We start from the raw sequence: 72,089 nt of genomic DNA on the forward strand, positions 1-72,089 counted from the left end.
CCCTTGAGCTCCATGGAAAGAAGGAAAGGTGAAAAAAAGGTTGAGGGACTGCTGGAAAGTGTCCTCTACAATCTCCTCATTAGCCAGGCTCCCTGAGGAGACAATGCAAAGGGTGTAATTACTAATAGTATCAACAATACGGCTTCCAAAACCCAAAGATGACTGCAATGCCAAATGCACACAAAACATTAGTTTCTCAGCTGTCAATTTTATCATAATATAGGCCAGTGCCACACAGCATACCAAAATAAAAACCTTAATCCAACCCCCAGAATTGACAGACAAACAGCAAGGTAGGTGCTACAAAGTATAGTTAAGACTCTCAAAGAGCTGCATAAATATGGAAAAAATCAACCTCAACATCGTGACCAGCAATTATTGAACTACCACAACACTCTGTGTTAACACATTCTGCTCAGGTCTGCTGTTAATCTCTATCCTCTGAGCTCCACTTTGGGCACCAAATTGACTGTTGTGGCTTAACCTGGCAGGTGGCTCAGCACCACACAGTTGTTTGCTCACTCCTCTCACGCAGACTTTGTGGTGCTGAGCCACCTGCTAGGTTATACCACAAAATTGACTTTATTCATCCTCTTGGCCATACATAGTCATAACAATACAGAATTGGTCAAATAAGACTGCAGAGGAGTTATAAATTCACTGGACTGACTTATCCCTAAAATGAATAAATATTTAAATCTGAGTAATCATATGGCAACCACACACATTAGATGATATTGCCCAGTACTGGCCTTGTAGTCACATCATTTTTCTTCTTCTATTTTCCTGTGTAGATTATTTGATGATGTTATTTTCAGTCCACTTCATATGGCTCTTTTTTTACTCCTCACAAATTTCTGGAGACTAATGGGACAATTCTTCAGCAATTACAGTGAAATGATCACAAAAATGCCATGGTTCTATTTCACGTTTCAATACATGGGAGTACTGATGCCATATTATCCCTTGAATTTCCTGTATATTAAACCTTAAGAGAGATAATAGTCAGCACCGAGTAAGACTACTGACACTGATGAATTCCTTTTTAATTTTTCAGTGTATGGTTCAGATAGGGCATCAGTGTATCAACCAGGCAAGCCAGATAAGATCTAAATCACAGAGGGTCTAGGATGCTGGCATCTTAGTGTCTACTTACACTGTTCCTACTGTTTCCTAACTCCTCAGCTTGTGTGAGAAGCAGAGAAGCAGAACTCAGTATTTGCACTCCTCACTGGGTACTCCAAATGCAGGTCCCACAGGGGTCTTTGTGCAGCTATGGTTTACAGAAACATGAGCACAGTGCACAGAACCCATCACTGTTTGTCAGAGGTGACAAGAGCAATTTTTGCAGTTATACTCCATTTAGAGCCCTGCTATATATATACATTAAATTCTTGTATGTGGAGAACAAAGCCTTCTAGGCTTAAATATTTTGGTACTTGTAAGACCCTAGGCAAATAGTCTGGTGGTAACAGACAAGTACAAGAAAATATTTCTTATAGGTATCTAAGAGAACTCCAGTTCTCCATTGCTTTAGATATCCAACTTTCCTTTATAGTTCTGTAATCTTCTGCAAAACATTCTTTTTTTCTGTACAGAAAAGCTGTTTTATCACGGTATGTCTTATGGAAACAACTACCTAAATAAATCAGTATCTTTTATTAAGAAACAAACTCTTGAAACTGTTTGTAATGGAGCGATTCAGATTGCTTTTTCTTAATGTATTTGGTTCCATTCCTTGCCTTCAGCAATTGCCTATCACAAAACTCAATGTGGAGATAGAAATCAAACCAGCAGAGGAAATAACTGAATAAAAATGAAGTTGTTTGTGGATATCCTTTCATACTGTGTGAAATTCATTTATGTATATTTTTTGAGATGAGAATAGTGTCTCCCCTTCTGCAATCTTTCTTGTAAATTGTTGAGTGAACTGGAGGCACCAATAAATAAATGGTGCAATTACCTAATGCAACCACACTGACATGAGTATTCCTGCTGTGGACAGTTATTTACATTGGCATTTCCAGGTAATTTACAGGGAATTCTGGACTAAGGAATTATCTGCTCACAGAGATAGTGTGGGTCACCAAGCCAGTGTTTACTCTCATCTCTTGGTTCCACTGTTCTTGCAATTGGATGTGTTGGGAAGTTATAACTTACATGAGTATGTGTAGATGTTATTACTAGATAGGTAATGTCACAATTAGAGAGAGACCTACTGGTTCATCTGCTGGGTAGGGCAATAAAGCTGGGCCATGAAAACTGTTCTGTAGGTTTCATAGTGTCTCAGTCTTCCTGTTTTTAGGGATACTGATATGTGGTAAATTCATGCATTTCTTTTAAGCTGAATGAGTCTTCCAGATTGCAAATTCCAAGCAAGGTGGTTTCAAGTTTATCACATGAGGTAGTAGAAAAAAAAATGAGGCTCTCAACTCAGAAGAGCTATTTAGATCCAGTACAGAAATACAACACCAAAATGCTTCTATAAAATGTGTGTTACTGTTGTAAATATGTGTCAGTCCTTAATCTTTTCTTCCTTTTTGCACTAGCTCATTTTTCCAGTAATTTAGTCTTGCTAGAAAAAAAAAACAGGTTTAAATTTTTAAAATAATCATTTTTGCCAGTGAGTTGCACATGCTTCTTCCTGTCATTGGTCACAGCTGCTCTCCTGCAGCCAAATCTTCAGTGTTCTGCCACTGACTCATAATAACTTCAGATGTGTAATATCGGAATATGTAATATGTAATAATAAGGCCTTCAATGTAGAAGAATGCTTGTGCTAAATTACTGTTCTATATGCTATTGGATTTTTTTTTCTTTTTAAGGGAACAATCTAAGTCATGTTTTGGATTTACTTTGCAGGGCAAACTTTTAATCATCCTAAGTATGTTCTAACTTCCTGAAAGAGAAAACATCTCTTCATCTGAGACAGATTTGCAATAATTAGGTTTGCCATGTTATTTTCAGTTTGAGTTTGACTGGGTAGGAGTTGCACTAAATATAGGGAAAAAGCTTAGATGTGAATTCATACACTGTTCCCTTGACTGCAGCTGTTAAACAATCCCCATGGATATGGTAAGCCTTGCTTCCAGCAAAGTAGTTGCATTGCCATTCTCTCTGTGCTTAGTGAGAGTAAGTCAATCCATACAATATCTATAAGGCTGCCTGAAATTTAAAAAGGTCCCTAGGTTATTTCATGCTATGAAGTATTCATTTTCTGAATCAGATTTGTCAGTACCAGGGGCACAGATGAACAATATATGCATCAGCATCACTGTAGAGCCATATTTCCTTTAGACAACATTACTTTTTGAATAGGTCCCTCCTGACACTTCTCAGGGTGGAAGCATTCTCCCTCTGTTGGTGGAAACAGCGGGGAACATAAGGTAACAAGCTGATGCTGAATGCTCTCAAAAAGAGCTCTATCATGAATTTCATCTTAGCAAGTCAGTGTCCGTGGAGACCCAGGATAGAACAACAATAGATGGACACTGAAGTCATCAGCATTTCTGCAGCTATTGACAATTCCAGCAGGAATTTGAGGTACATTTGGTATTTGCTTCCAGAAAGACTGGGATGTGGACAATTAGATCTTCACCAAGCACCACAGAATTAAGAAAAATGGTATAAGTTGCAGGCAACAAAAGTGTCTGTATGTTTCAGGCTATGACAAATTCAAAGCTCAGTCAGTGTGCCGCCTGATTACAGTACATAAACATTATATGAGGCACTAAATTGAGACACTATGAAGGTGAGCTGATTCAGAAGCAAGCCAGGTGTCTCCAAACATAAAATTTGAAGGCTCAGCTTCTTACCTCTCCTCTTCCTCCAAAAAGTGCTAGCTCTCATAAAGTAGAAATTATGGATGGTATAATTCAATGAATGCCCTAGCAGTTCATCTGGGACATCTGGACATTAATGTAATAGTGATTAAACTAAGAATAATTTCTTCCTTTTCCCTCTCCTGCATTTCCACCATATATTTCACCTGTCAGCATTTTTCTTTAGTCTCAGGCCTGCATCTTTTGTCAGTATGAAGGGTGCTGAGTCCAAGATTAGTAACTTTTTCTGTGATGAGCCCCAATTTCAGGTTAATTCAGCTTCCATTTACTGTACCATAAATCAGGAATAAATCAATGCAAGACAGCAGGCCCAATCACACTGGATTCAAGCTGGTGGAGCATGAAGAGTCAAGCTCTGTATGTCCCAATTTGGCTGTGCACTCACCTTCTCATTTCTAGACCCTTAATTATTCAGGTTTGACAATATCTTTGACTTACGAATGTGATGTTCCATATTTACTAGCATTTAGAATTGTCTCTACTAGATTAGAAAAGGAAAAGTGCACCTTTGTTTCTGGACTATCTTTTTCTCTTTATTTCTGTTACTGTTATTGAGTAGCTTTCACAAATTGAGCTCTGTTGAAAATAAAGGTATTGGACTGTCAGCTAGTCTTTGCTTCAATGGCTCGAGTTTGTTTCTTGTATATGTAGCTTTCTCTTTATGAAATCATCTTTCTGAAGTGTTCTATGATTTTTATGGAAGCAGTTTGCAGCAAAGACATCTGGACATAAAGAACTTTTTCACATAGTAGCTTGCTTGCATAAAAGGGAAAAGAAAAGGGAAAAGGGAAAAAGAAGAAGAAAATGAAAAAGAAGAAGAAAAAGAAAAGAAAAAAGAGAAGGGAAAAGGAAAAGAAAGAAATGATACACTACCTGGATAAAGAAGATGTAGTAACTGTGAAATACATGCTACCGAATGAATGACGTAATGTTCTCTTCTAGGAGCTTCAGCTAAGACCTGAAGCAATGATCTTGACAGAAGGCACTTGTATACGTGTAGTTTTGTAAACATGATAATCCTCACCAGGATATTTAGGAGTCTCTCACATTATCTTTATTACATGCAGTAAGGTCTGCAAAGGACTAGCAACCAAATACATGTAAAACAGCTTCATGTTCCTATTATACTGACAGAAACGAGGAGAAGCTGAAGCATTTGAAGCTGCTAACTTCCTGTAACTTGAAACTTTAGCTTAATTTCTAAACTGTGACCTAACATAAGCTTACACAACAATGTAACAAATAACAATGTTTTCGTGATTTTAATGGCCACTTTTTTTGAGCTCTTTTTTGAGCTGTATGGTACCACGATGAGAAACTGCAAGAATTGCTTCTATATGTTGTTCTAATAGATGTCTTTTGTTGACAATAATCATAACACTCAGACAAGACACATATACAAATTTTGATACTTTGTGATAGTCTTGCCATCATAAAAATGAGGGACATCCAACTTTCTTGACACCAGTGACCAATGGTGGAAAAATAGATGCTTCAATGGCATTTCATGCTAAGCCTGTCCATGAAAACTTTCCAAGATTTGTGTAGAGAGACACTGTTGAATGCTATGTTGCTATGAACTATCAACTGAACTGTCAGTATATGACTGTGAAATGTGTTTGGTGTTACATTTCATCCATGAAGGCAGGGAGCAGTGACCAGATTTACAAATCTCACCCACTAAATTAAGGTGAAACGACACTCAAGTCCATATACAAGAGGAAAAAACATTGACTTTAATAGATTTCTGTAAAAGAGTCATCCTGCATGCTTTGCCCTCCCACAAGTATATCTACCAGTATATCAGCCAGTTCTCAACCCACCTCACTGTCCACTCATCTATCCCACACTTCCTCAGCTTTGTTATAAGGATGTCGTAGGGGACAGTATCAAAAGCCTTGTGAAATCAAGATAGACTACATCCACTGCTCTCCCCCGATCCACCCAGCCAGAGACAACATCATAGAAGGCTACCAGGTTGGTCAAGCATGACCTCCCCCTGGTGAACCCATGCTGACTACTCCTGATAACCTCCTCTTCTTCCAGTTGTCTGGAGATGACATCCAGCACAAGCTGTTCCATCACCTTTCCAGGGACAGAGGTGAGGCTGACTGGCCTATAATTGTCTGGATCTTCCTTCTTGCCCTTTTTGAAGACCGGAGTGACATTGGCTATCTTCCAGTCTTCAGGCACCTCCCCCGTCCTCCAAGACCTCTCAAAGATGACAGAAAGCAGTTCAGAAATCACCTCTGCCAGCTCCCTCAGCTCCCGTGGATGCTTCCCATGGGGTCCCATGGATTTGTGAACATTGGTGTTGCCTTGGTGCTCTCGGACCACCTCTTCCCTGACAGAAGGGAGGTCTTCCATTCCCCAGACCCTCTCACTAACCTCCAGGGTCTCGGATTCCCGAGGGGGAGCTTCTTCACTGAAGACAGAAGCAAAGAAGGCATTCAGTATCTCCGCCTTCTCAGCATCCCCTGTTACCAGAACACTCCCGTCACTTAGCAGGGGAGCCACATTCTCCCTAGTCTTCCTTTCACTGTTAACATACTTTAAAAAGCCTTTTTTATTATCCTTTATCCCCTTTGCCAGATTTAATTCCAGGCGGGCTTTAGCCTTCCTCGTCGCATCCCTGCAGGCCCTGACAACATTCCTGTATTCCTCCCAAGTGGTCAGACCCTTTTTCCATTTCATGGGCCTTCTTCTTTCCTTTGAGTTTGCACACGAGCTCCTTGCTCATCCACACAGGTCTCCTGCCACCCTTTCCCGATTTCTTCCTCACAGGGACGCACTGATCCTGAGCTTGGAAGAAGAGCTGCTTAAATGCCAACCAGCTCTCACAGGCCCCCATACCTTCTAACACCCTAGCCCACGGGATCGCTCCAAGTAGGTCAACAATAAAAGTTCAACAATAAATGTTTGCTATTTGTCCTTCCAATAAAATGGTGGGAGAAAAGATAATTTTCCATTTCAATAGGGAAAATACTTTGCATCTTTTAAGAGAGCAGTGAATCAGAACTTCTTGACCTTTAGTAATGCCACCTTTTATTTAATTGAATCCCCCAGCTTACCTCATGCTCACTCTGGTGATAGTGCACTGTGTAATATTAAATGAGTGTGGTGAACTCTCCTTTAAGCAGAGCTATTGTAGATGATGAAAATGATGAATATATATGATGAAGGACCGTTGGCTATGGAAAAGTTTTTACGATAAGCACTCTGCAGCAACTTAGCTTATTTTCTCCTTCATCTTTCCCTGCTTTCATTTTAATTACTTCAAATGATCTCTCAAACTGAAGCTGGAACACTTCTGCAGCGTAAATAATCTCACTTAAGTCATGCCTTGCAAGCAGTCCATATCAAATCTCCACTGAAATGGCTCCCAAGAGTTTTGAAAGTTATTAATATCAAGTGAATATTTCTGCATCTGTGTTGCATTTTAAGGGACAGAGTGTAAAGAGATACTATTTTCCATACATCCTCCAATACTGAAATCTGTAAAATCGTCTTTATTGAAAAACCGAAATCATTTGAGAATTAAATTATAGTTTCTTTACTTAAGCTTCTTACCTTGCTTGTCTGTACTCTTATCTTTGTTCTGAGTTACATCAGAATTTGTTTGATAATAAAATTATTGCATGAATTGTGGTATTTCCTTGAATTTGGACATAAGTTAGCATTAAGTTTGTTTTTTCAGCTTAGAAGGCACAGAAGATAGTAAAAATGACCTTTAATTTACAGTTAATTTACAAACCTAGTGTTGATATTTACTCAAATTTCTTATCAATTTCAGCTTTTAAAAATACCAATCTCAACAACAACATAATATTAATGATCGTACATATCCCCATGAAAACATAGAATTTAGTTACTATATTCCTGCACAGCAGACCTAATGTCTTGACTAGAGCCATAGTGGATGGCCAAATCTGATGTGTTGATATACTGTAAGCATCGATCCAATTCATGTGAATAGTGTTAGCTTCACTACTGTTGTCCTAAATGGAAAGGGAATTTCGTAGCTGCTGCAGTTTATTGGCAACAGAAAAACGAAGAGATAGAATTACAGTTAACATTTTGACCAATAAAGGCCAAAAACCCATATTCCTATGAGGTCTTCAGAATCCTGAATTGGAAATGATCTTTGTCTTCTGGAAATGGAACAGTAAAGCTGAACTGCAGAAGAGGGAATGTGTATAACAACTATAGGCTCTGAAACTGATAGATGCTAAGATTGAGGTTTCTGCTCCTGTAATAAGTCAACTATAGGACTACAACCTGAGGGTAAAGGAGGAGTATCAAACACAAACCTGAACAAGAGACCTGATTTCACAAATGCAGTCACTGACAGTAGTAGCAGTTCCTGAGACATAAAAAGCTTTTCTGAAAAATAAATTTTCTAATTTAGGAAAATAAATATGCTTTTAGGAGCTTAAACTTAGACACCTGCTTCTGAAAAATGTGTCCCATGGTTCATGCAGCACAACTATCTGTATAACTATGGCCTTCAACATGTACTTAAGGAGAGTGTTGTTCTCTGGTACAGACAGTTCAGTTGCGGTAATGCTCAACCCTCTGTGATGTTTCCTTAAGCAATTCATAATTCACAAGCACTTGAGTCTGAACAGCACGAGTTGGACATATATCCTTGTGGATAATGCTAATTCATGTATTCTCAGAGCTGAGAGGAAAAAAGTGGACAGATGATTCAGAGTTAAAAGGCCTGGAGAATTCTTCTCACTGCTGCTCAGAGGTACAATGCATTTTTTGAAAGAAAGTAGAGCCTGACTTGGGCTGAACACCGAGCTTTGATATAAAACAGAACTGCAGCATCAAATACCTGCAGAGATTAAAAAGTGTTGGTATGTTATATGCCTCCTACTGTTTCGTGTTCTGTGTATTTCTCAAGCTGACAAAGAGGAGAAACAGTATTTTCTGGAGGATCATACTTCTTACTGCATTGCTTCTTTGGATTCTTCTCCCATTGCTTGCAAAAGCTAAGAGCTTTGATTCCTGACTGAATCTAAATATCTTACAATACTGTTTTGATATCTACTGCAAAGGTAATGTCAATACCTTCACTTTTCAAATACACAAAGAATGGATCATAAAATCTGATGTATTCAACAAACTAATGTAGGAAAAGCTCCATGTAAGTATGAAAATACAATAAATACAATAGATTGGAGTACTGTAGGCATGTTGGAAATAATTCATAAAAACTTTCATGGTGCCTTTGGAACCACTCGGAGGTATTCCGTCGCAGTGCAGACGAGCTTAAAGAACCTGGGGATCACTGACACATCTGTGTTAGGTATCAACATGCTCCAGCTGGGAGAACTGATAACGAAAAGACTAATAGCTCTGCTGAAATCAGAGGATTTTGTTCCGACAATCATTCTAATGTGATCTGGAAGAGGGAAGTCAGCCTTTAAAAAAAGAGTTAAAAGAAGAACATAAAGTTTTCAACAGTTTATGCGAATTAATGTAATGTTGAGTGTGACCCTTAACTTTTGCTTAGTATTAAAACAGCAACACAGTGGGGAACGGGGATAGTCTATATATTTTCCTAGCGATAATCATTTCATTTTTGTAAGGATACCCATAGCAATTAGTCCACATACAAATTACAGACTAGTAAAAAATAAAAAAATCACCTCTATGTCCTTTCAAAGCAAGTCTGTTTATCTGTGGTTCCTTTCCTCAGAAAACATAGATTGAGTTTCCTCTATGATAAAACTCAGACGTTGTGTAAGTGCATTGATCTGCCTAGGGAATTTGTTAATAAGAACTAAATCCTGTGTTACTGCAGAAAGGAGACCTATCCCATACCAAAGAGGCCCCACAAATTTGGGTGAAGCCTCTGTGCTCGGAGCAGGACAGACCATTAGCAGCCTTTTCCCCAGTGATTGAAAAGAAGCATAGGAAAGTTGCAACCAAATGTTTTCCTCATTTTTTCAGTCATCATTCTTCATAACCCCACATTTTACAATTTCAAAGATCTCACATGAATGAGGATAGGCTTTTCATTTCCCTGGAAAGGAATGAAAAATCTCTGGAGAGAGTTTTTGACTATAATGTGAAGTACAGGCTGCATCAGCCTGTGAATTAAGATAAATTAAAAGCTTCAAAGTTACCAAGCCATGGTGAATGATGTTATCTTTCAGTTTTGTAGGAGTGGTTTTCTTAAATTAACAGCCTTGATAAACACTCCAAATCACAACCTTGACACTTCCTTCATGAACCTTCTAGGCAGGCTGCCTTTCCCTGCAGAACATATGCTGAGATCAGGCATAGCCAAACACAGCTCTGCAGAGGAAAATTAGCCCAAATGAGCTTATAGGATGTTGATCTATTTCCTGTGTCTTCTTTGAGCTATTGGGGAAACAACAATTCTCCACACTACCAGGTCTGTTTATCAGTTTAAATCAGTGCCAACATTTTGTGTCTGGAAGAAGAGGAAAGGCCTTAGGTCTAATCCCTCCCTTCCTATCTGTAACAGGACTCTTACTAATAACTAATAAACTCAGGAACTGCCCAGCAGTTTTTGATCCAGGAAGCAGTCTGGAAAATGCTTGGGGGTCCTTTTGGAGGAAGGGGGTCCTTGGTAGAAAGAAAAGAATGGAGCATTTGCCTTGTGGTAAAACAGTTTGGAAAGGTCATATAAAAACTACACTCTCACCCATACACTCTCACATATTTAAACCTGCTGTGCACAAGCCCTCAAATCCATAAGCAAGAATGCTCTTAGACTGTACTTTTACTTTTCCTGACAGTAAGCTTTGGGACTTAGGTGTGTTGAACTGAGAGAGAGATTTATTCAGAATAGCTCAGCGTGAGCTTCAGTTCTCAAAATAATGATTTGATTTCACCAAGAGGCATGGAAGATCTTTTTAAATGTGTGCCCAGACCCACAGGTAGCAATAGGCCAAGGTACACTCAAGGCAGTTTCTGAACAACACCCCCATGCTCTAAATGAAGCCATTATATTGCGAATTGCAGGCACTATTGTGATTCCTTGTCTTACGGTAAGGAGCCTTCACACCTGCTCCCCAGTGACAAATTTAGCTTCAGAAAAACCTGAGAATGCTGGAGGGACATCAGAGCAGGAGCACTGGGTAGAGGTAGTGTCAAGGAGAAAGAAAAGTAAGAGTGAGCAATGTACTTTGATTAAACTTTTCTTCCCCTGCAGCATGGAGGGCATCTTGTAAAAGAACGGCTCTGCAGGTGGGACTTTTTGTCCCCTGAGTCTCACAGTCTGTGTTTAAAAATATCATCTTTCACTTTAGGCAAAAAGTAGAAACATTTCTCTTATTAAAAAAAAGGAGTAGTAATTGTTGGTAGCAGAACAGATTTGAACTGCATCACAGCAATGCAGCATCTGGTTAAGTATAATAGTCGATCTGTTGGCTGTGTCAGTGGAGCTGCTTTCTGTAGAGGAATGCTTGAGCACTTGCTTTAAGTCTCAAATACCAGGGTGCTTTGAGCAGCAGCATCTTCTATAATTACTTGCATGTGTAATGTAGTCCGTTTGGGAGGTCTGTGATTGCTTGCCTGTATGTTACCCAAAGACATTACAATATCAGTAGCACTACTAATTTTAATTAAAACTTTGAAATGTCTGCCTGTTGAAATATTCATTATTATCACTTGATTATGTTGTTTTGTAATCTGCACTCTCTCTTCATTACTGATTATCAAGTCCATGCAAAAGTGAGACACTTCAAAGCACCACTCTTCAGAGATGTTTTAATTTTGTTTTTGTTAAGAGACAAAATAATCTCCCCCTTCCCAAAGTACTAAGAGCCTCTGTAACAGACAGAACAAACTTATCACCAGTCACATCCCCAGTCCTGAACAGTGCAGCTGAACTCCAAAATGCTGCCTGGAATAGAATGCTCATGCAGTGGTTTGTTTTTATCTCTAGATATTTTCATGCAGATTCACCTAATGGAAGTAAGATTGAAATGTTACTCATATCACAAGTGAAGTCAGCACTCATCACAAAACTTCATTTCACTTTGCAGTGTGAGTCCAAGAAAGGATAAGAGTGTGAGAACAAAGGAATTACAGATAAGGAAACACTGTGCATGTGGGCTTCATTACGCATTGCATCCCAGAAGCACATCATAAGGTAAAATAGCCAACTATCTATGTCATGAATGTTGGTGATCAAACGTAAAACAACAGGAAATGACTTAATAAAGGAATCCTGATTTCATAACGTACCTTTGCAGGAATATAAAGAAGGAATATACTCAGAATGTACCATGCACATGTGGGAATCAGACACTCTATCCTGTTTCTGTTAGTAAATGATAAAAAAGTTTCCAACTTTGTCTGTAAAAGGGTTAAAAATCTCTTCTGTGGACTATTCAGTGCTCCACCTGTTAAATGATTGCAACTGCCTTGGCTTTTCAAGAACCAGAATGATTCACTTAGGCTGCAGTGACAGAATAAGAGATATTTCAGTGTCATATAGTTTTCATTTTAAAATGCTCTAATCTAGCATGGCCTGTAAGAAGCAAACTGCCAGGTTGTCACTGTCTATAAAAAAGGATTTTTTTAATCCAAAATTCCACTTTCTGCATCTCAAACAATCTAGGTTTGACTTCAACTTGTTACTTGTGTATTATTATTACTTTTTCTATCAGTGGCCCAGAGTCTCATTTTCAAAAACTTTCCAACTCTCCACTCGTATTTCTTTTTTGCCTCAAGATATTCTTCTCTCAGGCTGCATCTACTGGAATGCATGGAGGAGTTTCATTGAGTTCAGCCTGATCATCATAAACTATTTTCACCATGCATTGAACGAGAATCTTGAAAAATTTTCAAAGAGGCTTGTAGCCTGAGACTAGATGGAATATAGTGCTGCATGGGCATTGTGTAATAAGGACCTGTTGATCCCAGGCATCTAGAAAGATACATGAAAATAAAGCTTCAACATTAAAGGAATGAGAAAAACACTGTGAGTAACTGCTGCCAGTAAACAGTAACTTCTTTGGAAGGAAAGATGACCTCAGGAATAGAAATAAAATGTGCTGATGCTCATAGACAACAGAAGGTAAGAATCAGCTTGCCAGCACTGCAGAAAATTTCGTAGCAGCTGATATTTTTATATATGGTATAAAAATAAGCACCATCATTTCTTGTCCCATCAGTAATTTTATTGCGTTAATTGTAATCAGCTTGATAGCAGGTATCTCCTTAGTGACCTATGCAACAAAATATTAGGAAAGCTGTTCTGTAGACTATTAAAGAGTGAATATAAAAATGATTCTGCTCTGCAATAGCTATGATATATAATGTCCACAGGCACTGAGCCTGTAAGTCCTGAAGAGATCATCTGGGATTACCTGCCTTGTCCTTGCATGTGGCCCTGGGCAGACTTTGTGGGTGGAGGTTCCTCCTTCATACCTTGGGCAGATGTGCTCAGCCTGGAGACATCCTCTGCTTGTGACCCCCATTTTTGGGCAGGTAAGGGTGGGCCATAAGCTGCAAGGAAGCAAGTTATCCAGGAAGCCAGCAACTTTCCTGACTTGCCCCAATGGTTGGGTAGAGGCTTTGTGATATATGTAGCAACTATCCGGAAGTCCGGAGCAGTTGAAGCAGCGCTGCCACAGAGCACACCCTCATTCTGGCATGCACATGTTCGTGTTAGGGCCATCTTTAGGAAGGGGACAAAAGTGGGACTACACTCCTGAAGGCAGTACAATGCATGAATGCATCCCACCCAGATTTAAAATTGTATATTGTCAACATGTTTGCTGCAGCAACAGCAAGCTGAAAACTGGTTACTTACATATTTCTGAGTGCATCTCAGAAACTCTGCCATACCATATTCATAGCCTAAATTTCAGCTCTTGCATCTTGTTTTATCACTGCCAGCTAGAAAGAAGAACCAGCTATTGTCAATTTTTTCTGAAGCACTTGTATCTTTCAAATTACCATGTCATTTGCTGTATGTTAAACTCAAGAGATGAGTTCCAGGATGAGTGATTTAGGTTCTTAAACAGAGGTGCCATTTTAGATACTCTAATATATCTTGCCTGGCCTTCAGCTTCTTGTTTAGAAAGCCACAGGTCACTTGCAATAATTTCTCAGTTTTGAACGCTAGCAGAGAACTGAAGAGGAATTACAGTTTACGTAATGATGGTTACAGAAAATGGAAAAAGCCTGCTAAAGGAGGTTAAAACTTACAGGTAAAAGGATGAAATACTTGAAGTTGGTATTGTGACTGCAAAAAGACAGTGTCTGAGATGCCAGCTATAATCTATCAAAAAATGCTTTGAAAAGGCCAAACAAAAGAAAACAATGTTAAAAAGCAGAATAGTGGTTGTGAGAGAGCAGGAATTAGGCCATATTAAAAGTGAAACTGGAATAAGAAAGAAGATTTTGAATAAGATGCTAAGAGTAAAAAATATTTATTTTTTATCAGAATGAAGAAACTCATCAGAGAGTTTGTAGAGCAGAGACTTTTACGGTGTAAGGGGAATTCTCAGAGGCAGTCAGTCTACAGCAGAAAAGTCAGATGAACTATTTGCCCTAGCATTTGCTTGAAGGAGACTTGGAAAGTCTTTACAAAAAAAAAAAAAAAAAAAAAAAAAAAAGGACTGGAGGAACCATCTCAAGCTGAAGCATCAAGTTATATTTCTCCAACTGAATAAATTTTAGATGGTAATAAATTAAAAAAAATAAAAAAATTCAAGCATTTTAACATAGCCTAAAAATGAAGCTGTGAATCAGTCACAATGGCAGCCATCAATAGTGTAGATACCTAAATTGTTCCCAGTGTAAAGGAACTGTAAACTACCAGATGAGTACATACTACTGACTTTGATTCTTTTGACTAGGAATGTAAACATATAATAAGCAACAGACTTAAGGTAAAAAGACTTGAGGTAAATAGAAGTCAAGAATATAGCCTCTTAGTGTATATACAAGAATCTGACACATGGCTAAGAATTAGCAGGGCTTTCATGTTGGGAAGTCATGCATCACAAATAACCTAGAGTTCTTTGAGGGAGTCAGGGACATATGATCATAATTACCAAGTTGATCTACTTGGATTTCCAAACAGCTTTTGACATGAACCCTTATCAAAAAGATTTTAGAAACTAAGCTGTCTTAAGATAAAGGATAAATTCCTCTTATGGCTTAGCAAAAGCAAATGAGATAGGAAATGCAAAGATGGTAAAATATGATTATATGATTACATGACAAGAAATAAAAGGAACAGATAAGGAAAGACATCACAATGGATGCTGCTGTTCAAGAAGCCTAGCTATTCAATGTATTCATAAATGACCTAGAAAAGATAACAGGGTGACAAATTTGCTGAGATATTATTCAAGGTATTCAACTATTGGATTGATTGCAAAGAGTTACAGGAAGATCTTGTGATGCTGAATAACTGGACATTAAAATGGCAGACAAAATTCAAGGTCAATATATGCAAAGAGGTGCACATGGAGAAACATGATTTTAATTGTATATATGGAATGATGACTTCTAAATTAGCTATTGCCTCTCAGGAGAGAGATCTTGAATTTATTTTAGCTGGTGCTATTAAAACAGCAGTTGTTCAACAATGGTCAGAGGAGAAAAATATGATGAGTGGTTAAAAAAAAAAGAATTAGAATGGCTTCTTTCCAGGAAAAACTTAAACAGGTTGGAAAAGAGATAACTCAGGATGATATGATATAAAAAAAAAATATATATATAGAAATAAATATAAGTATGATATATGTAATATAAATATAGAAATAAACACTACATATATATATATATATATATATATATATATATATAGTATATTACATAAGGAGCAAGAAGTAAAAATAGTAGCTAAAAACAGAAAATGACCAAGAGGAAGTACATTTTTACCTCGCTGAACTGTAGCACTCCTTACAGGAGCATGATGTGATCAGATGTGGAACTGTGCTCAAAAACTGCTGAGAGGTCTGGTGTGAGCTATTAAACACCGTGAAGCATCTCGTGAACTTCATCAGCTCCACACTGCTATAGTGAGACAAATGTTGAGATACAGTACTTTCCTGGCCTTTAAACCTTTCCTTAACCACCTGCCAGTGGAAAGTGTCCTTGAGGGGATATCAAGCAAGTTGGACCTTTCTTCTCATTTGCTACAGCTAGGTTTTGTTCCCTAGCTCTTGTTATTTATCTTGTGATAGTACCAACAGAATCCCTTCTCAGTAAGCACTCTGCATGCACAGGGTGTCTCTGCTTGCCATGAAATGCTTACTTCATGATCTTGTTAAGACAAAGGTTTGCTGTGTTACAGATAAGGGAGTTTGCCTCAGCAAATTGTATACCTTGTCCAAGGTCACACAGAGAATGTGTTGCTCTGTGCTGATCGTAAGATCACCCTTAAGCTCTAAATGTGGTTGGGAAATATGTCACAAATTTTAGTTATGAGATTTTTTAATTATCTGGGCCTCACTTCTGTTCATTATTCTGAGTCATTTAGGACTATGGTCTTGTTAATTATACAGCAACTTTCTGTATCCAGTGATTTAATTATAGAATATTACTTCATTGAAGGCAACAAAACTGATCAAAATAAAGGATTATTTAATACACTTAATTGAATCTTCAGCTTTTAATCAAATTAAGCATTGATTATAAATTAATTGAAATGGAAAGTGCTGTCACCTTAAGAGTGGAAAAAACAGGGAGGAATGAATAAGGCTTTTCATAGATTGTCATAGAAGAATGGGAAATTGGAAAGCTCACAGGTGTCCATCAATAGGAACGGAGTCCTGATGCTGCTGGGACAGGATCATTCAAGTGCCCAAAATAGACATGGCAGGCATGGCATTTCTTCCCAGATTCTGCTCTGCACAATCTAGTTCCAGACAGAAAAGTATGATTAGTTTCTTTCCAGGAATTTCATCTGTATAATGCATTTGATGATACTTCAACTATTGGAGAAAGTAATTTGTTAATGTTTTAGATCATTCAGTAGATAAGAAGTGCTGTTAAAATGTATTTTCAGTTCTCCTTATAGTCTTGATTATGATCCTATATTTTTCTGTTCAAGTTAGCACAAGCCTTTGTAGTTCTATAGTATCCCACAGTTTCCCTAACAAATGAATGTTCACCTCTTCTGTTTTTTTCTTCCTGTTCCTATTATTTTTTCTGGAATGTTATATTCTTGCAACTTCCTGAAGATACTTAATTTAATAGCAGTAACACCAATCTTTTTACCTTCGTTTTTGTCCTTTCTAGACTGTTTCCTGGAATATGCCACTGTCACAACCAGTCCAACTTGTATTTTTTTTCATTCCCTTACTGCCGTTTTCTGTGGTTCACCAACTGAGAGGTTCTTTCTCATCCCAGCTGTCTCTTATCAATTTTGCCTTTGTCCTGGTGCTATGGGAGCAGAATGTCCATATGCTCTATGCTGCTGGAATCTTTTAATCTTTTCTCACATCTTTATATCCTTTGAGCATGCAGGAACAGCTAAACTGTACCTTTATGAACCTTAGAGACCCAAACAGGTCAGGAGGAGAGATCAATGTATACTACTTTGTGAAACAATCAGTGTCTAAGATATGACCATATCAACAGTTTCAGTGCAAATAATGCAGATCAATGGCGCATTGAAAAACTCCCCAGACAAGTACTGAAGTTAGGTAGTTCCTTACTGAAAAAATTATAAGGGAAGAGCTACCCAATAAATGCAATTATAGTCATTCTAATCCCAAATCATATTTTTCTTCCTTTGGTTACTGAAAAACTCTCTTCAAATCTAAAGCAATGTCAGCAGCAAAAATAAAAGATGTATATTATGAAAATACATACATCTTAAAAATGTAAGGTGTGAGTTGTTATTTTGAGTGGAGTGCATGATGTTACATGTAAGATACAGTAAATTAAACAGATCATTGAAGGCCTACACAGACTTTAAATAAAGTGAAAGAATATTTTGTACTAAAGCATGCTAACCTCCACAACGTTTTTGAGATTTAGGAAATTTCAATTCGAATTGCTCTTCAAAATGAGACATTCAGTCATTGAGCAACTGGAAGGTGTCCCTACCAATGGCTTGGAAATGACTGATCTTTAAGGACCCTTCCAACCCAAACCATTCTATGATTTTTTAATTCTGTAAAGCACTTTTACTGAAAGAAGATTGATACCTATAACTTAAAAATACTTCTCTTAATATAAATCTAATCAAATCTGGCAACAAGACTGCCAGAGCTCAAGAAGAATTTGGACAATGCTCTAAGAAATATGGTTTGATTTTTAGGTTGATAGTTTGATTTTTAGGATGCTGTGTGGGGCCAGGAGCTGGACTCTATCCTTGTGGGTGCCTTCTAGCTCAGGAGATTCTATGATTCTATGATTCTATGAAATGCATGATTCTATGAGTCCATGAAATTCTATTACACAGATTAAACCTCATAAAGAATGGACTTAAGCCTTGGTTCTGATTCAAGATTTAACAGAAAGTCCAAATTATTCTATTCTTATGTTCAGAAAAAATGCTAACACGTATTTATTTAATCAGCTATAAACTATTGTCAGATTTCTGATTTGTAACTATACTGTGATACAGAATCAAGCTGAAAAGGCAGCAGCCCACTACTAATAGGATATTTCAGGTGTAAAATATCCTGATCTGCTATATTTATTGGAGGATGGCATTTCACCCACACAGGACTGGTTATGGAAAGCTGATCGAAATGCTTTCAGCTAAGAAATGTAGGAGAGCAGCCAAACAATGAATCAAAAGTCAGAAAGTTTTGCTGAGCTCCAAAGAAATCCTCTTTGCTGGGTCTTGGTTGATGAGGTGGCAGGTTTGAGGGACAAAAGGCAAAGAAAGTTTTGGGAACTGTATTGTAATTAATCTCATCTGCTATTCTGAGACTGATGCCTGCAAGCTACCCAACAGCTTTATGCATGTCTGTTGAAGTTTTATGTGGTCACACTTTTGTCTTAATAAAATGGGATTGCAGAAAGGAGATAGAGATTTTTTCCACTGCAAGATAATAAAAGTGCAAAAAGAGATACTCTGCTTTCACCAATATCAATTCAGCAAAACAGCTTATTTAAGAACGTGCTGAATAGCTCATCTGTAAAGGAAAGGGGTGTATTCCCACCGGTGCCTTGTGCAGCTGAATAGAGGTTTGGGCTTCTGAAACTGAACAGATATGATGGCTGAAAGGCTGATACACTTCTAGGTAATGACAGGTTTTACATTGCCTCCAGTTCAGATTTATTTTAAGCACTAAACTTAAAGCATTAAACTTTAAACACATAAAACTCTTTTCTCTTGGAACCATTGTTGTTAATAATTAAAACAACGTCAAATCAACATTTGATACGGGAGTTCTGAATTGTATAAATATGAAATATGCATTTAATTGAAATATTTAACATTGCCTTGATTGCTTTAATATAATGTTACATTACTAATTATATTACTAAACTAAGGTTTGATTTTAATATTTATTTTTAATATACATAAATGCATATATATATAAACATGATGTCATTTTAATGGCATATTGCATTCAGTTTGCTCCATTCTTTTCTCTATTTTTATGGTTTCTTAAAATATCATGTTATCATCTGTCTAAAAAGTCCAAATTATAAACAAATTAAACCCTCCTTTTCTTGTCCTTCTCAACATTTCCTGCTATATTTTATTTATCACTCAAGAAAATCTAAGCAATTATATGGAAAAAGGAGACACTCTCCTTATCTTTGAGCAACTTCGTGCAAATGTAATGGATGCACAGCACAGAAGTGAGCTTTCTCCTCTGTGGAGAGGTGAGTGAAATGATAAACCTTAGAAGCCCCTGCAGAAGACACAATTAGGGGATGAAGAACATGCACATAGTTTCCTCAGTTAATTTTAAACATGTTGTGGTAAATTACTTTCTCGTTATAAGTACTGGATGTGTCATAGTGATAGCACTGCTGGAGCTGCATTTGACTAAAAGCATCTAGGTGTAGTTCTTCATCATTTAGTCAGAGGACAAATGAAAGGGCACCAGAGAATTTTCCAGAGTAATACAATTACATCCCAAGATATTAAAAAAAAAGACTGTGAAAGGATGAAGTGTTAACCTCTTCTGATACTCTTCTGTTGTGTCTTATTCAGTAAAGCAATGACTTGATTTTAGTGGTTGGTGATAATGGAGGGAAGGTACGCATGCCATCGTTGAAGGTAGCTCCTGTGAGTGAGATCTAGATTCAGAATGTTAGTGTCTGTTTTGTAAAAGTGTCTCTTCTAGCTTCAAAAGCCTAAATAATTAAGTATTTCTGAAAATCATGTTCACCATTCCTTAATGGTGAGTTACACCAATATTAATTACACCAGATAAATGATTACATTATTTATTTTGAATGAATCACAGAATCATAGAGGTTGGAATAGACCAGGGAGTCCATCCCCCTGCTAAAAGCAGGTTTCCTACACTAGGTTAAGCAGGAAAATGTCTTGCTGGGTCTTGAATCTCTTCAGTTACGGAGACTCCACAGCCTCTGGGCAGCCTGTTCCAGTGCTCTGTCACTCTTGCAGTGAAGTTCTTTCATATGCTTGTGTAGAAATTCCTATTTCGAGTTTTTGCCCATGCCTCCTTGTCCACTTGCTGCACACCACCAAAATTAATGTCTAAGTTGAAACTGTTAGTGAATTGATCTTCATTTATGTGAATGCAAGTTATACATTTAATAGAATTCAAAAAATAACTTTAAGGCTATGGGTTAGTTCCAGGCAGTTTCCTCTGTATTCTGAATATGATGGTGATGTTTTACTTCTTGGTGTATGAAAAACAAATAGGTGATGACACAACTCCCTTATCCCCACAGCACACACAAATCTATTATGTTTGTATGCATGTCAGTGTGAGTTTTTGTATACTTTGAGTCCACTATACAAATCAGATCAGAAAAAATAGGGAATGAATAATGGTTATGCAAGGGTGAACAAAGTATTTAATGTGAAAAAAATTAGTTAAAAACAATGCGATGATACTCCACCAGTTGTAACACCGGAATGCAAATGGAGTTGTATTTTCTTTTACTGCATTTTAGACTCTTGTGGAATTTTTGCAATGTTACTGAAGTGGCTATTTGGAAAATTACATCTAGGCTACCTATACTAAATATGAAACAAGACAGTCCCAACCTACTACATTTTATAAACTGAAATACAGAACAGCAGTCCTGAGAATTATATGAGACAGATATTATGTTTTATTCAAAGCCAGATGCAAAAAATTGCAAAGGAAATAATGAATCAAAAATCAGAATTCTCAAAATTCAGCGTTTTCTCCCCTGCAGTTCCCAGGCTGTGCAAAATTATTTTAGACATATGCTCATACAGCTGAGTGAAAAGCTGAGAATTTGACCAAATGACCATTGGAGCTTAATTCCTGAACCTAGTCACCTGAAAGAAGAGATACTTAGAACTCTGGATGCTGGAAAGCACAATCAACAATTATACTCTGACACCAGGATCCATTTTGAGGCATACATGGCAGTTCAGACAGGGTAATTAGCCTGAAGTATCTTGTAGGAAATGCTAAAGTACGCTTTTTATTTGGTGGTTCAGTGCTTGCTGGAAAGCTGCCTTAACTCAAAAAGTAGCTCTGTACTGGGGAAATGATTATTTCTGGCTGGAAATGGGCAGAAACTTTTAGACAAAGATATGATTGTCAGAAATTGTCAGCCAGAGTTGATGTGGAAACTTCTCTCTACCAAATGGGCTCTGACATGGCTTTTGCGTGTTAGTGGTTTAGATATTTCCAATGCTTTTTAAAATTTATTATTATTATTATTTTAATTTTAATTTTAATTTTTTTTATTTTTTGCATTTGCCAAAATAAAAATTCTGCGGCTCTGGCTTTAAAGAACACAAAGAACAATAAACTAATTTTAAGAAAAGCGTAAAAGCTAAAAAAAAATAAAATAATAATTGAGCTGGGCTATTTTCAATTCCAGATTTTTTTGCTTTTTCTATTAATAGTTTGACATTTTGAAATCAGAGCAACACCCATTTTTTAAAGCTGAACAACTTTGATAGCTCAGCATTTTTGAGTGAAAGAGAAATTCCTGGAAAGTGTTGCGGATAGGATTTCATCTGCTGCTTTAAGCAGTACATAGGTTTGTCCACTGGAGCTGGGGCCCATCCAGAAGGAGGAACTTCCCTGAGAAATTTTGTCTTGATGAGGACCCATTCTGGAGAAGAAGAGCAATAAGAAGACAGGAGCAGAGCAGGAGAGCACTGTGCAGTGACAGCATCCTCCTTTTCTGCCCACCGTCCCACCTCAGGAAGAAGGAGGGGCTAGGCATGCATTGTAAGAGCAAGGTGCCAGTAAGGGAAGACTGGTGGAGGCAAATTAGACTGAAACCAAGTGTAGGGAAGGGGGAGAAAATATTTTTACCTAAATGTTTGTTTCTTTTCCTGTTTCTAGTCATATTCAAATCAGTTATTAAAACTTTATGTTAAATGACAATACATTAAGGTAAGTGAAATTCCCTAAGCTGAACCTGTTTTGCCCACAACAGGACTTTATCCTGAAATGCTTGCTTCTAATGGTATTACTGAGAAGGAGTTCCCCTGATGAAGGAAGTAGGGTTTGAAACAACCATGAAAGTCTAACTGGCCTCAAGTTATGGACGGATGTTTTCTTCCTTCTCCTTCTCTCTTTCCCCCATTCATTCTCCCATTTTCTTTCTCATCCCATTAGGAATGTTGGTCCCCAGAAGAAAACAATGTTGGTGACAGGATACAAAACAGATATGTGAGAATGAGAAAAGTTCTTCAGAAAGGATATGGTGGAAATTCTCAAGGCGTTGCAGGATAATGTCCTTGAAACTACTGTAGGTCATGGGATTACCTTTGAGGATGGCTGCATGCTGCTAGAATTTTATAAAGATTTTTACATCTTTATTTAAACTACATTATTAAAATGAATGTAAAGAAATCTACTATCACGCTTTGTACATTTGACCAGGGAAAAAAGGATGCAGTTATTATTTGTCTGATGAATAAATGCAAAAATAGATCCTTGCTATGAAGCCTGCTTATATAGGTCTGTTCCAGATATTAAACCATTATATCTTGCCTCCAAAGTACATTATTCCCAAATGCAAACAGAAATTTTTCACAAGGTGGCATTTTGTACTACACATTTGAATTTATATAAAGTAAGGCATACAGTGTTCGAAATATATCAGCAAAAGCCTTTCTTTCTTAGAACTAGGTCACATAAAGCGTTCATTTTAGGATAAGGATATGTATGTACCTACACATACTGGCATCTTCAGCTGTGAATGAGAATATATAACTCTGTTTAAGAGATATCTGTCAGGCAAAATAATGGCATATTGTTTTTCTCTGAGTTAAAGGTGATAATTACTCATAGTTTACATGAAGCTGTCAGTATTACACAGCTTCTCTGATATTTCCATTCACCTCGTAGGTGTCCATGTAAGTTTATCTCCAATGTCACTTACTATCTTGGTGGGTTTTGATCATTCTGCAAAAAAGACAGCCGTCATGGGAAGTGGCTTCCTGTGTCACAGAGTTCAGGACTCTGCTTCTGCAGATGGCTGTACTACATAGCATCCTTTTTTTTTCTTTTTTTTTTTTTTTCTTTTTCCCATCTCATCATTCCTTATAGTAAAACTGTTTACTTTTGCTGGAAGATGTTTTTCTATGAGAAACTATTCCAGAGTTTCACTCTGTTGGAGAACAGAGCTTTCTTCTCTTTGTGGTGTGGCTGGAAAAATGATAATTTTCAGTTTATGCTCATTAATTCATGCACCTACAGTGACCTTTAACTTAAAAAGCTCTTCTTTTTCCTGTAGTTTGTCACAAATCCTGCTGTACTTATAAAGAAAAAACCACATCTACTCCCAAACTTTATTTCACTTCAAAGCATTGCAGATGAAACCAAGCAGTGCCTTGTAAAGAGCCTTAATTCTTCTCTGTTGCTGAAATATTTCACCTAAACCTCTTCAAAGGACCACATTTACAGTTTTTCTTGCCTGCATTACAGACATAGTCATTTTAGGACTGATCAGTCAGAAAATGCAATTGCTAGTAAAACAGCAACTTTGAGCAAATCAGATTTTTAAGTAGATAATTTTAATAAAGGGTTAATTTGGCCATTATGATTTTTTATAGAATTATAGAATACACCAAGTTGGAAGGGACCCACAAGGATCATCAAGTACAACTCCTGGCTTCACACAGGACTGCCAAAAATCAAACCCAATATTTGCCAGTATTTCCAAGAGTGTCTCCTGAAGTCCTCTGTACTCTTTACAAATTCAACAGCTCCTCTCAGTCTACTTTATGAACTTAGTACACCTTCAAATCCTATATCCAAGTCATTTTTGAAAACATTAAAGAGAACTGGATCCAAAATGGAGCCCTGTAGAAACCCCACTAATGTGCCAACCCTTTGAACTCAACATGTCAATAAATTTTTTACCCATTGCGTAATGTTTTTGTTTAGCTGTATGCTGAGCATTTTGTCCAGATGGGTGCTGTGAGAAAGAATATAAAAAAGTTTTGGGTCAAAAAGTGTTACATCAATTGGCTTCTGCTGGCCAACTGCAGCACATACGAAATCCTATGATGATGAGGCAGTGACTGCTAGGGCAATAGCAGTAGACAGCAGGGAAAATTAAGTGAAATACTTACAAGGAACTGAGAAGTTATCCTTTAAAGAAGTGACAAGACCAGCTGCCCAAATGAAATGCCTCTACACCAAGGCACACAGCTTGGGAAACAAACAGGAGGAGCTAGAAGCTACTGTGCCACTATAAAACTATGATATAGTTGCCTTCACTGAAAACGAGTGGGATGATTCTTGTGACTGGAGTGTGGCTATTGACAGCCTCAAGCTGTTCACATGGGACAGGCAAGGAATGAGAGGAAAGAGGCGTTGCTGTCTACATCAGGAAAAGAACAGAATGTTAAGAGCTATCCCTAAAGAGTAGTCATGAGCAAGTCAAAAGTCATGAGATAGGGGCGTCAAGGGGAGCCTTGTCATTGGTATCTATTACAGGCCACCTGATCAAATGGAACTTGTCAATGGGGCCTTCTATCTCCAGCTACAAGAGATGTTGTGATTGCAAGCACTTATCCTGCTAGGGAATTTGAACTGCACAGACATCTGCTGGAGTATAAAGAAGGTCTAGACTGTGTAGGGATGGGATCTGGAAAGCCAAGGCTCAGTTTGAACTCAACTTGGCAAGAGTGCCAAGAAGAACAAGAAAGGCTTCTAGATGTACCTTAACCAGAAAAGGAAAGTTCAGGAGAGTGTAACCCCCTTCCCCCCCCTCCCCCCCCCCCCCCCCCCCCCCCAGTGAGTGACACAGGCTGGTAACAGCAGACAAAGAGAAGGCTGAAGTATTTAACATTTTTTTGGCTTGGTCTTCTCTGATAACACAGCCCTCAAATGTTTGGATTGGAAGGAGAGGACTGGGGGAGCAATATCCCTCACTGTAAGTGAAGATCAGGTTTGTGACCACCTGAGGAACCTGAATATCCACAAGCCTAAGGGTCCCGATGAGATGCATCCCAGAATCCTGAGGGAATTGGCTGATGTAGTTGCCAAGCCACACTCAATCATGTTTGAAAAGTTGTGTCAATCAGGTGCCCAGTGACTGGAAGAAAGGCACCATCACACTCATTTATAAGAAGGGTAAAAAGTATGACCTCGGTAAATACTGACCTTTCAGCCTCACCTCTGTGCTGGGAAAGGTCGTGGAGCAGATCCTCCTGGAAGCTATGCTAAGGCACATGGAAGACAGGGAGGTGATACAGGAGAACCAGCATGGCTTCACCAAAGACAAGTTCTGTTTAGTGGCCTTCTATGATTGTGTAATTGCAATAATGGAAAAGGGAAGAGCCACAGATTTTATCTATCTGTACTTCAGTAAGGCTTTTGACACAGTTCCTGACAACATCCTTCTCTCTAAATTGGAAAGATATGGATTTGATGGGTGGACTGTTCAGTGGATAAAAAACTAGCTGCAGGATAGGGTCAGAGAGTGGTGGTCAGTGGCTCCATGCCTGGATGAAGATCACGGATGAGTGGTGTTCCCCAAGGGACAGTGCTGGGACCAATACTCTTTAATATCTTCATCAGTGACATTGACAGTGGTGTTGAGTGCATCCTCAGCAAGTCTGGGGTGAAGCTGTGGGGTGCAGTTGACACAGCTGAGGGATGGGATACTATCCAGAGGGACCTAGACAGGCTTGAGAATTGGGCCTAGAAAACCTCATGAGGTTCAACAAATCCAAGTGTGAGGTCTTGCACCTGGGTTGAGGTAATCTCCACTACCAATACAAACTGGGGGATTGAAAGGATTGAGTGCAGCCTTGCCAAGAAGTACCTGGGGTATTGATGAGAAATTACAAATGAGCTACAGCATGCCCTTGCAGCCCAGAGAGTCATCTGTATCTTGGGTAGTTTGGCCAGTAATTTGAGGGATGTGATCCTGCCCCTCTACTCTGTGCTGTTGAGGCCTCACCTGGAGTACTGCATCTAGATGTGGAGTCCTCAGTATAGGAAGAGGCATGGATCTGGAGCATATCCAGAGGAGGGTCATAAAAATGATCCAAGGGCTGAAACACCTCCCCTATGAGGACAGGCTGAGAGAGCTGGGCTGTTCAGCCTGGAGAAGAGAAAGCTCTGAAGTGAGCTGATAGTGGCCTTTCAGGATCTAAAAGGGAACTACAGGAAAGAAGGGGACAGACTCTTTAGCATGGTCTGTGGTTATAGAACAAGGGCAAATGGTTTCAAGCTTAAAGAGGATACATTTAGGTTAGATATAAGTCCTTTTACAGTAAGGGTGGTAAGACACTGGAACAGGTTGCCCAGAGATGTGGTGGATGCCGCATCCCTGGAGAATTTCAAGGCCAATCTGGATTAAGCTCGAGGCAACATGATTTAGATATGCATGTTCCTGTTCACTGCAGGGGAGTTGGACCAGTTGACCTTTAAAGGTCCCTTCAAACTGCAGGGATTCTATGACCCTATGGTTTTAGATGGATAACCTCGTCATAGATAGAGATTAAACTTATGACTTTCCCTTCATGAACCTATATTGGCAGTGACCAAATGACTGTATTATCTTTCAAATATATTTTCATTTTTTAAATTGGTGCTAGGTACAGACAGTGTGACAGTGTTTGGCAGCAAACCTACACTGATGGGCTGATCTCTGTGAGAAGTACAAAGTCTAGAACGTTGCCCTGTGGGCTGATTGGATATTTCTTTGTTGCAAAGCACAGGGAAAATAAAAAGAAGAGAGAATTCACAGTTTTATGCGCAATGCATATGGAAAAAGAGATACTTTCTTTGAGAAATGCAAACTCAACCACTTTCATTAATTGATCATTCACACTTGAAACAATTTATTTCCAGTTTGTAACTAGTTGTGTTTTAGCTTCACTCTTTCACTGAGAAAGGCAGCTGGGTCTGTTCCTGAACACCATAGCTTCTGCTGAGCCAGATGGTTTTGGTCACTGCATATGGGAATATGGAATGAGATGCATTAGGTATGAGCAGACAATGCAGTGAGGCAGGACTTCCTGTAAATTGGGGCTGAACTGAATAAATCAGAGGGAATGCTGTTAAATTTGTGTCTTGTGACCTATTTTCTATTTTATTTCACTAAGTAAGGAGATAGCCAAAGAGTCTCCTCCAAGCTTTAATGAGCCCCTTCCTTTTCTTAGTTGAGCTCTGAGAAGAAGGAAGAATTCTGGTGAATAAATGCCAGGGAGTCAGGTTCAACAGGACCATGTGAATGAGAAAGTCTTTTTCTAGCATGATTAGTTTGATAGAAGTACTGGGCAGAAAATTCACTCACACTGATATAGAGAAGTCCAAGCGACCTAATTTAATCCCAGAAAAGGTTACAGTACCTTACAGGCATTAGCCTATCTCTATAGGCATTTGAGATCTGCCGTCTACATGGGGTTATGTAGCTGTAGATAGCTTGCAGGATAGTCTGGAATGTATCTGTAAAGCAGAGGTGGAACAGGGTGCCCTATTGTCAGGGCAAAAAACTTATCTTTCAAATCTGAAGACTCTCGGAATATACTTCCTGCCATCAACTGTCTCACAGTCCAGACTGCTGCAGATACAGTAGGCAATGAGCACAATAAATCGATTTTTTTTTGGTAGCACTTACCTCCTTTTGAGGATATGACTGTTGGAGAGTCAAAATGGTGATTTTGGAGGTATTCTAGGAATCATGTGTTGTTGTAGATTATACATCAGAGCCTAGAGCAAAGATTCCAGAACAAAACGAACAGGCTTTTCCATATTTCTGTTGCTTCTGTTGCTTCTACTCTTTTAGATTTTCTTACTATCTTAGAGAAGGGCAAAAGTGAGACTGAACACACTTGATGGTGAGCAACATGGTTTAATGGGAAATATTGGTGATAAGCAGACAGTTGGACTGGGTGTCCTTGGAGGTACATTCCAACCTTGGGATTCTATGATTCCATAACTGAGCAGACACTCTCCTATTGGTAGGTATGTGCTTTTCTTTTCTATTACAGCAGCAGGGAGCATAGTAAGGTCTGAACTGGTACGAAGAGAGTCAGATCAGGGACCTGAGGAACACTAAGACAGCAGCCAGCCAATTTTCTGAACTGCTTCCTGTATTTTTTGGCTCCAACGAAGGGCTAAGCCTTTCCTTTGTAAATGAGGAAGAAGAAAAATTTTATGAGAGAAAACTGCAGTTGGGGAGGATGGACGTGATCAGGGACTTTGGAGATTCATGATCCTTGAGGTCTCTTCCAAGGCCATTCTGCGATTCTGTGAGCACTGTGCATTCAGCTTAGTGAAGGGACTACAAGGAATAAACATAAAGTAGGGTGATCATGTTTAGGCATATTAGTATTGGCTATATGTTTTGACAGTGAAAATTCAAATTTTGCTTCACAAAATACAAATAAAAAATAACAAATATAAAACTTTTGTGGTTCTTTTGCAATTATTTTTCAGAGGTATGCAGGCTAACAGCAGAAAATTTTGCTGCATCTTTTCCTATTCCCTGGGAAAATTGAGATGTAGTTGGATTTGAGTTCAAAATGATGATTCTTCTCAGAAATTGGTGCCATCCTGGACGGAGATGTCATTTACAGCCAGTCCTATGGTAATATCACAAACTTGCTTTCATATTTTTCCTATGTTACAATGTATGATTCAGACAGGTTTTAGAGACCCATCAGAAAAACGCTTATTACTGAGCAACACTAAAGCAACAGATCCTTTAAAACTTCAGCCAGCTTGAACAATCTGAATGGCACTGTGCAAATGGTTGTTTCCTTACCTCTTCCTGTGATGTCCACACTTTTGCCTTCAGCACAGGAAATGAGAATGTTTCTTTCTCCTTTCTTTTTGAAAAAGCAACTCTTTAATTTCTCAAGAGTGGATAAGTGGAAGTCTGAATTGGCCCTCTGAATACATTTAGAAGTTGCACATGAGAAAAAAAGAAACAACCATACTTTGGAAAGGCTTTTGACATGAATCAAAAGCTTTTGAGAGGTGGAATAGGCCAGAGCAATTACAGATGAAATTCAAAGCATTGCAGAAGACTTTGGAAAGAAGTCAGCAGTTGTAACACAGAAATAATCTACCCATTCTTTTTCTGTCACATTGATTGTGCACCTTGAATCACATGCCCAGCACTATATACCATCATACTGTTGTCTTCTTCACTGGAATTTCAAAGCTTGCATTTCTCCCTCCAGTGAGTGCCCATCCTCTCTCCTCTGTTACTTTTACTGTAATTATTATGGTGTCAGCTGCGCCGATCACTTCAGAGAGCTGACGTCTGAATAGTGTCTGTATACACATTCAATATTTATATAGCTTTTTATCTGCAGGTTATTATTATTATTTTTTTCTTCTTTTCTTTCGCTTGCTGTATCAGTGTAGAAATGAAAGGAAGGTTATTGCAATAGCCTTAGCTTGGAATTTTTCAAATGACAAAGTTACCTTTTCAAATATACCCATGATAAGAAATGAACTCCAAATCTGTGTCACTTGAATTATTTAGCCTGACTCTTAAGAAACAGAGAAGCTCAAGTTCTCTGTGGGAGGAGTTTAGTTAAGAAGGTGGAAGCAAATCAGGCCATTTGCATATTTAAAGTACGAGTGCGCTATGTGTGAACCCTACCACACCATAGTGTCAGCTTTTGATAGCCATTAAAGGAAGATGATATATTTTGTTTCAGCCTTGGCAATTTAGATGGTAGTGCTGAAGGTTTCCCTTCCCCTGGAAGCTCACATTATGCAGTCTTGTTTTTTTGTTTTTTTTTTTTAAATCCAATCTGTCTGTGTCAGAAGCCCAGCAGTAAGTCTGCTTCTCTGTATGAGGGAAATTGTTTTCTACTAACTGATGACCTCAGCGTAGCAGTTTCTTTTCCAGCACATCAAAGCTCACAGTCAGACTTGCTGCAGCAAGTGCACTTTTGAGCGGCTTTATGACATATAAAGACCCTCTTTGGCATTCATACTGTGCTTCTCTATTGTTTACAAGCTAGCAGTGAATTATTTATGGAAGTTGCTAGAGATATAACTCCCTTTTTACCCAAAAGCTGTATTTTATCTTGTGGTGAGATTTTATGTGAAAGCTATTTTGGGGGTTTATGTCCTTTTTACATTTATTTGACAGGTTTTATGAAACCAATCCCTTGTCTCCATTTTTATTACTGTTAAAATCCATCACTGAAAATTATTACTAAATGCAGCATGGCTTTAACTGAACTGATGATATTTTTCTTTGCATTTCTCTTCTTGAACGATTTCAGATAAAATCATACTGAACAAACAGGAATATTCTTAGCAAAGGAGCAGCCATTTTGTTTCTTCACGTAAAGCTTAAGGTCATTGGTCCATATGTGCAAATTGCATATCTTAGATGAGGGACAAATTATGCTTCACTGCCAGTATTTCTAAGTTTTGACATCAGCCAATAATTGCACTGGCATAAAGACAAGATGTTAATAGTGACCAATGTTAAAACTTGCTGGTTGATCTTAGAAGTTATTCTATAATTTCAGCTCTGGGGGGGGGTGTGAAATATCATTTGGTATTTTCTTTCCCCAGTTTCATTGCCTTATTACTCTTAAGATGTCATTTAGACTTCTTTTGATAAAGTCCAGACTCAGAGTCAGTTCATTTCGGAGAGCAGAATGATTCCAGACACTGGTAGCTAAAACTGTCTGAGAAGGACTTTTCTTCACCAGGTTTTTCACCCTATATGTATTTATTCTGTGTATGACTATCAAAACGTCATAATTAGGTTCTCTGCTGGAGATAGAATTAAGGACTTCTCTAGCTCTTGAATTCATATTCAGACATACATGTACCATTTGCCATCTCCCAGGAAATGTTAGCCACGTGTTTCAGACTGTTTCATCTGAGGATCTAGAATGGTTACATATGTGCATTTGCAGCCTGTAAGCCCAAGAAAGTAGATAACTGGATTTGTTGCTATGGTTAGTGGTTATGATGCTGTTATTTACATGGGTTTTCAATCCCCCCTCCCCCCCCCCCCCCCCCCCAGAGAATTGACTGTACATGGAAGTATATGCCTCATGGACTAAAAGTTAGGTTACTTTGGAAAACAGAAATGCCCCTGTGTTGATATTTCTGTGTTGCTTTTACAACATGGAGCTTTTAGATTGGTTTGGCAGTGGCATAATCTGCACATCAAATGGTACATTCATTTCACCTAACTTCATGTGTCTACACAATAGATGTGTAGAGCTGACATAATCATCTTGGCCCCACTACAGTCAATAGTAAAAAATAAGTTATCACTGGACTTGACTCCAAGACATCAGCTGTTCTGTACAGTACTTGAGCTTTGTAATGTAAATGTGATATAATCATCACATGACTCTTGTTAATGACTGACTGGATCAAACTTATTTGGGGTTGATATGACTTGTCAGCTTACAGATGTAACCATGGGAATTGTTTTGAGTACATAACGTGGAATTTGCGTAAGAATGTAGGACCAGTAAAAAAGTGTTTGATTTTGTTGTAAGAGAGTTGGGTTAGAACTAATCCCTTTTGGTTACCAGCTGTTCCTCTTGGGGGTGAAATATTTATGTTGGCAGCTTCCTGTTTTTCTTCTTGAAGGAGTATACAATCTTCTGAAACATTTCACGGATGCCAAATTTTAATTTGAAGGGCTCAGTTGAATTGCCTAAACACAGACATTGGCTTTCATTTGAAGTGCCCCAGGGCATCCACAACATCTGAATGGAACCGGCAGATAGTGCACAAGAAAGAGGGGAGATAATATATGGTGCTGGAACATCAGCTGAAGGCCTGGGACACTAGATGTCTATGTTTACAGCATGAGTCATGCCCTGGTTTCCTTCTGTGATTTTATTCAACACTCCATTTATGGTACTGGCACAAAAAGGATTGCTGTGAAAGTACCAGTGGAGACATTACTCTTCCTGTCACAATAGTTGTAACTTCTTGTTTGGCTTAAAGATGTCTTATCTTGTATTTATATGTAACTTTAAATATCGCTATATACAGGAAACTAGTTTTACAAATACTAAGATGTTTAACGGACTGGAGCACCTCCCCTGTGAAGACAGGCTGAGGGAGCTGGTCATATTCAGCCAGGCTGTGGGTTGACCTCCTTGCAGCTTTTCAGTTCCTAAACGAAGCCTATAAACATGAGAGGAATAAACTCTTTACAAGGGTAGATAATGGCAGGACAAGGGGGAATGATTTAAGTTGAAGGAGGAGAGATTTAGGTTCGATATCAGGGGAAGTTCTTTACAAAGAGAGTGGTGAGTTGCTGGAACAGGCAGCCCAGAGAGGTTATGGATGCCCCGTCCCTGTAGGTGTTCAAGGCCAGGTTGGATGGGGCCCTGGACAGTCTAGTCTGGTATTAAATGAGGAGGTTGGTGGCCCTGCATGTGGCAGGGGGGTTGGAGATTCATGATCCTTGAAGTCCTTCCAACCCAGGCCATTCTGTGATTCTGTGAAATAGATCTTTGCAATAGGTCTTGGTAACACTACAGATATTACCATGCAAGAAAAGCAGTTCAACTGTACGGGACTCTGAGTGTAGAAGTGGAGACTTCCCTCCTACCTGTTTGTTGTTTTTCTACTCACACAGCATGATAAACAGAAATTAGTTTTGATCTCTGTAGCTGGGGCATGGATTTCAAAAGACCCCATGCCTATTTTGAAATCAAGGCCTCCCCATTTAGTCAGTCTTCACAGAATGATATGTCAGAAATATAGCATGAAATCACAGAATAGGTTGTGTTGAAAGGAATCTTAAAGATCATCTATTTTCACTCCTCTGCCAGGGAGCTAGACCAAGTTGCTCTGTGTCCCACCCAGTCTGGCCCTGAACACTTCCAGGGGTGGGGTATCTACAACCCCATTCTCTGGCCAACCTGTTCCAGTGTCTCACCCTCATAGTAAAAAATTTCTTCTTAATATCTCACCTAAATCTGCAGAATTCCTTTCTAATAAAGTATAACACCGCTGCACCTTGTTACAAACATCTCTCCTTCTCTAAGATAATTGAAGTATAGCCTGTGAGCTAGTCTTATATGTAAAGTAGGACTCCATCTCTCTATATCTGATAGACTTTGCAGCCTGCAAAAAAAAAAATAAAAATACTGTACTCAGCCAGTGAACTCAAGACCTATTTTCTGCCTGAGCTGGGAGGTTGTTTGGAGACATGATGAAGCTATTTATTCAAGAGAAGTTTTCATGCCTGCTCATGCAATGGTTCTGTGTAGTGAGCTTCCATCAAATTCAGCTGGTTCTGTAAGCAAGAGGCAAATATTGAACTGGAACTGATCCAGTCAGCTGTTTCAAGTAAAACTAAAAAATACCTGACTAGTAAAAAATTGAATGGGAAGAGAAAAACAGGTGACCCATTGTTTCAAAGAAATTCAGAATAATTCTGCTATTATTTTATAACTACTTGGTTTAACTCACTTGATTTTGAGTGTATATATATATATTTTACTTCTTAAACACAGAAAGGTACAGTGCTGCCACCGATTGTACCAGAAAATTTCCCAGAAAATATCAGTAAAAATTAGCCCTGTGTCTTTCACTAGGAAGCTGATTTTTTTTTGTTCTGGATGCTATCTTTGCTCTTCCAGACTTGCCACCAAAAAGCAGTGATGGTTTATGTTTGGTTCTTTAAATTCAGCAGACAAGCACCTCACATCTGGTCAATTACCTGTGTCCTACTTGCCCTTTCTGTCTAATCCCTCTCATATACAAGTCCTTTATGATGTGACAGTTGAGCATTAAAAACAATGTGAGGTTAGATTAGAAGCAAGCTGAAGGTAACCCCTGTCTGAATGACAGATGCTTGTATTTTACTTACATTTTCTTCTCCAGCCCAAATGCCTAAGACACTAATTTTTCATATATGATTTTACAGAAATTCAAGTTAGAAGAAAATTCGTTATGAGACATTTTCAAAATTAAAAACATTGACAAAATGAGTTTTGCATAAAAGGTCTATTTATTTACAGTGGTGCTTAGAGGTACAAGATCCTCTAGAATTCCTATTAAAAGTGACTGAACTAATCCTGGATTTGATGCTTGGGCAATGGAGTAAAAATAAAGCACTTTAAATGCCTTCTGCTGTTCTGCTGATGGACGACACCTTCATGTTCAGTTTATGAGCAACTGTAGTGCTATAATTTTGGGATGCTTCAACATGTAATTTAAACACATCTGAAGTCAAGTTCATTTCTATTTTGCTGGGAGAACTTGATTTCTTTTATATCTCGTCCTTTCGAATGATATTCTAACATTTTACTTATGACCAATACATGCCTGGACGAGGTAGTGTCAAAGAAAAAGTGTCCATGGAATAAATATTCCCAAGTCACTGTCAGTTCTTTTGGGGGCTATAGAACAGTTCAAATCAGTGGATTTTGCCCTTGCACTGGTAAAAAAGGAACATTTTAGAAGTAGTTTTACCCCATATTTGTATATATTTAAACCAATACTCAGATACTGTCCTTCTGTGCCTAACTCTCAGGTCTCCAAGCGTTTGTCTTTCTCTTCATTTTGTTATTTTGTTAATCATAACTAGTTTCAGTAAGACTTGTTTCCAAATCATGGTCAGATGGTGACTACTGGACTACAAAACAATGGAAATTCATTCCTTGGGTTATTATACTGTGGTTTCCATAGCATTCATAATTTCAAGTATAAGGGGTGCATGACTGCAAAAACTGAAGAAGGCAAAAGATGACTCAACTGGAGAGTGATGTATTCAGTCATAATGGAGATAATCTGAATGAAGAGCTCAGGCAGTGATTCTTAGTCCCATCGAATTTTCATTCTGGATGTTACAGTTTGGTTGGCTTAATCTTCAAATTTTCAGAAATGACACTTTTTCAGTGATGCTGCATAATACTCAAGATTAATCTGCTATTCAGCATAGAAATAATGAAAAACATTACAAGTATATTTTAATGTTTTTGCCAATATTAACTATAAACTCCATGACAAAAGATGAAGAACTGTTTATATCTATGTTTTCAGAGCTCTCAGCATACATTCACTCCTTAGCCCCTGACAGTCTGCCATTTCCATGTTCTTAACATGATATTTACTCACTGCAAATTAAAGCAATTATCATTTTTGTATTCTTTCCCTCTGTACTAGTGGAAGCAGTGATCTAAACAGGCTGCTACATTCTGCTGACATATTCATTAGGACTGAATTATGAGATCAGTGCATCTTGAAAATAGGGACTGCTTAGTACATTTGTACAGGTGTCATTTTGCTGCAGGCACAAACCAGGAAAGGAATGACTGCAAAACCTACTGCTGTACGTACCACTTGTTTTGGTAACCACATCCTCCTTTCCTCTTCAAAAAATAGTACTCCCTTGACAGGATTTTTCTGACAGTGTAAAGAAGTAAGTTGACGTTTGGAACTAACCGTAGGAAAAGCAAAGAGGATCAGGAGTTTTGGGTAGAATGCAGTTTAAAACATGTGACGAGGAATAAAACCCACTTGCTGCAGTATAATTTCTCCTTACAAAAAGTAAAAAAGCACATAAGTTCACATCACACCATATGTTGTTGAGTTAAATCTACTTCATAGTTTTGAGTCAGGAACATGTACTCAATGAAGTTACAGTTGTTATGGAAAATATGACTTCTTTGTTAGTAAATAACATTAGAAAGCTACAAACAGCCCCTTGAGTGATTTTTGATGTGGTAGATTAACATGCAGAGCAGCCCTTATTGTGTAGGAACATTAAGACTCCTAATCACTTTAGAGGCTGGAGGAAGTGACTAGGGGTGCATGAAAGGCTGAACAAGCCTGCTTGTCTGAGAAGAGGAGATCACATAAATAGATTTGTTATACTGCAGGTGGCATTTTAATATTTCATTTCCACATTTTTGAATGAGGAATGCTCAGGCTAATCAGAGAAAGAAGAGAAACAGACCTGTTTTTGCTGGAGACATTTTCTCATTTGATCCTAAGTACCTTATGTGTATGAATCAAGACATGCAGCCTGCCAAGTGAAAGATAAGTCAGGCTGTGTGAACATTTGCGGTCACATTTTGGACAGACAATTGCAACAAAACTGCAGCTGTTTCAGCATAGCCCACTGAAATGTGTAGAGACATGCTGATATTCTGCTGGCAAACCAATGTGCTCCAGTCTAATGTGTGCTGTATAGTGTTTTGTACCAAAGAAGTTGCTCTGTCAAATAGTGCTATTGTACTCTTTGTATCTGTTTTAGTTTCCTCAGAAAGAAAAATTGGAGGCATTACTTTTGGAGCAGCCTAAGTGCTTGTAATCACCAGGAGATTTCTATCCTGCCTAGCCAAAGAGGGGAGCAGGATGAAGTTGTTGGTGCCGTGTCCATGTGAGTGCTCTGAGTGCCTGTGATGCATGTGACCAGTTGTACATGTGTGTATAGATGAACAGACGTATATATGCAGATGCATGTCTGTATGTAGACATGTATCACATATCTGTGTCCTGTGTGTATGTTTGTATTGGGAATACATGTTCAGCCTTGTTATCAGCTAGACAGGGGTCATGATGTGTCAGTATCCTAATCTCTGTCAGGCTGTTGGATCCAGCATATATTTCTCTCGCATATTCTGCATTATGCTTACTATACCTTCTGTTTTTCAGAAGGTTTTCACTTGCTATTCATGTTAAGAGACTGATGATAAGTAGAGGTTTCAAAGAAAGCAAATTTCTAATGATTGCACCTTTTGGTAGTGCTATACTTATATATCAGAAACGTACTACCTTCTCTGAATCCTTGCCAGTAGAAATAGCAATTTAAAACCTATTGCTCTGTGTGCTGCAATGATCTGCTGGAGCACATACACACTGGGACAGATCTACATGGGTTCCAAGAAAACTAAACATCTTTTTTTGCAAACCACTGACCAGGGATAGAGAGCATGGAAATTAGCTCATGACAATAGTGAATCTCCATAACTCAACCAGCTGTGAGTAAGAATGGCTGCCTCTCCTCAATTAATCCAGACATAAGAAAGATCGGATGCATGACAGCTGCTCTGACAAATATCCAGATCATAATTGTTAATCTCTGAAACCTTTATAACCAATGAAATATGACTCTTATCTTCAGGCTTGACAAAATCCTGGAAAGATCAAACTAGTTGGTACTCTCAAAGTAAAAACAACTTGGAAAATTTGGGATAATTGCATATGTTTAATTAAAGAATTCTTTCGTACCTTTAGCATACTGCTACTCTTGCGTCTGCTGAGGGTAATTGCAGTTTGGATTGCAATTTCACCCATTTTGACAGTCCTTTCTCAGTTCTTTGGCTTTATAATTCCTCTACTGTATGACTGTGCTTGAATGTACACAGATTGTGTGCAGAGAATGGCTTATCTCTAACAAATGGGAGTGCTCTAGTCAACATTTTATCATTCATACGAGAAAAGGCCTTTGAGGTTCAGTGTAACTGACTGCATGTAACATTTGAAAAATATTTGGCTTCTTTCACATCCTTGCCCTATTTCGTCCAAAAGAGGGCAGTCTATACCTGACATTCTTTCAAATTCTTGCTCTTGCTCTCTTTTTTTTTTTTTTCTCCTACATTCCATCTATAATTGCACAAAAGGTGGTGACACCTTTCACTTACAGTTCAAAATACGTGGATCCACTTGCTTTGTTGTTAACGAGGAAAAGGAAAACTGCTCACTGCAATTTAGAAAATAATGAAGCATACTTTCTCGTTAAAGTCTTTTTTTTTTTTTTTTTTTTTTTTTTTTTTTTTTTTTTCCCTCTAGAAGTGAAAGACAAGAGAAGTCTCCTGGTTTGACCTAGCATGTTAACCTAACAGTTTCATCTGGGGATGTAGTGTTTAGCCTTTCATGTAGTGGAAGGATGAATTCATCCTGGCAGATTTAGTCTCATGCTTCCATGAGGCACCATGTGTCTTCTCTCTCAACATTAAAGCTTCTTGGGACAAACACAGGCATTAGGTAACTTGTTCTTTGACTGTGCAGCAACGCTACCTTATCAAGATATAGTCGTCTTGAGTAGTCAGGAATTCATCAATGCACTGTTCTGTGGAGCGTTGCTGTTGCTTAAATCTGGATTTTCTCCTTCTGTCTTATCTACTGTTGCAGGGTATGCCCCTGCTGTATACAGGAAAGAAGGATTGCTATTGTGCTACAAGCATACCCCCACCCCAATGCTGTTCCTCTGGTGGTATAGCTTGTTTTTGGTTTGCAGCAGTGCAAGAAGAAACAAGTCCATTCCCTTGCCTTTTAAGAGAAGCTGTATGTTGTGTGAAAGCAAGTGCCTTAGCATGGCAGCCAGTGCAGGAAGTGCAGAAACTTCTAGTCCTCAGTCTATGACAATTTAGAATACATGATATACTAGTCATATTGGCTCCTGGTTTAGTACCTTTTTTTTCTGTATGTGTAACTGGCATAACCAAAGGCATATAAAAATGACGTTTGCAAACACTTTTTTTATTTGAGTGTTTGCAATGCCTCTATAGTTGGCAACCGGTGAATAAAACTTTCTCACATCAACATACACATCATGCAGCACACATCGTGTACTTTTTATGCAAGGATGTGCATATTGATCTGTATATGTATAAGATGCTGTGCATATGTACGTATACCATAAGAACAACTCTTAATGAGGTGCTGTGGCGACTCAGATAACAATATGGAGTGATGTAGTGTGTTAACAGCAGACCTACTGATTAATATCAAAAACCTAGAGGTATAATTTTTCATTAATTTATTAATATAACTATTAATTAAAGTGGAATAAATTAACCCCATCAAATTGATCACACTGTAAGAAGTTGTCCAATACAGTCTGCTGTACAGAACTTTTCTTCCACCATGAAATACTGTGAGGTCTCTATGGCTATGTATTACGCCAGGAGTTTTGATTGTATGGGAGATGAAGGCCATACATACATATATACTCATCTTACACTTTTCATAGTCCATAAAGTAATGCATGCCTGTCATTTGCATTATCTTATCTTCAGATCTCCTTGTTTCACCTCTTTTGTCTTTTTCCACTCTTTGTAGATCACTGCACCAGAGTTTTTTTTTTTAAATAAAATAACCAAAGGTTAGAAATGCTTAACTTGACAGCTAAAAGGCAGTGCTTAGAAATGGGAAAGTAAATTAATAGATGGTCAGTTTCAGGGAGCACTGAAAGACCAGAGGAAAAATAAGACAGTCTATCCAGTAACAGAAATCTTTCACCAGCCTCTGCCTGCTATCTTAGGATGAACAGTATGGGTGTACCCTCCTACAGTCACCTATGAAATCAGTACAAGCCTAAAATTAACCCAACTCTTCTATTATCTGTCTCTTGACAGACTAGCTGAAAGAAAAACTGAGCATTGGAATCTAGATAGTGCTTGGGAATTTGCATCTCAGAATTAACAATGGGATTTTAAGGATTTTTTAAGAGTCTGTGCACTGAATTCTGTGGTGAATTTACCTTATCTAATGATAGGTGCACATTAATCACTAAGCAAATGTAATACTTTACTCTCTCTTGTGATTATAGCTGAGGGCTAAATTCTGTTATGGTCTGTACTCTGCTACTTACACAGTTTAGGGAAAAACTCTTTCAGTGGTTATAAAGCCCATAGAGGTGAGGAGAAAATCCATTTCCTGTCTTTTTCAGAACAATTACAATATTAAAGCAGGATCTGTCAAAAAGAGGTGTTATCCCACTTAGAAACTGTTGAGATCTTGCCATTCAGTGTAATTTGGAAGTGACTTGAAACCTAACTACTTGCTACTTATTTCTTAGGACTTCTGTATTCCACTTCCTTTCTTCAAACAAAAATAAGGATATCTATGCTTTAGTTTGAATCTGTGGATCAAGAACTCTCCATTGGTTTGATATCAATTAAAAAATCAAGCATGTAAAATATTTGAGTTTTTTGTTTTTCCTTTTTTTTTTTTTTTTTTTTTTTAAATCCAGATGATCTTTCTGTCTTTTATCAAGTTTTACTTGTACCTGTGCCTATATATACATCTATCTATAGAATCATAGAATCATTTAGGCTGGAATCTAAAATCATCAAGTTCAGCCATCAGCATACCTACTGAGTTCCATCACTAAACTATGTCCACACATCTTATCTGTATCTATCTATATCCTCTATCACTCTCTCTATCATCTATATCTCTAAGCATATGTTCATCTTTTGGTTCAGTTTGAATTCTTGCAGACCTAACTCTTAGAAAGTCACCAAAAGGAAAATAGAATGCAGCTACTTTTGTGCAAATGAAATCTTAACACTTACTTACCACTTACTGCTCTGAAAAGTCAGACCAGAAGTTAAATTCCACATATTTTATCTGCTGACTGGTGCTTCTTCTGAGCACCAGTGCTGTCTTATTAGTTACTTTTGCTCAATTCTCAGGATTGGGTACAACCCATCTCCATAGCACTTTGAGTCCATCTGATTTCCATTTCACTTTCTTTTTTTTCAAGTCATCTCTGAACTGGTCTCTGTTTTTCCATTTTACAGTCAAATCTCTCATATGACAAGTGTAGGTGAAGCAGTTAGTGACAAGCAAACCCACTTCTTGACAAGGTGAATTTGTGTCTTTGTGAATTACATTTCCAAGAAAGTCTTTTGACTTCTGAAAAGATAGTTGTCAGTGTGATACATACATATATTTATATGTAAAGGTATATATACTTTTGAAGATGTATTCAGGAGCTGCAAAAAAAAAAAAAAAAAAGAAAAAAAAGAAAAAAAAGGAAAAAAGAAAAAAGAAGTTCATTGGGATTTTCAGAACTGTAGTCTTGTATCTCTGTCTGCTCAGCTACCTTTAAAACATGACCCCAGATGGTTGAGTTGAAGCATCTTAACATGGTTCTCAGTTGAAGAACTTGAGGCTTTGTGATCTCTTCAGAGAGCCTTTGCCTATACTAAAAGGATGTTAGCTCCTCAGCCCAACATGGTTTTAGCTAAATGGGATGATACACAAATTTATTACACAGCATTACTTCTCACCAGATGTGTAGAAAGTCTGCCTTTCTCTTTTATCATAGATTTCTCCAAATTCCCTTACATGATGCTGATGCTGTGAAGGGATTTCATTTTTAAATCTAAGCTTGCAAAACCCCACATTAATAATGAGGAAGACTATGAGAAGAAGAGTGTGCAAATGCCTATTCTATTAGACATTTGTGTGCATAAAAACTAAAATATAGTCCAATCATGCTTTCACATTCAAGACAAATAATCTCCCTCTACATGTCTACTCAGCTTTAGCTTCCTCTTCCTTATTGTGCATACTGACTGCTTTATGGCTTACAGGTGAAGGTTTGAAGGAAAAGGAAAACCATCGAGAGGCACTGGCTTATACACGTCTTTTGCTGTTGTGGAACATAGCAGCAGAACAGCTCTACACTGAATTTCTGATCAGTTTAATCTCAGGTCCAACATCATAGACAACCAGCTGCAAGAATCAGGGATACTGTTAATGTGCTTGTCTCCTTTTCAACAGAGGGAATCCAGTTTACATTCAAACTACTGTTTCCTAAGGTGGAGAGTCAGTGTTTCATGTGTCTGAAAAACTTTCACACAAATCAAAACTGTCATCATGGATGGAAAAGATTTAAATCTGAGAGAGGAGAGCTGTGCAATTATTCCCCTTCCTCTCAGATGGCACTTGCAGTATCAGGTTTTACAAGTGGACCAGATCTCTGGTGTCTTCAAGAAAACCAATTTAGAAATTTAGAAAGTAAGGAAGTTTATTTATAATTAGTATATATACTAGGGCTGCTCTGAAAGTAATGCCTTCTATTTTATTATGTTGGCCTACAAAGTCAGAGGCAGATGTTGGAATGGCAGCAAAGGTTGAACGTTCCCACCAGTATTCTGTTACAGTTTGTTGCCATGTGACGGCAGCAAAGGGACGGTCTGACACAATGGAGTTCTATGTGGAAGTGTGGGTGAAACAAAGGTATGGAATGAAACTCTTTCATGTGGGAAAAATTGACTCCATAAACATTCATTAGTGCTCAGGTAATGCTTATGGAGACCAAACAGTGGGCAGTGAATATTGTATTTCAACAGTGGTGACAGCAATGTGAAAGAAAAGCCATGTTCTGCACGGCCATGCAGAGTTTTACAAGCTAATTTCATCACTGGTGAAAATGAATAGCTAATGGTGGCATGAGATGGAACGCAACTGAGCAGTTGGGGCCAAAGTGCTCTGGGGAGCAACATGGCTGGACTGATTACCAGAGCATTAAACTAGATTTGATGGAGGATGGGGATGCAGTTCCTTGTGACGTAGAAGGGCCTGAGAATGCTGTCTTTTTAATAAGCTATTGTTTACTAAATTCTCAGTTGTCCAGCAGGACCTTGTGTGGACTCCTCAGAGAAGGTAACATTGCCAAGAGCCTGGCTTAAACCTTCCTGCATCTCTCTGAGATACCTTCACCCTTTGCTTCCCTATGGTGCCTGTATTGCAATGCATGCTACATGGGGAATAAACAGGAGGAACTAGAGATCTGTGTGTGCTTACAGGGATGTGATCTCATTGCAATCGTGGAGACATGGTGGGAGAGCTTACACGACTGGCATGCTGTTGTGGATGGGAAGGTGAGGTGGTGGAGTTGCTCTTTATGAGAGAGAGCAGCTAGAATGCATTCAGCTCCACTTTGGGGGGGATGATGAACAAGTGGATACAGCTTGTGGGTAGGAATTAAGGGGTGTGCTAACATAGGCAACACTGTAGTGGGTGAGTGTTACAGGCCACCTGATCAGGAGGAGGAAGTGGATGAGGCCTCTTACAAACAGCTGGAAGAAGCCTTGCGATCCCCAGCACTGGTTCTTATGGGGGACTTCAACCACCCTGATACTTGTTGGCAAAGTAACACAGCAAGGCACACAAGGTCCAGGCAGTTCCAATTGATGATAACATTCTGGTGCAGGTGGTGAAGGAGCTGATGTGGAGGGATTTGCTACTTGATCTTGTTTTTACTAACGAGGAAGGGCTGGTAGGGGATGTGAAGGCTGGTGCAGCTTGGGATGTGTGATCATGAAGTGGTGGTGCTCAAGATCTTATGTGGAAGAATCAAAGCAATCAGTAGGAGTGCTACCCTGAACTTCAGGAGAGCCTACTTGGAGGTATCCCATGAGCTAGAGTGTTAGAAAGTAAGGGAGCCCATGAGAGCTGGTTGGCCCTTAAACTCTACTTCTTCTGAGCTTACAATCAGTTGTGAAAGATGAAGCCTTTTTTTTTTTTTCCTGGAACACAGGAAGTTCCATATGAACACAAGGAACAATGTCTTTACTTTGAAAGTGACAAAGCACTCTAAGCTACCCAGAGAGGGGGTGGATTCTCCTTCTCAGGAGAGAACACCTGTGTCCACCAGGACACTTTTCTGCTCAACTTGGCTGTAGGGAACCTCCTTTTAGCATGGGGGTTGAACTCAGTGATCTCCAAAGGTCCCTTCCAACCCCTATGATCCCATGAGACTGTAAATATTTTATATGGAAAAAAAAGAAGCATACAGCATCTGATTTATTCTCTGTCTTGTGCAACATGGGTCTTTTTCTCTTCATTATGAAATACAGAGATGATAAATCAGTCATTAAATAAAGTTTTGGGAGTGGGTGAATTTGTTACCTCCAAGCTCAGAGTTTTTAAAATCTGAATGGAAATACTTTCTTAACATTGTCAGGTGAGCACAAAGAAAGATATGGCAATGGCAGTTACATCCATTCAAGTAAACACTGTCATTTTCTTCTAAAAATACATCATTTCATGTCAATTTATAAGTATACATATGGTCTATCATGTCTATGTAGGTAAAGAGACAGAACCAATCAGATAAAAGAATCAGCTTGAGGGACCTGTATGTGACATTTAAGAGGTCTGGAGTTACAGTATTTTAAGAAAATTAACAGTTCAAATATTCTCTACAGAAGTTTTCAAAAGTTAGAAGAGGGTTGAATCGGGCTTTATGTGATAAAGTGTATTACATTTGTTCATGTTGGAGAATGATTCAAATCTTAGGAACAAGGCCTCAGTAGGACATATTTCATTTACAATTAATCACATGCATAAATGCTTTTGTTAAATGGATCTCCGTAGGAAACTTAGCTAGAATGACTGCCTGTTTTTAGTATTAACTCTGTGGGATATATTATAGGAAAAATGTTTTTAATAAATAATATGTATTTGTTCAGAGGACATTCAATGAAGATAAAGGTTCTGAAGAAGAGAACTGAGCAAGTGAAAATCTCGGCAATTGAGATACTTCAAACACAATGAAAGAGACAGTCAAGAACATTTGACCCAGGTGTATTTCCTCAGTTCTTAACACTGCTTTATGGCTTAATACCATCTTAACACCACTGCCATTAGAAGAAGTTACCTTACTGTAGATATGCCAACACACACAGTGTTCAAACATAGTCCTCTATGAAAATTTCAGCTAAAATATAATTAAAAAAAATGGATGTACCTCTATGTTGTTCAAGCTAATTATATATTGTGACTTAATATGTTAGAAATAAGAAATCATGAAGACTGTATATTACTTTCACAGTTGGCGATCAAAACATTATTTAGTGCTTCTGTAATTATGATGTATTAGAAAAATTCACGTTCAGATTCACAATATCCACCTGAATTGTGAGACTAGTTGGAGTGCACTGAGCTATAATAGAAGTCATATAAGAGAGCTGTTTAAAGTATGCTAGCAGACTTTTCATTGATGATGTATTCAACTAAGTTTGTTGTTAAAAAGCCATAGGTGCAAAGCACATTAAAATGTAATTGCAGTGACTGTTCGATACAATTGTTGCATATTACAGATTAGGGCATATTTTAACTATTTACTTTTAAAATATTTAAGCACCAGGACAGCCATATCTAAAAGATCATAGAAAAGGAAAAGGTAAAAAGGAACCATAAAGCCAAATGACAAAGAGAACAAGAGTTATAAACACAATTGTTTGAGCATTGCAGTAAGTGTATGAATGGACAAGAAAGTGCTTAATGCACTCACATACACATTTTCCACCACAGGAAGAAATCAAAATGCACTTATCCACAGGCTGCTGTGCACTGCTGAGTTTTGACTAGTCTCCTCGAACGTTAATCATTTGCAAACTCTCAACTGCTATTGTGAATAGAAAATAAATAGACAGGAAGTTCAATTTCTTTGCTTTTTCTCAGAAATTATTCTGCATATTGCAATTGTCTAATTCTTAAGAAACCTTCACTCACCTTAATAACATCTCCATCTCAAGTCCCTTCTCCACCCTGTGTTAAATGAAAGAGAAATTTACAAAAAATAAGTGGATTATAAAGCTAACAAGATAATGAAATAAAATTACAGGGGAAAAATTAACAAGCTTATACCCTCAAAAAATGAAGAAATGGAGATTTCAGAAAACCTATTAGCGACTAGCTTGTGGTTATTGATTTTACATGGAAGGCAATCAAATCCAGTAGTAAGCTCCCTTCAGAGATAATTCTGTTTGAAGGGTGGACAAGCATGTATGTTACACTTCTCTTGTCTACCACTGGCATGAAGCACAGTTGCATCAGCTGCTTAATTAATGAAGGCTGACTTGGATCTAAGTTGAAGGAATTTGAAACCTTCAGCTTTGGTGGGAGTCACATGGTTAAGAGCAACGAGAGTAAAAGCAACATCTACAACTAGCAGCTGGAAGTGGGCTTCCTTTGTATAGGTTGAAAAGAAGTGAAGAAAAAATTAAACCTACCTACTACTTTATGGAGAAAGCACACTGGTTCTAGTCCCACAGAACAGTCTGTCCCTCTCTGTATTATCCACAGCAGGTGTTGTGTGATAAGCCTATACACTGGAAGCAGCAAGATTGGAAAAAAACCAGCTCTGCTCACTTCCTTATAAAAATGAGAAGCACTCGCAAGCTAGAACCTGCTTCCTTGGTAGTGGCCTGTATTCTAAAGAGGTATTAGAGACCTTTACTCCTCCTTCCATCTCTGCAGCTGATGAAGACAAACTCAAAACCCTCAACCCCTACTTTTCACATAAGTATTCTAATCACAAAACTATGAAGCAAACATTGAGATAATATTTCTGTGTGTATTGCTTTCTTTCAGTTAATCAAAAACAAAATCACTTCGTTTCACCTGTTCTCAGAAGATGAGAAGAAAAAATGATTTCCAGAGGCTGAGTCTGGTGTTCAGCATTTTCTGTTCATTCCCAGGGTAGACACAGGGTGGGGACAGATATCTGGGCAATCACTCAGTGAACTTAGTTCAAAACTTCTTTCCTGTGGTCTGTCTCTGACCTTACAGGGAATATAGGTTTTCCTTTTAGGTGAAAAAGATTTCTGAAATATGTAAACCTACATACGTAAACCTACACATGTACCTATAAACTTCAGCCCTGTTTGCTTGTTGGGCATCCTCTATACCACAAAACGTTGAACGGAGACTGACTATATTAACTAATACTTTTCACTATTTAACTTTTGTGCTTAGTTAGGGATTGACAAAAGTGAGCCAATGGAGAGATACAGAGTCTTCCAGAGGGTGAAGTGGTACATTCTGCTCTGAACTGTCCTGTTTGTCTACTCACTGATACTAAGCTACTTTTGTTAGTAGCAGTAAATTTCTTAAATCTCTTAAAGCCTGCTGTTTGCATTCAAACAAGTTCGATGCAATTTTCTGTAACTTGACTCACAGTAATATATGCAGTCTTGAAGATTCAAGGAGACAGTAAACATGCTGCTGATGTAATTTAACTCTTAAACTTTTCTTGCCATTCCTACTCTTTAATGATGATGGTTACCTGATCACTCCCTGTTGGTAAAAGTGCTTCATTGTCTGAAGAACTTAAATAAAAAATCTTATATTGTAATACTGGCAACACAGACATGACCAAAAGAAGGAAGGAATTAAGTATTGCTTTGGAAAGCATGGAAATTTTAGAAAACTAGTCTTGGACTGCCATCAATTGCTTGCTGGCTGTAGAACTGCCAGAATGAACTCATGCATTGTAACAGGGAAGCCTTTTTCTTCTTCAAAAAACTCTCTTGATTTTATTTTGGCATTTATAGTGAATCAGGATCACATTGATCTGCTAGTAATTTGCATCACTTTACTCATCTGTTCATTACACAACTCATTTTGGAGATGCAACTTCATCTTTTTCAGAGAAAAATGGAACTTGCCTGAATTGATCCAAATGGCAGTAAAAAAGCAGGTCAGGGAAATAAGACTTGTTTTATTATAAAAGCTCAATGACCTCTTTACCAACAGTAAAATTTTAACAAAAGGTAACCATCAAAATAAATAATTTTCAATGTAGGCAGTAATGTCCTCTTCAGACATTACTCAGTATCTCAACAGAACTGTATTTTATATTTAGTATTAAACTTTACAATAAAGAAATCACAGAATTTCTGTCAGGATAGTATGATTTATTCTTCAAGAATGTGCAACAGTGGCTGATAATATAACAGAACTAAAATTAAACTCAAGGCTTTCTGCAGATTAAAATATCCAAACACTGTCAGCTGTGAAGAGGTCTGTTGGAGCTTAGCTGGTGGTGATTAACATCTTGTGATGGAAGACAGTTGCACTTTGAGTTCTCATTTATAAGTACTGTATCCTTTTCAATTAGCAATTTTTTGATTGCTGGAGCTCACTGGGTCGATAGACTGTCTATAATTGAGGTTTATATGCATCTACTGGAAGGCATATGAGGAGCAGCTGAGGTCCCTCTGTTTGCTCAGCACAGAGCAGAGGAACTGAGGGGAGGCCTGACGGCGGCTGCAGCTCCTCACAGGGAGCAGAGGGGCAGTGCTGAGCTCTGCTCTGCTCTGGCCAAAACTGGCCAGATTTTTTCCTTAAACCACTTGTTGCAGGCAATCCCAGTGCAGAGCATAATACCCCCTTCTTTTAAATAATGATTCATATTCTCAAAGATCACCAGGTGAAAATGAATGGAAAAAATGAAAAAAATGAATGTGTATGTGAACTATGAAGCTTACGTGTGTAATTACAATACCATTTTAGTAAACCTTCACAGACTTTCATTAATCTGAGCAATTCAGGTCAAGAACAGTATGAAGGTAATGTGTGTTTCTATTCTAATTCACCCACAAAAGTGTTCACCCCAGGAAGAAGCTGGAAACAGTTTTAAATAATCTGTTCTTGAATTCCATGTTTCCAGTGGTGCAAGTTTGGAGGGGAGATTTTATTTACAAACTTTAGAATACTTAATGATACTCTAAATGACTCCAAATGAAATGAGAAGAGGGTGTGTATATCAGGAGGAATGGAGAAAAAGGGAGATGTCCTCTGATGTCTTTATCTCTGAAGGAATAGTATAAAAAATAACCAACTATCCTTCCATGCTTCCAGAATGATTTTAGTCTGTGGAGGAGTAAACCATTTCTGTTTCTATGATTTCAAGTATCTTTGTTTTCTCAGAAACACAGAACATATTCTGACCTCAATCTTATGCAATATTTTAATTCCTTTCCAGTTTAGGAAATACTTTAAGTGCTATTTTGGACCTGCTAATTCTACATTTAATGTCTTGGAGAAAGAAAGAAGCATGTCAAATGTTAGCTCTTGTGCAAGGTAACGGATATATACCTTATGTTTGTGGAAATAGAAAATAGCTGCAAAGGTCAAAGAGAGCTAGGAAATAAGTGCCCAGGCTGGCAGAGAAGTAGTGGCATTGGCAGGAGAGCAGGAGCATATCACTGAGCTGCGTGATGTTTTGGCAGTAGAAGCGGTACTAGGGAGGAAGATGTTCACTGAAACTGGGATGAGAGGAACCAGTGATGTTAACTGTTTTAAGCAATCACAGCTAACTGGTTACAGTACAGCCTTCTGCTCAACCAGATGGAGCCAGTCACCAAGTTATGGGGTAATCTCACTATAGTTACAGAGAACATTTTTTAATGCTTTTTACTGTGGAATAGCAGAAATGAGTCTGTTGATGGTATCTGGGGAAGAATTTGTGTATTCTGATGCTTCCATCAGAATACTCATTAGCCATGGGACTCCAGGAGTGGGAAGTCACCCTGAGCAACATGGTGATGTCCTGCTCATCTGTGTACAAAAGGCACTCCTCATCAAAAGGGTGTGGTCTTCTGTACAGCATAGTTCTATACAAGACTTGTATACTTGAATACGTGCAGTCCTTATTTATGTTGTCCACTGGTAGAACTTCGCTCTCATAGAATTTTGCATGCTCTGGGGAAAGAAAAGAACCAAAACAGAACACAAAAGTGTACAAAACAGTAAGTGGAATCATTTGAGAAAATTTTGTCAGACAGAATGATACCTAAATCCTCCCTCTGCTCCTTCATCACTTTTCCATTGACTTGAAAAGCCTAGAATAAATCCCTCCTGCTACTGAAACTTTGTCAAATTAATTTAAAACTAACCTTTTTTGACATTATCTCATTTTTCTTCAGTATTTATCCATCCTCCCACAGGTCATTTATGTCTGTTTCTGTCATATGTTCCAGTCCTCTTGGGAAGGCAGAATATTATAGTTTTAATATAATTTTTTCACAGTGTCTATCTTGCTGCCTCCTGTGTCACTGAACAGACAGAGTTTCTCTGTCTCAAACAGAGGTTGTCTCAGAGTTTCAGATGTGACAGTGCCTTCTTCACAAGTCTCTTGGTAGGTATGCCTGCACTCTCCTCCCTGCCCCTAGGGGATAAAAGAAAAGGAAAAGTCTGTTACTCCTTTAACCTTGTTCGTGCCTTTTCTGTTCAGAATCTGGATCTCCTTTTTTTCCCCTTTCTTGATCTTTTATTATTGTTCTTTTTGATGTTTAGCAAGAATTTATTTTCTTCCCTTTCATTCTTTATTATTAAGGCTGATTGTGTAATGCATATGACCCTCAAAAAGCATTAAATGTTGAATTGATTAGCAGCATTGGAGGGAGAGAAAGAGCAAATTGCTCATTCACTTTAGGACTCAGCCCAAAGATCCACTGTGTGTCTGATGCTCACTTACCAACTACAATCTCAGTGAAGGAAACTAATAATTTTATTTTGATTGTATGAATTTTTAACTGGATTTCTTTCTTATTCATCGCAATCTAAAATCTTCATATTAAGGACCAATTTTCACAGGACTTAGTCACTAACATGTATTTACACGATTTGCCATGAGTTTGACATTACTTGAGAAACCTGTAACTATTTGACATTTTTTTCTGGCAAAGAAGCTGGAGGTGGTTAAGTCATGTTGATATAAGGTGTAATAAAAGCAATCTGTTCCCTATCATCTTGTCCTTTCATGCCTACTGACCTTGTACCTCTTGAACCATGCAGTGTTTTAGGTAGTGATTAGAGACTAAGGGCTGTGTCAGAGCTTGTAATTATGAGCCTTCAGTATTACAACAAGGAGCTGAAGGCTGAAACTTCAGAGGGAGAGAAAGAAAGGAGGCTCCAGATACTAGCACCAACCAGTATACTGTTTTTAACTGAAATTTTCAGAAATTATTACATTTTCCCTCAGTCTTTTAGAAAGCTCGCACTGTGCTTTTTGTGATGGAGATGTAGGACACAGTGTAAGTGGGTGGTGTTCAGTACTTCTGGCTGCCCACACCTAACAATCTAAATGGGTAATATGTGTTCTCTAACTCAGGTTATCAGTAGATCTGTAGGCACAAGGAATGTGCTGGCAAGAAATGAAGTTCAGCTATGATGGGTGCTATTTTCTCTGCATGGAGAAATTCAGTTCCACACTTCTGCTTCAGAACTCATTGAGAGTCACCCTGCGGAGAAGGACTTGGGGGTCCTTATGGTCAAAAAGCTGGACATGAGCCAGCAGTGTGCACTTGAAGAATGGAAGGCTGACTATATCCTGGGCTGCATTAAAAGAGGAGTGGTAGAATCACAGAATCACAGGATTGGAAGGGACCTCAAGGATCACGAATCCGCAACCCCCCTGCCACATGCAGAGCCACCAACTTCCCCATTTAATACTAGACCAGGCTGCCCGGGGCCCCATCCAACCTGGCCTTGAACACCTCCAGGGATGGGGCATCCACAACCTCTCTGCACAGCCTGTTCCAGCATCTCACCACTCTCTCTGTAAAGAATTTCCCCCTGACATCCAACCTAAATCTCCCTTCCCTCAACTTAAAACCATTTCTCCTTCTCCTGCAGTTATCAACCCTTTCAAAGAGTTGATAAGATTGAAGAGTGGAGTTGAAGAGTGGCAGCAGGGAGTGGGCCTTTGTAAGGCCTGATCTGGAGTATTGTGTCCAGGCCTGGGACCCCCCACTAAAAGAAAGATGTGGAGCTGTTGCAGGGGGTTCAGATGAGGAACAGGAAGATGGTCAGAGGGCTGGAGCACCTTTCCTGTAAAGAAAGCATGCGGGAATTGGGCTTGTTACACTTAGGGAAGAGAAGGCTATGGGGAGATCTCATTGTGGCCATCCAGTACTTCAAGGGAGCTTACCAGCAGGAGAGGGACTGACTTTTTATGTGATCTGGTAGTGATAAAAAAAGAAGGAATATCTTAAAACTAAAAGATTTAGATTTGAAGTTAGGAAGAAATTTACCCAGAGGTGGTGAGGCGCTGGCACAGCTGCCCAGAGAAGCTGTGGTGCCCCATCCCTGGAGGCGCTCAGGGCCAGGTTGGATGGGTCCCTGGGCAGCTGAGCTGGTGGGGGGCAGCACTGCCCACGGCAGGGTGTTGGAACTGGATAATCTTTAAAGTTTTCTCCAACCTAAGTAATTCTATGATTACGTGATTCATCTGCACTTCCGCGTCAGATGCCATTTGCACCACTTCTGTCACTTCTGTGTCAGACTGCACTTCTGCTGCCATCTGTCACATGGCAATAAAGTATAATGGAATATTGCTGGGAAGGCTCAATCCCTACTGCCATACCACCAATATCCACCTCTGATGTTGTGGGTCACATAATAAAATAGGAGGCGTTGATACAGAGCTGTCACTGTATTTATTTTAAGTAGCAGGAAGGAATTTCTTTCCCTCAGGGGTTGGTTTTAGTGGAAGCTGGAAGACCTGAAAAATTGAAGGGGAGCAATAGGGAGTGCTACAGGAAATACAGTTCTAAAAGATATTTCAGTACTTCCTTTAAGATTTGTGCTGAATTTTCCAAGTGACAATTTATCACTCAGTGTATTCTTGAAACAAAAATAGCACTCATCCTAGCTATTAACTACATTTTATTGACAGGGCTCTTAAAAATGTCACACATTTCTAATAAGTAATTTTAAATGTAATCTATGACACTGAGATCAGCTATACTCTCACATCTCATGTTCTAGTATCTGAAATGTTCTCACATCTGACTTGACAAGCAGTGAGGAAGGTAATAACAACAAAACAAAAAATGTGACTGTCTATATAGACATGTGCTCATATAGACAGAACGTCCCTGACATCACTCAAATCAGATCCAGAATATAAACTTAGCTGCATTGACTTAAGTGCATTTATCAGTGCTTTAAGCTTTTAAGTATAAACAACATTTATATCTGCCCTTCTTTTTAGTACTTGATTGGCATTATACTATCTATAAATTGGGAAAAAATACTCATCAAGGAAAATGGCCATGCTTAAAGAAGTCTGAATTAATTTTATGATCTCTGAAGTTGCAAGATTGGGCCTTACTCAGTACAGTATTTTAACTGTTCCTTTCTGTGATGCTTGTGACAGTAAATGAAGCGGGGCTTTGTAACATGTCTTAGTAAGGCAATATGTTAATGGACTTCCCTATGTGTGGACTCTACAAACCTCTGAAAAAGGTTGGATGTCAAAGGTATGACTCCAGGAAATCTGTGTTTATTCCCCAAACCTCAGGCAGTGGAGGAGGAAGCAAGCTGAAGTTTCTGCCCCAGAGAAGCAGAAAGCGGGGGTAACCGAAAGTGTTGGAAGCTCTAAGGACATAACCTCCATGGTTTCCACATGAAACACATGTGGAAGGAGCAGCAACCATGGAAAGTGGCCAAGGAAGGGTTATGTCATTAGGCAGAGACTAGAACTGTGTTGAACAGTAGCTACCCTTGTTTGTTCTACTGATCACTAGATGTTCACACAAAAGGATTGCTAAATAAACAGTCACTTTTGGGACCAAAGATCAGTTTCCCCAAAGAAAATAGATGTTAAGATGCTTGTGGTCTGAAGTGCTGTTTATTTTAGAAATGGATCATATCCTTAGAAGTCAGATTTTGAGTATGGTGACTGGACAGGATGGAGAACACATTTAAATAGGCTTGCTGCAAGTAAATGTAGAAGAAAACTATTAAAATTATGACTGTACTGCTTCATACTGCTTTTTCCTTCATAGTTCAGTAAAATGAAAACGGAGTCCTGAATATGTTTGACCAGCAGAGAAAGCAAGTACTCCCTTTTCTTTCATTCTTGGCATGCCCTGATTTGAACATAGCAGATCACTGTGCTAAAGAGCGTTTTGCAAGCCTCAGCAGACTTATCCTCACTTTGGGTTAAGCTGATGGCCTTTTCTATTTCTTACCATGGTGGTTCTTTCTTTAAACATTCAAAGAATATGCACCATGGCACTTTATTATTGAACATCTTACAGCCTCTTTCAGAAAGAAGCAATGAAAATACTACCTTACAAGGCAAGAATTGAAAATAGAAGACTGTTACGAAATAATGTGATAGGAAAAACAGATGCAGTAACAAAAGTATTGCATAGAGTATCAAGAAGATTGCAAAGTCATTCAAAGTTGCTCTGTAGACAAATATAAATCATTTAAATTTTCAGCTTCAAACATTTGATTTCTTAATTACAGTTTTATCTAATTATAGCTGCTAAAAAAACCAATATACTCATAAGGGCGGTTTCTAATTTTATTTTAATATTTTGTATAATCTTTTTTCTGGTAACTACAAATAGGTTTGAAGGGAATTTTAAATACAAGAATTTGCGTTTGGCTTTGTTCAGTATAAACTTTTTATTTTGGTGCTTTTCAGAACTGTGTTATATAAAAATGCAAACTTCCTGCTGGAATGTATTTTCAGTAAAACTTTTTCCTTAGAAGAAATAAATCCTAAACTTTCAGTCAGTTTTATCAAGAGGAAGAGAGAATTTTATGATTTCCCTTTCAGCAAGGGAATCTGTCTATGCAAATGTTATACAGTTTGATTTTCTCTCTATGTCCCTACAGCTGTACTTTCCATTACTAGTTTCCATTCATCACATTCCTCCTGGTAAGATCTCTGACTCAAAAAGTGAAGTTCTTCAAAAGTTAAATCAGCTTTTCAGTAGTTTTAATGTGCAGAGTGTGCTGTCTGGAGAACTGATATAGGAGATATGTGGAGCACACCTGATGCATATGGCTGATTGCTGACTAGGAGCCAAGAGGAGCACTGCTTAAGTTTTGCTCAGATCCCAGAAAACAGCTGCTTCTAAATTGCAAAGGCTGTGTCTACATTACTGTATAAATTTGGATCTGGAGCATTCTTTTAAAACAATTCTGAAAATAAAGTTGTTTTAGTGCATCTTTGTTCACAAATTTAAGAGAATTTTCAGAGATCTTGAAATAATTTCCTCTCAGATAAAACAAAACCAGGTGGTGCACTACAGGATTGTACCTAGCATGCTCCTGCCCCAAATGGTTATTTGGCCTGCGGGATTTGAGTAAAGCTAGTCTGACATGGAAGTCCCAGAATAAGTGTAGTGTGTGGATACTGGATCCTCAGCATTTTGTCTCCAAATCTGTCTGTTTCCCACGTCCCACGTCACAGACATATCCACATTCAGTACTCAGTTTGTGTTCAGCAACCTGGTGAGTACTAGAGTGAAAAATCCTTGATGATGTAAGAAAAATATAGATATTTTTATAATGAAAATACATATATATTTAAATTTGCAGTATGGCTAGTGGGTATGATTTCACCATGGGATTAGAGCAAGGTGGGTGGGAAGTAGTTCTACCTGAAAAACTGATGCTGTAGAAAGTGAAGAATATTATCGTGAAAAAGCAGTTTCCAGCTTTGCATCTCACATTCAGGATGAGTTATGATTCAAACAGCTATTTAAGAAAATCATTTCAGTAGCACCTTGTCTCTTGAACTGGATTATTCTGACTGCAGAAGAGCAGGCATAGTATTGCCGTACTTTTCTGGCACAGTCTTTATATGTTATTACCCAGATTAAAGTTTGGACAGCTTGTCCATGAAACCATCCAAGGTGTTTCCTGAGCTATGCATGCCACAACCAAAGAAGCCCCAACAGTAGAGTTGCTGATGGTTTGGACTGCAAAAAAAAAAAAAAAATAGAAAATATTTTCTTAACCTGTCAGTATTATTCAAGCCAATACAAAGGTACTAAAAGCTTTCAGTAATAAACATGAAGTGTATGTTATGCCTAAAACAAACACATTTTTTTTCTGAAAATAAATTTCATGAGGCTGTGCAGAAAGTCTCTGAGGTTTTGAGTAGTTTTTAATACGAGCTGAAGCCGTTAGGTAATAAAGACTTTGGCAATACTGAGAAGTGGAAATGAGAAGAGGATCCATAATCCTTAGAACTATCACTTTTCAAGTGTCTTAAAAGAGAGAATGGGAATTGGCTATAACCTAGTTTACTGTGCTAGCATAGGTAGAATAGAAAGCAATATTATTTGCATGCAAATTGATATTGTCCAAATGCATTCTTTTGTTTGTAGATAATGGCCAGGACTCTTTGCAAAATTAAAAAACATTATGTGGCAACATAGGAGAGGAAGAAAATATGCAATTTAAGCTGTAAAAATGTGCTGTTAAAGAAATATGATTGACAAAACTGTGGCACAGTTGTTCCATTTACACATGATCTTTATGTTGATTTGGGAAATTATGTGAAATAATTGTTTTATCAGTCCCATATTGTTTTGAGTTTGGGCACTTGTTTCTATACAAGTGTTAGACTTTAGCATACTGTCAGAAAAGGAAGTATCAGAGAAGTAGATCAGGATCTAAATGCAATCAGTGGGAATTTCTTTGATTTTTAGTAGGAAAACATTGAGGTCTGTATCCATGCCAGAAGGACAACCTGTAGGTTCTCCCTCCACCCATGCACAGTCAGAGCAACATGCCAGCCAACAGCAGCACGCACTGTTACTCATCCAAAAGGCAGGGTCTTAGGAAAGCAATCTTAATCCAGAAATTGACAGTTCTGAGTGTATCTTTGAAGAGGATTAATCTTCAGTTATGAATTTGGGGAGCTCTGTGGAACATTTTGAAGACTTAAATATTGAGTGTAAGCATTAGTGTAAATATGTTGAACTCAACCTATATGAGTATCTAGGCAGCGCTTTTAGATAAGAGCTGTTTTGGCATGACATTGATTCCATAGTAAAGCAAATTCCACAGCATGGCACTGTGTCTCTGCAGGAACTTTTCAGCACGGAGAGAGATCTGCTTCTGGGTGTTTACAAAAACAGTAATGTGAGCTCTATTAGGCATCCAGTAGGGGAAAAAACATAAACTCTACATATTTGGATAATTAAATTATTAAGTAAACATTATGTAAGGCAGCGGGATCGTTATAAACGTTAAAATTAAATTCTGACTGCAAAAGACAGCCAGGTGTCTTTGTTCCCCTCCAGGAGATGATTATGTCTTGATAAATCAAATTCCCTTTGGTGGCCTTATTGCGATTCCAGAACAGTCTTATTATTTAACAGCGCAGTGTCATTCTGCATTGGAAAATTGAATTCAGTAGGCTGAACAGAACTTAGAGCAGAGCTACATAAATCCCATGGATCAGTGTTACCACTTGAAGTATTGATCAGGACTCCATTTTTAGGAGAGCTGCTCTGAAAGTAATACCTCCTACTTTATTATATTGTTCCATGACATCAGAGGCAGATGTTGGTGGTGGATGTTGGAAGACAAATGGATGAGGCCAGGCTCTTCTTGGTAATGTGTAGTGATAGGACAAGGAGCAATGACCTAAAACTTGAACACAGGAAGTTCCATATAAACAAGCAGAGAAACTTATTTATGGTAAGGGTGAGAGAACACGGAACAGGTTGCCCAGAGAGGCTGTGGAGTCTCATTATACGGAGATATTCAAGACCTGTCTAGACACTTACGTGTGTGAGCTGTTGTAGGGAACCTGGCTTAGCACAGGGGTGGACCCAACGATATCTTGAGGTGCCTTCCAACTCCTGCAGTTCAGTGTGATTCTGTGTGATTCTGTGTATGGCAATAGAGGTTGAACCTTCCCACAAATATTCTGTTACATTTTTTTGCTGTGACAGGTGGCAGCAGAGGGAAAGTCTGACAAAATGGCATCTGACATGGAAATGTGTATGAAGCAATGGGAATGAATTCTTCCATGAAGAAAAATTGGCACCCACTGACATTCATCGATGCTTGTTGAACATTTAGGAAGACCAAACAGTGAATTTGAGCACAGTGAGGGGTGGGTGGTTTGTTTGAGCAATGGTGATAGTGACAGAATGTCACTTGCACTGGTGCAGGTTTTTGGGAACACTGCATTCAGGCTCTTATTCAGCGCCAGTAAAGATGCATAGTTAATGCTGGTTACTATGTTGAAAAAGTAGTCTTTTGTAGTCAAGAATTTGTTCTATCAAATAGTGTCACTGTGCTCTTTGTTGTAGTTTCTGTTGAAATTATGATAGGAAGCATTACTTTCTGAGTGATCTATGTATATTCATATCTTGAATTCCAATTTCCAAGACTTTCAAGGTGTATTCTGTTGAATTAATATTAATGCAAACTGGCAGTAAGGCTAGGAAACAGGAACGGTTAGGCCATCTAACAGTCATCTCCTCCTCACCTGATCCTGTTCCCTTGTGCTGGGATCAGTTCAAATCACTTCAAAAGGAAAATCAGGAAATCCATTTAAAAAAAAAAAAAAGTATTTATGCAGATTACAGACTTCAGGAGGAAAAGATTTGCTTACTTAGCCTACATCAGAGGAGTTACTGACAGGTTTTTCAAGCCAAACAGGCATCACTGCAAGGAGAAACCTTTGCTCTTAGTGTTGGATGCTTGACCTTGTCTTCCCTCCTTGTAGCTGGGGAAGCAATGGAGAATGGAGAACTACTGCATGGAGAGGATATGAGAGGTTTCTTGCAGGATGCAGAAGGATTTAGAGTGAAAAGCCTTCTTCCCCCAGAGTTACCATGTACCTTTAAAAGGCAGCAGTTTCTTTTGTACAACAGTTCTTCGCTCTCAGTTCTGGCTCCAATGAGCTGCACTGGGAAGCCCCTTTTTGCCTAGTGCTGGAGTGACCTAGTTCACTCAGCTGCTTATACCAACAGGTGCTTTTCTGTCATTTCTGGTTAAAATGTTATATATAGTCCTACATAGGATATATAATACTTATACACAGAAGTTTGTATTATTTTGTTTAGAAGAATGTTGGTAGCAGCATTATTTCTCTTGCCACCAAATAGACAAAAGCAAACCCTAATCTGTTTTCATGTATACACTAGTATGCTCATATTTTGGAATGATGTATTTATACAGTGGTATGGACTGCCTTCAACCATATGTAATAAGTATGGGTATGCAGTTTTGCATATATATGAAATGTTATAAGATAAATGTGAATAATGATGTTACTATTTTAGTTTTAATTTATACTCAAGGGCAAGAGGTATCATTTCTCTGTAATGGTTTTATCTCAGCTGTTTGAATCCAGCTGAGAGCCAGCTGTGTGCCCAGAGCTTCTCAAGGGTGTGATTATTTAATGATAAAACTCATTTTCTGTAGTAGCTGCTGATTACTATTGCAAAAATTACTTTAACAGACTGAAGTGGTAAATTTTTGAGCTGAAAGAAGGCAGGGTTAACTACTCAGAATATTGAGCAGCCTTTTCAGCAGAAGTGTAGTAAGAACCGTAAAATAACACTACCTGTCAAAATACTTGGCTGAAGTCTAGAGTCCAATTCATCTTATAGCACTAAGTTGTCTGCCAAACTTAAAAAAAACTTTTCTACCATGCTATTAACATAATAACATTTAGTTACACATTTCTTTAAATGTAAAAGTAATTCCAGGTCAAACAGGCTTTGTAAGTCTTCTATTTGACCTCCGCTGTGGCTAACAGTCTGTGATGGGGAAGACTTTCTGTTCATTCACTTTGAACATAGGGTTGAATGTTATGGTAGATTCTGAATAGGAATTTTGGAAATGGAAATAAAGCTTAAGGTAGGGAAAAGAAAACTATTATGATGATTATTATGAGATGTGTGTCCAGTTTTGGTCCCTACAATTTGAAGAAACCATGGTCAGACTGGGTAGGGTCCAAAAGAGGGCATCCCTTCCCCTTCCCCTTCCCCTTCCCCTTCCCCTTCCCCTTCCCCTTCCCCTTCCCCTTCCCCTTCCCCTTCCCCTTCCCCTTCCCCTTCCCCTTCCCCTTCCCCTTCCCCTTCCCCTTCCCCTTCCCCTTCCCCTTCCCCTTCCCCTTCCCCTTCCCCTTCCCCTTCCCCTTCCCTTCCTTTGTTCCCCTTCCCCTTCACTTGTTCCCCTTCCCCTTCCCTTGTTCCCATTCCCCTTCCCTTGTTCCCATTTCTCTGCTGTTTCTGCCATACTGAGCTCAAATTTCGAAAGATAAATTGTAGCTTAAAACTGCATTTTGAATTTCAAATAAGATATTTTTGGTCTTAGTGAAGTAAAGTATTTGATTTTGAAACATTCAAACTTTAGAACATTAAAAATGCCTTTTCTTCTTTATATCTCTCTAGAAGTTTAATATTCAGATAAATTTATCCATCATTTAAAAAACTAAATACTACTTTGGATGTTTTGATAACCAAATCCACCAGCAGTCTAGTGGTTCTGGTGGATTAAGACTACATAAACCTAGAAAGCCACCACTAATCATCAGTATTGGTTTGGTTGGGAGTTTTCAATTATGTATTTGACTTTCAGTTTGGGAGGCCTTTACAGATTGTAGCTAATGATAGTAGTGAAATCTTCTAAGGATAAAATGGTATCAGTGTTTGTTGTCTGATAATTTGTAAAAACATGCAGAATTAAAATTTCACATTTTAGTTGTGGAAAAAGTTCAGTTGTTCCTTTCAGAAGGAAGCAGCCTCCTGAAAATCACAGCCAAGGGATAGAGTATGAGATATAAAAATTGTATTTGAGTTATTATTACCATCAGCTTTTATGTAAATGATTCCCCTTACAAACACGCGCACACACACACACACACACACACAATTTTTCATCCCGATTTAAAACATAATTGCAGCCCTTGACAGACTGCCATTGATTTTTTTTTTTTTTCATAGAATGAATTAAAATATTTTAAGTAGGAAAAGATAGAAAGGAACATTATGTCCCATTAAACTAATCAAATGTACTAAAACTAACCCCTCCACTCCACATCCACCCCCTGCTGTCATCTACAGCATCAAAATGGTTATGAATGGACAAATCCACTTGGCAGTTTACAAAATGAGGTCGAGATAAGTGCATGAAAAAATAAAATCAAAGCTCTTCATAGCTAGCAAGATCCTGCCTTTGTAGCAATGAGTTTAAATCAGGGCAGCAAGATCAGTAAAGTGCTTCCAAATCCTTCCAAGAGCAAATTATAATTTTCTGTTTCCTGACTCTTTTTTGTAACTGCTGTGTAAGTTTGTTAAAAATACATTGCCATTTTCCAGAGGATGTTATAAAGGCCAGGTGTGGGATTTGACTGAAAAAAAGGAGATATGCTGAGAGGAGGATAGAGGAAGCTGTAAAACAGGGACCAGATGACCAGTTGCTCATGTGAAGTGAAAACAGTGGTCCTCTGTCATTTGGGAAGAGAACACTGAAATTACAACAGTGTCTATCACTTCCTCAGGGCACCCACACTTAGGACTTCTGTAAGCGTACGTTTTCTTCTGCCTCTTTTCTCATAGGATCACTTCTGTGGTAATCTATGAATCACTCTGCAGTGGTAAAACCTTTCTTACTGAGAGAGATGCAGGGAGGGGAAACACAATTCACTGTGTTCAGGAAAGCCATTTTTATATACTGTAACAGTTTAATTACCATGACAGTTAATCGATGCAGTTGAGCTTCCTAGTGGTGGTAACTCTATGTAAATGAGGAGGCTTTTATTTATAAATTAGCTCTGCAGTATTTCTGTTTAGTTACAGATGAATGAAGTTGAGCAAGCTCAGCCTTTCAGTTCATTGGATTTTGAGGAGGAGAGCTCCATTTCAGCTTTGAGCTCTATGTTGGTATAATGGGAATACCAAAATAGCAAGTCCAAATAAATTAGCAATTGACTAGTGCTTTTGATTGGTGAGGTTGTGCAGTTTGGAAAAAATTCTCTACACACATCTAGGTAGCTTCACATTTATAACAAAATAAACCACTGTTCACATTATGCACTCCTCAGTTGATTGGATAACTCAGACTCTGGGCCAGTCTTTGGCATCTTGTCTGTAAATACATTATGTAGAGTGACTTTCTGTAGTCATACTGCTCCTGAGATCTACTGCTTAATGTTTCATAGTTTCCAGGTTTTCTGAAAGGTTCCACAAGAGTACATCTCTGTTTGCCTGACCAATCTGGTGGGCTTCCATGACGGAGTGATGACACTGGTGGATGAAGGAAGGACAACTGATCTCATCTACCTGGACTAGTGCAAAAACTTTGATATAGCTCCACACCACATGCTGATCTCTGAATTGGAAAGGTATGGATTTGGAAGGAGACTATTCAGTGGATAATGAATTGGTTGGATGATAGCAACCAGGAGACAGTGGTCAATGGCTTTATATCCAGATGGAGACTGGTGACAAGTGGTGTACCTCAGGGGTCCATCTTGGGAATAGTGGTCTTCAACATCTTTATCAATGACATAGACAGTATCCTGGGCTGCACTGAAAAAACGCTGGCCTGCAGGATGAGGGATGGGATTGTTCCCCTCTACTCTGCTCTTGTGAGGCCCCATCTGGAGTATTGCATCCAAATTTGGGGACCCCACCACAAGAAAGATTTGGAGCTGTTGGAGCAGTTCCAGAGGAGGGTCAGGAAAATGATCAGAGGGCTGGAGCATCTCTCCTATGAAGAAAGGTTGAGGGAGCTGGGCTTGTTCCACTTTGGGAAGAGAAGGCTCTTGGGAGATTTCGTTGCAGCCAGTATTTAAAAGAAGCTTATAAAAAGGAAGGAGATAGACTTTTTACATGGTTTGATAGTAATATGACAAGGGGAGAATTGTTTTAAATTAAAAGAGAGGAGATTTAGATTAGATGTTGACAGAAAATTTTCACTCAGATGGTGGTGTGGCACTAGAACCAATGGCCAAGAGAAGCTGAGGATGCCCCATCCCTGATGGTGTTCAAGGCCAGATTGGATGGGGCCCTGGGCAGCCTGATCTGTTGAGTGGCAGCCCTGTCCACAGCAGAGAGTTGGAGTTAGAACTGTTTGATCTTTAAATTCCTTCCCACCCAAGCCATTCTATGATTCTATGATTTTATGATTCTATGATTCTATGATTCTATGATTCTATGATTCTATGATTCTATGATTCTATGATTCTATGATTCTGTGCTTCTGATTAATCTTTTCTCCCCCATGCCAATGAAAGACTTTTTTACCACATAGATGTTTACATCATATGCTGTGTTACTTATGTGAATGATTTTTTATGGTCTCACGTGTCCAGAACTCGGTACATTATAATATTCTGTAAAGTTTTGGTCTATTGGAAAATGCATCTCATATGTGATGAATAATTTTGCATAAAGGAAAGACATGATCTAATGTAACAATCTGAAAGGATCCTGGGAAGAATAATTTCAGACATCTGCATACATTGAAGTGTTTCAGAAAAAGTACTTCGGTAATTTAATGTTCATATAAATTTTCAAGATTGGCTTCTAAAAATGTGACTACCCAACACATTATCTTTTCAACTTACAGTCTGAATAATTCAGGTGTGATTCTATTTCAGGCAATGGTAAAAGAAAAGTTAATACAGGTAAGGAGAGCAGAGAAAACACTGTCCGCATAGTGCTGTAGTTATAATTATGGCAAAAAAGAGAACGGGTCTATTTCGTACTATGTTCAGGTCTAGCCTTTTATTTGAAATTTGCCAGAAGAATTTTAAATATAGTAAAGATTGATTCTTTCTCACTATCAGTTTGAGAAACTGTCATCCCTTTTCTGCCCCTGCTTGACATCTAAGGAGATAAGGTTGTTGTTCAGGCACCTATTGATAGTTTAGATTTTCAGTGTATTTCTACTTTTTTTCTGCCAAAAGAATGCATGTCCCCCTGGGTCTTGGGTCACAAAAGCCAGCCCATGGATGTCACAGGCACCTGGGACCATCTAGAGTAAAGATGATTGTCAGTACTGAGACAGCCAAAATGCATCTTAACTTTCAAAATTATAATTTTAAATGATTTTTATGCTTTTAAAAAAGCTATTGATTCCTCCTCAATGGTTTAGTATGTGCATTTATTTCATTGCTTCATATCTGGAAACTTACTTGAGCCTTGTTAAGTGATGTATTTTTTGCTGTTTAGTAGTTTGAAATTGAGCATTATTCAATTAACTGTAAACCAGAACTGACGTGCAATTTTGAAGTGTTTTGGTTATGGCAAAAATTACCCACCCAGGACTCTGAAACTGAGGGTCTGTGGAAGTTTGTTATATAATTCCTGGTTTGCCAGCTATACAAATGCTTTTACTGATTGATTCCTAATAAATAAAATAACAAATACGTAATTTTAAAAACACATAGACAATAAATATGAATTAATCCAATATTCAGATTTCACTGTGTTGACTGTTTAGGAAACATTTTGCCCAAGTGTGAATCACACAAATACAGCACATTCTGCTGATTGCAAAATTCATAACCACTATAAAATTAAAAATTGGTGATCGATCCATTTTTTAGCTGGCTTAAAATAAATGCTGTACTTTCACTAGTTTTTGCATTATTGAAATTAAAGTGCCTCATCTTTATGGGAGAGGGACTCAGAAAAGATTGTGAACACATTAGAATGTAAATTCTCTTTTGAGAGTGTTTTGCTCAGACAGCATGGAGATGAGTAGCAGAATAAAATCTTAAGAGAAATTTGAACAAATGTTCAAATGATTCCACCAGCACACATTTATAATATTTGCAGCTAGTAGTCTGATTCTTAGCAAATGCTTGCTTTGGAAACTGAGCAACAAAGCCTATGGAACAGAAACCAATTAATCATACTTGAGTCTCATATTAAAGGATTTTTGTTAGTTCTGTAGGATCATAATAAAAGACCTCCACTCTACATACACAGTAAGAATTTGAAATGTCTACTAATTTATTCTACTGATAGTAGTACACTTTTGTGTTACAGGGAAGACCCAGTCTGTTCTTCTCAGACACTATTCCCTGATACAGTCAGCCAAAATGGTAGGCCTCTGAAGGACTGTAATTTTAGTAGACAATACAATTTTTCATTTTATTTCTTGTAAACTGCATACTATACACATACCTCCCATTTTATGAAATTACTGTGGAAGTAAGAAAATAGTTATTGGTGGTGGTAAGGGCATAATTCTGATATTTCCCATTAATGCTCTTGGACAGGACTTTGCCAAGTTATCACATGCAGGTTGAACTGCAAGGAAATAGTAGCACACTTACTGCGCTACTCAGATCTGGATTACGAAATGATTCCTGGAGATCTATACATGTGTATTGCATTACTTTGGTGTCCTTGAAGACCTGAAGTGTATGAGTATGTGAAGTACACTAATTTGGAGGCTTTCTGAGAGGAGAGTGAGATAGAAATGCAGAGTGTTTGTCAGACTGTGAGAGCATCTTAAATGGCAACAGACGGGCTGCATGAGGAAGTCACTTTGAATCTTTGCTCTTCTGAAATGGCTTCAACTGCCTCAGGAAATAACTCAGTTCAGGCATACTTAGTGAGTAAATGTTACACTACCTGAACCAGAAAAGTTTGGTGCTGGTCCATATTTTAACTGTCAGGAACTGTTTGAACTGTGTTAGGTAGTACCGTGTCCTTACCAAAGCACGTTTACTTCTTTTCCTCCCGTAATAGAAATATAAAATAAGAAAAATAAAATGCATATATAAAAATATAAATTAACTAAAATTAATAAATAAAATATAAATAATAAATAAATAGAATATAAATAAATAAAATGGGAATGAAAAGGCAACTTTAACAGTTAGTTTTGAGGAATGAGTCTACAAAGAATGAAAACTGGAGAATAAATAGGGTGCAAGAAAAGCGATTGGGAAGTTACTTTTTATTTTAGCTGCTCTTTGCTCATTTCTCTGTTGATTTATTCTATAGATTTTTGGTTTTAAGTTTTCACAAATTTATTTGAGAAGGTAAGGCTATGACAGAGGTCAATGGGTTGGTATTTCTGGGAAGATTACATTAATTTCCATGGAAAAAAATACTTCCTCTCATAATGTAAATCAAAGAGAATATAGCTGGCAAAAAATTGCTCCTGTTATAGACTAATTATAAATGAACTTTAGTAGAAAATTTGTATGCTCATTTTAAAATGATTTTTTTTTTTTTTTTTTTTTTTTTTTGCCTTGGAGTGATGAACAGTAATTAAAATAAAAGATATGTCTGCACTGGGACCAAGTGTGCTACCAAGGCTGTTCTGCACAAGCCCCATGGTTTTGATAGTGTGTAAGCCATCAACATCATCTCATATTTTCCAATTAGGAATGACTAATGTTCCTCTGTGTGTAGCAAAATCATAATTAGTCATTTATCCCTGCTGGAAGCATATGAACAGAAGCATCACTAAAGCTATAATTTAAAACAAAACAAAAAAACTCATCAAACATTACAGGTCTTTGCTTTGGCTCAATGTTTACTGTGATATTTTTTAATTAATAAAATATTCATAAGCTTTTAGGATGATGTGTAGTGTAGCATAAGATTTAGTCCATTCAAAACAGTTGTCTGCTGAAGAATAGAAGAGATAAGAGGAAATAACTTAAAAAATGATGTTAATTTGACTATGCATAGTTTATCACTTAAAACTTGCAGTTTATGAGATAACTAAGCCAAAGATTGGAGCAGAGCTGGGTTCCAGTTCTGGGTGAGTGAGCTTTGGCTGAGATCTGTCATGTGGTATTTGAAACCTTGAGAGTCTTGAGAATCTGAGTATGGAAGGGATATTAACCTCTTTCTAAGAAGATTTTGACTGATCTTCTGTGAAAGAATAAATACCTTTTACTTTATAGTGTTCTACATACTGTGAGATTATTAAAAAAAAAAAGCATTTACATGTAATTGACACCTGAATTACTTCTGTCTTTCTTCCACTGAAGGACTGATTATGATCCCTTGTTTCTGAGTTCCATCATTGAAACTGCAACATGTTATGGACTAAGCGTGAAAGTCATCCTTCTGGAGGGTACAGTCTTACACAGTTGCAGTAATCATAGAATCATAGAATCATAGAATCATAGAATCACTAAGGTTGGAAAAGACCTAAAAGATCACCCAGTCCAACCGTTCACCTATTCCCAATAGCTCCTACTAAACCATGTCCCTCAACGCAACATCCAGTCTTTCCTTGAACACCCCCAGGCTCGGTGACTCCACCACCTCCCTGGGCAGTCCATTCCAGATCATCATCAAACCCATGTCTTACTGTCAGATCTTAAGCATGCAATAATGAATTATGTCATTTTAGTAAAATGCTTTCTATGAGGCTTAGAGATCACAGGTTGTAAATGAAAGCACAGAAGGAAGAAAAGAGACTGATAAGCAGTCACTGAAGACTTCCTCCACATGTCACAGGAATTACAGATGGAGACCATTTTATAAAGGACAAACTCATAACAACTGAACACAGAAGATAGTTGTTACACAATGTTATGTCTGTATTATGGATGGCTTTTCCATGAATGTTCCTCACAGATGTTGTCCTGTCTTCTTTATTGTCTCTTTAGTGGCAAGTGTGAGAGAGGCTGGATAAGTTACTTTGTCCACAATGTCAGACATATTCTTTTCATTTGTTGTCGTTTTTGGATCCCTTCTAAAACATTCCTGATGATATTGCTTTACCTTTTCCTAGTTTGCCTTTTCTAAGGAATGCTAGCACATAGCCTCTGAGGTCTCTTTAGCTTATCACCAAGTTATTCTACATAATCTGAATCTAAGTGAAAGCAGTCCAATTTCAGACATGATGTTGTACGCTTTGCCCTCCTGTCACTTCTTATGTTCCTGAGAATTTTGCTGTGTTTCTGTTTCCCCCTCTGTAAAATGCAGAAAATAATAATGGCTTTTGGCTTTATTTTCATACCAAAAGACTATAACATGTATTGGAGAAGAATGACCTGTAAATGCTTCATGTTCGTTATTACATTGACCACTGACACTTGCCTAGTTCTTGTCTGTGACCTTTCGTTCTCACTTCTTCTTTCTAGTTCCTGCATCTGATCCACCTTTTATGCTTCTTATAAACTGAACTGCTGCACTTTTCCCATGATGAATCTCTGTCCATATTACTCTGAAAATATGCTTAACTATACAAAAATCCTTGCTTCTTTGCTTCTAATATTTACAATATTTCCCAGATTAAAATCCTCAGCAGAGCTAATTAACACAGCCAATACTATTTTATTTATATGCATAAATGATCAGAAAAACGTTAATTAGACACTTAACTTTATGCACGACAATGGGATAACTTAAAGTTTAGCAAGCTAATTGTCTGCAGGAGGTTGGCATGACTGATTCATAGAATCATAGAGTCATTTGAGTCGGAAGGGACCCTTAAAGGCCATCTAGTCCAACCCCCCTGCAATGAACAGGGACACCCAAAGCTAGATAAGGGAACCCTTTGCCCCATCCAGCCTGACCAAGGGCAAATATTTATTCACCTGGCAGAAAAACTCTTGAGCAGGATACTGTTGTTCCCCTGGTCTTTTTTTTTTTCCTTTTTTTCTTTTTTTTCTGTCTTCTAATGCTGGTTCTTGACCCTCTGAGCTGCCTCAGTTGGTTAGGAAGTTACTTCTTGCTTTACTTTCACATGAAGATCAGTAAGTAACTCAGGCACTGGTATTGATAATTATAGGCATGAGCAAAGTAGAAAAAAAAGGAGCAGTAGACAGGAGTGATTGGAAAACAGAGGAAATGGGTTCCACATTCAGCTATGCACTGTGCCTTTTTTAGCTGGATCATCTTCAAACGTCTCTGTGCCAACATGTGAGTGAATTGTTCTGGAAGAAGAGCAGAATGTGGTGTCAGAAGGAATCTGCTGCACCACGAGGTCAGCCAGGATGGCCTGCTGTCCACTGACATACAACCTATTTCATCTGTGGTTTGTAAACGAGCCCACAAGGTCTGATATTCAGAATCCAATTGAAAATCACTTGGAATGAAAAGTATTTCATTCACTGCTGCTTGGAACACTTCAGCATATAAATAAGTTGCTGGCTGGTTTCTTTTACTGAGTATCCTCTTCTGGTTCCATGAACTGTAATCCTCTTTCTGATGTTTGGACAAATCTTTCACCAAAGTCTTGGCAAGAGACTGTCATTAAATGTGTCCAAGAATCCCTAAAATGTGGAGCTGAAACTAGAGCCTGATGCACAGCAGAAGCTGCAGGAAAGAAAAGCACATTTCCTTGCCTCTGTGACATGGACTAAATTAGTACTCTGAAGCCAAACACTTTTGCTGCATGTAGTATGTGATACCCGCTGGTGCCAGTAATTGCAGTTACTCTGCTAAAATAAGCAAAAATGATCGTTGTCATTGACAATCTGCTTGGGTAGCAGCTCTTGTGAACAAAGGACTTGATACTGTGGTACTGTGCCAATGCCATAAGATGACATACAGTTTCCTGGGAGGCTGCAAGCAGACATCAGTCACCTGGCACATCCTCTCTGTGCAACATCTGAAGGAAGCCATTTGCTTGCATATCTCCTATAGTAAACTGCCTATTTATAGGGGATTTGGGTCATGCAATGCATTATTTGGCCATGTGGCAGTTTGAATACCAGTGTTTTGCTCAAAAATGCTCTTTTTTTTTTTTTTTTCCTAGACCTTTTAATTTAATTGAATATAATTGGCTTTAGTATATTGTGTCAAAAACAGAAGGTTGAGCAATTTTGAGCTAGTGATGAAGGCAATGGAAGAGTGTTTTACCTCGTTAAAAAAACCTTTGGAGATGTGCTATTTTCAGTTTAATAGTATAGGCTTTGGATGATAGGTGCAGTTAAAAATAAACATGTCTGGAATAGCACAGAAATGGATGGGATTTTAGGATGTACCAACTCTGTGGTAATTTCAGCTTGTTCAGGGAACAAAGGCTGATGAAGGTGTGCTTGTATTTATCCAGCACCGTTTCTCCAATTGCAGCACACCAGCAGGAAAAGAAAAATGCATGGTACACCAGATGAGCCCAAATACACATGCAGTGAATAAATAGTTAGGACAGGCTGATGTACTGATTTTTTTTTTCTTTTCCTTTAGAATACATATGAGAGGAGTGCCTGCATGGCACAGTGCACAGCCAGACTGGAAGAAGAGTGACTGCACACGTTATCTTCATCATCACCTGGCTCTGTGGCAGATCTTTGAGCTTCTGCCTCATCCTCAGGGCACTCTGCAGCTGCTCCTCCTCAGGACATCCATTTCTCATGCCACTAATGGGATTTCTAAATAATGAAATTTACGACTGCATAGCTGTTTAATAGCAAATCATTTACTATTAAATGATTCTTAAAATTTTTAATGGTGTTTGTATGGGGAGAGAGAGGATTCTTTGTTAACACAACCAGCTGAATCAGTGTAAGGATTCAGCATTACTGAGGTACCACTGCTGCCTCACTTACAGTCTGCAGGAGCTGCCACCATGCTCTGACACTAAGACCAGAATGATTGTCTGAAATATTTTTTATCCCTGAGATTATATGCTATCTAGATCTCTCTTTGTGCTATTTTTCTGTGAAAGAGTGTGCATGGTAGGAAATTTATTATCAGATAAAGTTCTTAAGCCCTGATGGAATGCAAGCAGTAAGCAGCACCTTTTTACTGACTGCTTTTCATTGTACGGGATAGGAATACTGTATTATGTCAGAGTGGTTTAAAAGAGGAATGGGGATCTTTTCTACTTGCCTGCTTATTAATTAATTAATTATTTTTAATTTAATATTGAACTGCAGAAGTGATTCATATGGAAATAAGTACTGTGAAATACATACTGTTATTCGTTGTGCATGTGTCCTCACTGACAGTAAAAGCTATGAGTATAAAAAGCAGTCCAGCTTCACATAATCCTTTATAGAATTCTAAGTACTTTCAAAAGTGCAATGCATACAATTCAAGACCTATTACATACAGCTTACATGCAGTAAAAGGAACTTTCGAAAGTAGGAGTGTATGCTAAAGTGTCTGCATAACATCTGGAAAATTTCATGATGATTCTTGTGATTCCACAGCAACGCATTTCAACATGATAATGAAATGGAACACAAAATTCCCAAAAGGAATTTGCTTTTGCTGCTGCAAAAGAGCAGAAATGCTCAGAAGAAAATGGTTAAAAAAAAAATCTTAACCCTCCAAGTATATAAATGAAACTAAGTAAATTTCAGAAAAAAATACCTAGCAGTGGCAATGTTGGGTATTTACAAATACCTCTGTGACACTTTTAACATATCTGAAGTGTTACCAATTCCCATAGAAAAAAAATATTTTTGACCTTGTCTCTATCTTCTCTCTGCCTTGTTTGTGGTTCAGGGAATGGGAAACCAGGTACCTATAGTGCACCTGCAGTCCACACTGTTTCTTCCTGTGACATAGATCTCATACGTTTTTTTGCAGTTTTATTGAATAATGTTCAGTTACTAATTGTGATCCACAGATGCACTTGAAAACTCTCTTCAAATATCAGGAATAAAAGGACTTATCCATGGGATAACTAGCCAGTGCTCTAGCATAAAATCCATGCTTAAACTCATGTAATTATTAATTAACTTGAATATTCTTACTCAGAATGAGGCCTTATGTTTAAGGTTATAATGATGAGTCAACACACATCAAATTTATGGTACAATAAAGTGTCCTCAGTCTTCAGAAGTGCATATAAAACTAAGTAAGATAATTTACAATGGAAAGAAAAGTTTGTAGACAATACTGAAGGAAGGAATGGGAACAGAGGCTATACCAGGAGGTACTCAGGCCATTTTGCATGAATGCTGTTATACCACTTTTTGCCTGTACCTGGTAGAAGTCTGTGCCTTCTGGGTAACAGCTTCATTTCAGTATTCAGGCAAAAGGATATGCTCTCAGTGGTGGCTTCTGGTCATCTTCCTCCAATTATACTGTTGTATAACCACATTTTACCACTCCGACATCAGATTATTTGAATGCAATGTAGTTTTAAAAAATTATAGACATAATCCTCTACAGAAAAAAAAAAAAAAGATTTTTTAATGTATTGAATACATACAAAATACATAAAATTATATTTCCATCATTATGAATGTTTGAGAATGTGGTGAATATGGCCACAGAACAAGAGTGAGTTGGTGGCGAATCTTGCATTAATTGTCATAGGAAACAAGATGAGACGGAAATGAAAAGCTGCATATGCCAGACAGAGACATCCCATTTTGTTGACTTTTAGGACATGTGCAGGGAGGGATGCATTCAAGGACCTTATGGTGCAGCACTCAGCTTTAACCTTCATCAGTGACAAAGTAAAGGCCCACAAACATTTAGTGGGTAATGGGGCTCTG

This window comes from Tetrao urogallus (assembly GCF_951394365.1).
Source record: "Tetrao urogallus genome assembly, chromosome: 1".
Lineage (NCBI taxonomy): Eukaryota > Metazoa > Chordata > Aves > Galliformes > Phasianidae > Tetrao > Tetrao urogallus.